Consider the following 72,089-nt stretch of genomic DNA (forward strand, 5'->3'; position numbering starts at 1 on the left):
TCAATGTCAATGTGTCCTTTTTCTATAATAAATTTTAATTTAAACATTTATCGCATATTTTATCACACTTTGTATAGCCAAATATGGGTCTTTTATTTACTTATCCAACCTGAGTTTATATCTGATAAGAAAGAAGAAAAACACGGTTAATAACCCTACAGCAAAAGGAAAGTATGTACTAGGATGGCAGCAATAACTCTGAATAGTGACCAACTTTATAAAAGTAAACCGCCTAAAAATAAATCATTGAAAATACAGAGACTTTCAGATTTGAAAACAAAAACAACTATTCAATGGTGTGTTGTCTACAAAAGACAAAAAACATAGTAATTTAATACAAAATAATAAAAAATAAATCAGGCAAATATGAATAAATAAAACTAAAGGAGACCTCTTAATATTTGAAAATATGTCTGAGACAATATTATATAGAATAAAATAGATACCATAAACATTATGTGTACCTAATGATTCAGGCTGAAATATGTCAGAAAACTAGGAGAACCACAAAGAGAAATAGATAGTAAATGTTTTAAATTTTTAATATGCCCTCTGAGAAATGACAGGCAAGCTAAAACTAAGCAGAGATATCAAATACCTATAAAGTAAAATATTAACCTCAAGCTATTATTCACCAAATTAAGAATATGCATCCTCTAGAGTACATTAGCAGTCAAAAAGAAACCATTCAGGGCACAAAAGAATAAATTCTGGAAGATTAGCGTAAGATACCCTATATAATCTCTGACAAGTGTGCTATAAATAATAAATTAATAGCTTTTAAAACTCATATTTTTAGAAACAATCTTTGGATTAAATATAAATAATGAAGAGTACTGAGAAATATGTAGAAGTACATTATGATGAAAATTTGGGGAACAGGAATCAAAGAGTTCTTAAAGAGAAAGTTATAGCATTAAATACCTAACAAGAAAGGAGACATGACCACTGAACACAAGTTAACACATTTGAAAACTTAAATTAATGGGGTATAGTCCTAGAAAAAAACTAAGTTGCCAAAACTGTTGGAAAAAAATGGATAAATTCAACAGGCCAGTAAGTATTAAAACTATAAATAATAATTGAAGATTCTACTTTCCTATCTTGAAAATAAAGTCACATCTAGATCACTAAGGATTTCTACCAGACTTTTCAGGAATAGTTCTTATTTTATTTAAATTCTCATAGAAAAGAGATAGAATGAACTACTCAGCTAATTTCATGAAGTAAGATAATCTTGATTCCAAAACTACATATGGGCAATACAATAAAATAAAATTATAATTCCATTTTATTAGTGTATATAAAATCATAAATTAATATTGACTATTAAACATAATATGACTATTTCCTAAAGTGTATTTAAAAATAATAATATATCATGATTAACACAGGTTAATACCAGGAATAGAAAAAGACTTTAAAATTGTTGTCACTTTGATATAGTAAGGGAGAAAAATTATTTATAGCTTAATCACTGACACAAATATATTTGCTAAATCTCAATGCATACCAAAGATAAAAAAATCAAACTAGAAATAGTAATTTTATTCACTTGATTGAATTATATATCAAATCATATAGTATACTTCAATTAAAACTTTAGAGGCACTCCCTTCAGAACTAAAATCAGAGATAATATCACTATTATTTTAATTTATTTTATTGGGGGGGGTACCAGGGATCAAACTCGGGACCTTGCACTTGCAAGGCAGGCAGTGAAACCACTGAGCTACATCCCCGGCCCCAATCACTATTATTTTTAAACTTAGTGTTAGGCAAGCTAAAACTAAGCAGAGATATCAAATACTATGAAGCTGCTCAATGCTATAAAGAATAAAAAGAAATAAATGTATTGATTGGGACAAAAAAAGGGAAACATCATTTTCAGGTGACATGTTCCTATAGCTAAAAAAATAACATGGGCCAGGGATTTAGCTCAGTGGTTCCGCCACCTGCCTCACAACCAGAAGGACCCGAGTTCAATCCCAGGTACCAAAAAAAATAAAATAAAATAAAAAATAAAAAAATAACAAAGCCAGGGATATAGCTCAGTGACACTGTGCCTGCCTGGCAAGCACAAGGTCCTGAGTTTGATCCCCTACTGGGGGGAAAAAAACAGAAATTATTACAACTAATAAGATAATCCAACCAGTTTATAATATGTAGTCAAATTACAACATTAAAAGCACTCACCAATAATAATCAATTGCAATGTATATAAAAAATATATCATTCAGAATACCAATAAAACTATGAAATAACTAAAAATTAGTGATTACAATATCTTTATGGAGAAAAATTTTAAATCTAATAAAGAATACAGAACTATCTCTTGGTTGGGATGACAATATTATAAATATTTCCATTCATATTAATCTACAAATTCAATAAATCACAAATATCTCAAAATATTTTGTTGAATATTTTACAAAGGTGATAACCTTATATCTATACTTTTTTATGAAGGAAAATGTTCCATGAGCAGCTAAGTTACCATTTCAAGAAAAGGACAGAAAGAAGGAACCTGCCCTACTTTATATGAAGAAATACTAAACAAACTAATGAAACAATGTGATGGTATTGCAATAACAAATAGATCAATGAAACATAATAGATCAATGAAACATAATAGATAGCTTTAAAATATAGTCTTGTCTTCTAGTCATCTTATAACTATATGAGAATTTAATACACACTACAATGGGTATCACATATCAGTGCAGAAGAACAGATGTTTAAAAAAATTGCAAACCTATCTCACACTTTAGAATAAAACAAAATTGAACCTAAAAGCACATGCAAAAGTAGACTCCAAATGGAATAAAGACCTAAATGTGAAACTTAAAACAACAAAATTAAAAGGGGAAAATATCTTAGTAAAGCTCAAACAGAGAATAATATTATTGACAGAGCTTCATGTCCACATAAAAAACCAAAAATAGTGATGATTTTTATTATATCATAAACATTTCTGTTCAATTGAAAGGCACAATGAACAAAGTTAACACACAGATTGTTAAAGTGTGTGACCATGGCTGTGCAAAGGACAAAAAAGATTAGCTGGAGATAAGACTTTAGTTCAGTCACCCTGAGGACCTGGAGAGGCTGCTACTTCAGCATAAGAGAGCTTCAGGGAAACAGCAGCCAGCTGAGACCTCTGCAGTTATTTATTTGTAACTCAAGGACATGAGAACAGAGATTTAGAAGAAAAACATTTGCAACATATTGCATAAAGTTTTGATCAGGGCCAGGGCTAGAATGGGATGGTTTGTTTCATGACACATATTGACCTAGTTTAAGGAATCTTAGCTGGGCAGAGGGGACACAATGGCCAAAGCAAACATCTCTGAGAACAAACTGCTTTTAATTCTGCTGATGGTTGTCTTGCAGATTCTGGTCTAAACTCTAACTATGCCTTCTAGGGGTCCTGAACTGTTGTCCACAAAGTCTCTTCCTTTTTCACATTCACTTCAAACACTCCTTTGGCCAGAGTCTCCCCACAGCAGATGACAGATTGGGAGAAAGTACTTGCAACCTCTAAAACATATAATTACAAATATCTAAAACTATCCAAAAATTGGCAAAGCATTTGAACAGGTACTTTATAGAATAAGTAATCAAAGTGGCTTAGAAATGTTCAAACTCATTAATAAGAAAAATATAAATTGAAATAGTGATACAGACAGAAAAAAAGTAAGAAATTATATAATTCTTATTGGCAGAGGTATGGGTTTGGGAAACCTCATGCATTCCTGGCAGGAAAGTAAATCCACTCTGGAGAGCAATCTTAGAGTGTTTAATTAAATCAAGTATCCCACTTAGCAATTTAACTTCTGTGTTTATGACTCCTAAAAAAACAACAGCACTCATAAATCCATAATGGAGAGAGAGAGAGAGAGAGAGAGAGAGAGAGAGAGAGAGAGAGATTCATCACAGCAATGTTTTTAGTGCTGAAGAATTAGAAGCAATCTGACTTCACCAGGAGAGTGCATAGGTACACGGAATACAGGCACAGTGAGGCACAATTAGAACAATGGACTAGATAGACACACAGTAACATGGAAACTAAGTGAATAAAAAGTTAGGAAGGAGAACGAGCTGTCCTCAAAACTGCAAGTACATAAAAGTAAAACTACACAAACATAAAAATACCTATGTATACTTTACAACCCACTAAAGAGGTACAAAATAAACTCATTAGACTAATTGGTGTGTGAGGAGCAGAAGAATGGAGAAAAATGAGAAGAAGTTCATCAATCAACCATTCTGAGGAAAAATATGCATAAACCAACAGTTGGAATGTGTCATAAAGTAAGAAGCATGAATAACTCAAATCTCTACATTTGGGATCTAAGAATAGACCTTGTTATACTGAGTTCTGATGGCCTCAAGAAAGCAAAAACTCTGGGGCCCTGGTCTACATATTGTTAATTTTGGAAGTTCTCAAACTGTAAAAAGGGGAAAACATCCCTGGTGAAGGCATAGGAGAGAATAAAAGAACAGAGACCTAAAAATAAATAGTTCTGGCTCTCTGGCTTCAGAAGAGAAGAGGAAAGACAAGAGAATATGAAATCATTTTGTAAAGGAGGAACAATCCTCAGATTGCTGATAGTGTGCAGTGTTGGCCACAAACTTCTCTTTCCATCAGAGTTTCAAGGAGCAGACCTCTAATGCCATCAGATAGGAAACGAATTCATCCTTTAAAGGGTGTTGTTATATCACTGATTTTGGTTGAGTTTTTGATTTGGAGGAGAAAAGGAGATATGAAATAACTAAGGGGAGGCTCCTCCCCTTTCTCTATTTCCACTTTTTCTTTAACATGTCCCTGGTTATCTTGCTATGTTTTCTATGTATATTATAGATGCCAAGCACAGGAAAAGTACATAGCAATTATGTCAGTTACTTCTTCCATGTGAAATGGTGAAAACTCAGACTTTATTAAACAAAAAGGAATATGTATTGGTACAGGAAATTGAAAAGCACCAGAGTGGATCTACCAGGCAGTACTCAATCTGAAGCTCAAAGGATATCATCAGAGTCGTGTGAGTCTCTCAGTCTCTATCTCTGCCTTTCTCTGTGTTGACACCATATTGATAGACTTCTGATACATAGTTGTGAGGTGGCTACAGCAGCTTTGTCTATACCCTTATGCAAATCTTAAGGAGGGGCCAGGAAAATGCTTTTTCTTTAATGGTGGTTCCCACAAGAGTCCTGAGATTCACTCTGCTTTAGATATCCTGGTCACACACACACACACCCCTCCCACTAACATCTAAGTCTTCAACTTCATAATCAGAGGTAGGCTCCCTTGTCCCATGCCAGCCACAGAGAGTAATGGCAATGGGTGGATTCTCAAATGAGAATTAGGGACTGTTGGAATGCAGAGGGGGGAAAGAAATCAGTATACCCAGAGTAATTATCAGAAATTTTTGCAGTATCTGTAGTTATCATTCACTATTCCCCTAAAGCTACCTTTTCCTAAAACAGATGAAAGCTTTCTCTCTGATCTTCTAGCACTAGCAATGGGATTCAGTAGATCACACTGCATCTTAAAGGACCTTCAAAAACTTCCATAACCTCAGGGAAAGGAAATAACTCTTGAAGAAAAAATCCTTGAAAAAGAAAAGGATGTGTACTTCTGGCTCTGCTGATGGAAATACACACACATGCAAAAATCAAACTACAGGTGTCTTGTGCTGAGTTTACCAATTCTGTAAGACTTCATAGTTACATAATACTAACAATTGCCATTTATTGAAAACCTGCTACAATGCCAGGCAAAATGCCAGAACACTGATATATAATTTATTTAATACCCTCAAGAACCATGCAAAGTAGGTATTATTATCCTCACTTCAGAGATGAGGAAACAGACAGAGAGAGGTTAAGAAATTCGCCCAAAGTCACAAAGCTGATAAGTGGAGGAGTCAGTAGTCAGAGGCACAACTGAGAGGTTTGTGAGCCTGGGCTGTCATAAATATAACATGGATTTTGTGCCCTTCACCCTAACTGGAAAACCAATGTTGCGAATGTAGAGCTAGCTGAATTCAACTACTTCATGTAACTATCTAAAATGTTCTTATAACTAGGAATTTCGTGAGAAAAATAAAATGATTACTTAAGGATCACTACATCCATACTGTAAAAAAAAAAAAGTACTTTGAAAGAGTAGTTGACTGATGGCCTGGTTAGAAAAATTAGAAATGAGGTAAAAAGGCAGGTGTGTAAATACCGAATAGTTTTTCTAGTGTGAGAAACTGAGAGTGTAAATAAGAATTAAAAGGATTAATAACTAATAACTGATATTTTGATATAGGAAAAGGTCCAAATGGGTAGGGTGGAGGGAGGAGATGGGGAAAGGAAAGAAGGAAAATTATGAGAAAAGAAAAAAAAATGGAAACGAAGTCTATGTAAATAGGAAAGGGCGCACAGGTAATAGGGAAAAAATTAGAACCAAGATACATCATGTACAGGTACAAGCACCCAATGATAAATGTAAATGTATTGTATACCTAAAATGTACCAATAAAAGAATTTAAACAAAAAAAGGTAGATTCAAAATTTGATAACAAAACACAAAATATAAAAAAACCTCTCAAGTAAAGCAGTGAAGTCACCCTGAAAAAAAATAGAAGCCAAAGAGAGAAGACCTGAACTCTAAGTAACACAGTAGTTTGATAATCCACACTGTGGGTATCACCAGAAGTTGTCTCATCCAGCCCTGGGGTGCTCTGTCCCAAGTTGTCTATATATCCTAAAATAATATAAAAATGAAAAAAATGCTCTAAGAAAAAGAAAAATCATAGTTTAGCAAATGCTGTTAAAATAAGTAGAAATGTTGGTAGAATGAATCTGCTATACCTCAACAAGATCACTATTGATGTTATATAAAGTTAACTAAAAGCATCGTTAGTCTCATAAAGTCATGCTTTAAGGACTTTAGAACTTTGGGCCTCAGTGATTCTTCTGGATGTACGGTACTTTAGGGTTATGAATAATTTCATTAACTTTTTCTATGAGCAGAAGTTGCAAATACACCAGTATAACTGCATAGTGTTTTGATGCACACCTTCTGAATTCATCCAGTTCCCAGGCTATTAGACTGCGCAACTCTCTGGCCTACAGCTGAGCCACATACACTATTCTGGGCCCTCCCTGACTACACCTGGGTGAGAGGGGTGTGGTGTAGTCAAAGTCTGGTGCTAAGCTACATCACTAATCATGAAGATTATCAATCAAACATCTGCCAGATCTACAAGGTGTAGGAGGGGAATTGTGACAGATGAGTAACCAAGAGACACACGGGGGAAACAAAGTTCAAGTTGACAGAAAGTAAGTGCTGAACAGATAGAAAGGACCTCAGGTATTAGAAGTTTTAATGAGGTTCCCCATCAACCAAGACAAATACTGACCTTCAGTACCGAACTCAGGAATAAACATCAGGTCACCTATGCCACTGATCTGGTTCTGAACCCTCTGAGTTCTATCAAGGTCTCTGTCTATCCTTATCTTTGAGTGACCCGTGATAGAAACTCTTCTTTGTTCTTCAGTCTTCCCTTTGCCCCAAATTACAATCCCGGTCTGAAAAATGAGCCTTAAAATCCTACTACCTATTGATGTGAAATTGTTGATACCTGCTCCCCTGTACCTGGCCATCTAAACCTCCTGTTTCCAGCTTCTCCGTCATTGAACTGGCTTTATTGAGTTGCTTTTCCCTAATCTGCTCCATACCAGATGCTCGACAGGACTCTAATCTTGCTCTTCATCCTCCTGCACCAGTCTGCCTCTGGAAATGTCTCTTCCCTTCAGTGCCACTTACCGATGCCTTAGTTTGAGACTTCATTACCTCTTCTTTTCTTAAATTATCTGCATCAACTCACTACACCTAGTAGTTATTCTTACTGACTAAAAACTTGATCCTGTAATTTGATCCTACTTTTAAAAACCTTCAATTATTACCCAATACAAATTAGATAATATCCACATAATATCTGCATCACTTGGCCTTTGAGGCCTTTTTATATGGACTCCCAGGTCCATTTCCCTTGTTCTTTCCCATGCAATCCAATGAATGCACTCTTTAAATATAAGTTCAAATATCACCTCCTCTTGACTGCTCTAAAAGAGAATGAATTACCTCATTGTTTGTCTTACATTAATTTGCAGATGCCTTTAATAATACATATCACACTGTTTACATGTCTACTTTCCTCATCAGATTATGAACCTTTGAGGACAAGGAGCATGCCTTCTTCGTTTATATGACAAACATGGTGATTGGAGAGTAGTCAGCTGGTAATAAACGTTTGTCAAATGAATGAAGGATCCCTAAATACTGTGACTTATTTCTTAATCTGAACTATCTTCAATCACCTGCAGAAATTTTCTCTCCAGAATACATTCTTGTATCTATTTATCTACCATCTATCTATAATATCCCTATACATAAAGGGAAAAGGTGAAAAGGGAGAGCAAAAACATTTTAAATTCGGGCTGGGGATTTAGCTCAGTGGTTTCGCTGCCTGCTGCGTAAGCTCAAGGACCCAAGTTCGATCCCTGGTACCAAAAAAAAAAAAAAATTTTAAATTCTAGCCTCTCTTGATCTCCCACATTCTCCTGTAATTACTGGCATATGTTAGACCCTATCTGAAAAGATAACGTTGGTAAAGACTTTGGTCATACACAGCTATAGTATCCCTGTCCTGGCTTCATCTTGGATTCTTTTTTCCAATTTTTTGATGCTGCATCACTCTGTCACCAATCTTCACCGTTTGTATGGGACATGGAAGGTCTGAATGGTTCATCTTTTACTGCTGATGCCAGTCATTGCTGATATAACCACCCTAAAGATCTCATAATGCCTTTGCTTCTAATCATCCAAGAGTTAAGTCATGAAGGTTTTTCCCATTAACTATGGGAGATGATCAATTGTTTTTCTTTTATTTTTTTCTGTTCTTACTTTTGTCCTTGTTGGAGAAAACTTTCATATAATATAGTTACTGCATAAATACACTTTCCTTCATACCACTAGTCATCTGCGTGGTTGGACTTCAGAGATTTAACAACCACCATGGCTTTCAGAAAATAACCACATCAATTTAAGTACTTCCTAGGGAATCACTCCACTATTCAAAAGACTCATCTCTAAACATGGTTTTCTCTAAGTCTGTCTCTCTCACACACATGCATTCTGTTTGTGTGTCCAGTGGCTTTTGCATCTGTAGTAGTTAGAATAATGTGTGACATACACATTCACACACAAACACACACACCACCTTCTCCACCACCACCACCACCACAACCTATCACAGGCTTCCTGTAATTGTATTCTCAGCTTCTAACCTGTTCACTATTCTGATTCTTCTGTTTTCCACACCTCAATAAAACTGTCCACAAGTGCCTCGGAGTGACTACAACTGTTTTGGGTATGTGCAAACACTGAGAGACAATAAGCACTGGCATAAAAGGGCTTCCCTAGAAAAGGTCTCTCTCTCTCTCTCTCTCTCTCTCTCTCTCTCTCATTCTCTTTCATTCCTCCTCATTATCAGTTTCTCTGTCTCTCATCAATTGTCTCACAGAGAGAGAAAGAATAAGAGAGGAGGCTAAAGAAATCAGAGTGTGAGGACACTGACAACAACTTGAAAATTTTGCTTTGGATCAACATTATTTTCCTCCACCACTGTCCTGGAAAATTCAGCAGCAAATGGAGTTGTTTTCATCAGGTACTGCTCCAGCTCTGTATGGTTAAGCAGGAATATCAGCTTCAACTATGCCAAGGAACCCCAGAGAACATCCAACCTGGAAAAATTCTAACCCCAAAAGAGCACCTCCCAGGAGATGACTACAGCTCCTGCAGGAAACCATTTAACCACAAATTCCAACTCCCCTTCACTCCTACAACTTCAGTCACACGTCCCAAAGGGCTGATCCCGAGTCATGACAACCTGACCCATATCAGCAGCCTAGAGGCCATATGGCAACATACCCTTTCCAGCCCACTGGGTAGGAGAAGGGAGGGACAAACAAATGAATGATTATAATTGAAATCCTATAATTTATGATTTGTCAATGATTCCAGCCTTTGGAGGAATTTTCTTCACCCCTTAACAAATCAGGAAGGTACAATATGTAACTACAGACACCTAAAACACCTCTGAAACCATTTCATTTTGTGGTAACAATAATATGAAGAATAAGGGCTCTCTGGGGACAGAGAAGTCCCATGCCATACAGTTCAGTGTTCTCAGTCAACAATTTTAAAGGCATAAGGAGAAAATCCTTTGGGATTCCAAGAGTAAGGAGCCAGTATATAAGTCGGATCAGCAGTGCTGGCAGAAAGTAGGGCATGGAGCCCTAAGTACTGTCCAGTTCACATCATAAAGTAGAATTAATAGGTCTACTATCCCTACTGTTATTGAACTACACCGATCAAAGAGCCATCTGACCTGAGATAAATCAAATCAGGCAAAGAATTTTTCTCTAAACACGGAATAATAGTTCTTAGATTGATCAGACACCCACCTATCTAATCTCCCCTCAAAAATATGTTTTTCTCTAGCTGGCCATGGTGGAGCACACCTGAAATCCCAATACTCTGGGAGACCAAGTAAGAAGGATCACAAGTTCAAGCCCAGCCTGGGCAACTTAGCAAGGCTCCATCTCAAAATATATTTATTGTTGTTGTTAAGGGCTAGGGATGTAAAGTGCAGAGTGCCTCAATTCAATCCCCAACACACAAAAGGAAGAGAGAGAAGGAGAGGAAAGGAAAGGAGAGGAGAGGAAAAATCCTTGTCTTGTGCTCATCTCCATGATACAACCTGGTACAAAATTAAGTAGATTTATAATGAAAAGTACTTAACTGAAGGCCTTGGCCTTACTTTTTTACCAGCCATGCAACACTGGACCTCCTGGTCTTCAACCACAATGTGAAGAGACTAGACTTCTTGATTCCCAACGTCCTATCCAGTTCAAAATTCTCTATGCAGTGGCAGAGAACTCACTATCTCCAGAGATAATTATTTTATGTTTGGACAATTCCAAGTATTACAAGAAGTCCTTCCCTATAAATCTGAAATATACATTCCTATGGTTTCACTGATTCATCTTGAGTTCTACCTGCCTTGCAATAATATAGGCTGAGTATAATACCTTTTCTATATAACAGCCACTCACTTAACTGAAGACAAATAAAGTATTGCATCATCCATCCATTTCTCATGCATATATCCATCTCACTTGGTTCTTCACCATGCATTCAGCCAATCATCTCATTCACTCTACTCAGAACACATACCAAGTTATCCATATTGTTATTGAAAAGTGATCATCAGAATGGAACAAAGAGCTACAGAAACAATTTAATCAATGCTGAGTGAAGAATCCTACCACTTTGTGCTAGCTTGTGTGCTGTTTTAATGTAGCCTACAACAGCATCATACTTTTGGCTGCAACATCACTGCCACTGCCACAATATTGCTTTTTTTCTCATGTCTTCTATCTTGTCCCTGTGAAGTTTAATTTAGAGCCAAAGTCAGAATTTTACTTTTACTTCAATAAGATTCATTTTATTAGATTTGAACTATTAGTGTGATATACTAAAATCTCCTTGAATGCCCAGTCATATTTGCCATCTGTCCACATTTTATTGAAGTTATTGATAAAATATGACTATAACATTGCCAAGAAAATAGTCCAAGAGCAGACCACTAGTGACTACCCTCCATATTGATATGAATCTGAAAGACTTAGGTCTTATAGTCATTAAAATATCAGTTTCCAGATTATCTATCCTTGCCACTCTCTGGACTCTATCTTCCTCAGCTCTCATACATGGTCTAGTCCTACTATTGTTCCTACAATGATTTACACAGTTAAGGTCACCCAGCACTTGGAGAATTTTTAGAGAAACTGCTGTTTATAACTTTAAAAATATAAATAAAGCTAACCCCCAAAAAAGGAAAAAGTTCATATCCAGAGCATCCTGCTATAGTAAAAATAATGTGAGATTGAATCCTAGGTGTTCACCTTAACACTATCAGTTTTCTCATCTCTACAACAGAAATAATAATGACCTTACAGGGTTGTTTTAGGGGAACTAATGCATGCAAAAAACACTGGCACATTCTTAGCTTATAATGAATGTGCAATATAGGATTACTATTGTTGTTGCTTTTGTTCTTATTGTTATTATTAATTACTGCATGGTAAAAGATAAAAACACAATAACTACTGGCACACAAAGACAAACCCAAGAAGAAAAGGTAAAATGAAGCCCTGGATTCTGTGTTAACTGATATTCAAAAAATGGAACTGATACATGAACATGAGATGTAAAGGAGACCAAAAAATGACTTTGCCTAGCTTAAGATGCTCAGTGGATGGGGATGTCAGTGGCCAGTGTTTGGGCTGATAGAGTGGACACCATTGAGTTCAGTTTTGAAAATGGATTGAGGTAACAAGAGGATATGCAAAAGGAGATACAGTCTACTCAACATACCAATATGAATATGAAGAGACAGAACAGTGATAGGAGTCACCTGTGTATTTTCAGGAATAATAGAAAACCTACAGTTTAAGAAGGAAGACAATATAGAACATGTTTCTGGTGGCCCAATGTAATAATCTTGAAAACAAGGTAAAATTAGACTAACGATTCTTACCTAATAAGGTCATGCACTAGTGGTCACTACTTCTAATAGAATGTTACTGTCTTTTGAAAAATAAAAATTAAGTGTGCCTACCTTCTCTTCACTCATTATAATTTCTAGAAGATCAACATTGATCTGATGGCAAGTTCTCTCATCAAGCAGAGATGGAATTCACAGATAAATAGGAACATGAAGCTAGGAGCTTGTGATGTTTTCCTACCATAAATTGAATTTGTTTCCTATAAATATATATCCTACCATTTTGGGTATAAAGATCATCAACAGATATTTATCAAATATCCATCAGGTCAAGGCAGGGGTTACCAAAAAAGTAGTTGCAGACCCTACACACAAAGAACCTGCAATAGTCACATAGTCCCCTCCATAAAATCTCCAATAACTCCAATTAATCTAAATCCAAATTTGCAACTTGCTAAAACAAGTATAGATGAGTACGTGAGGAAGTTGGGAAGTAAATAGATGTCACTGGAGAAATAAAGGTGGAGGTATGGGTGGATCTGGGTTTGGTTAGGAATGAATCAGACCATCCCACAGAAGAAGGCTGCTCCCTAGATGCAGTTGCTATAAAAAGGCCCTTAGCCCAGAGTTCAGTACCCAGCAAGCTCCTTCAGCTGCATTCTATTCACTCTTCTTGTGAACAAGGTAAGAGGGAGTACATTTAAATTTGCCTACTTGGTGTTAAGCAAAATGAAAATATGGAAGAATGTGTATTCTAAGGCAAAAAAAAAACCTTCATGTTTAAGAGTTTTCTCCTTTATTTTTAGTGTCACTATCACAAAAAGTTTACTTCTATATAGACAGTCAATGAGGGCACAAATTTGCTTTCCATGAGGATACTCAATACTCTGTACAGTTAGATTCTCCGTTCATTCATTCAATAAATATATATTAGCTATCTTCTATTTGCCAAGCTCTGTTTTTTGGTACTGCTTTAGCAGCAGTGAACTATATAAACTCATTACTCTTAGGAACTGGCATTTAGTAGGGAGAGGCAGTCAGTAAACAAACAGCAAATAAAAGCATTTCAAATAATAACAAGAATAATGAAGAAAGGCAAATTGATGTAGCAGAGCGGTGGGAGGAGGAACGTATTTTAGATCAAATGGCCAGGTGAAACTTCTTTGAGGAATTATCCTTTTCTTTTTTTTTTTTTTTTTTTTTGCTTATTGAATAAAGGTTTTAATTGACACATAATTGTGTATATTTATGGAGTACAGTATATTTTATTGCATGTATACAATTTGTAATGATTAAATCAGGGAAACCGGCATATTACCTAAAATATCATTTCTTTGGCTGGGAATATTCAAAATTCATTTTTAAATTTTTATTAGTACATGTTTACATTACATGCTTATACTTGTTGTATGAATTTGATACATGTACACAACACATCTTAATTCTTTTTGAAAAATTAAGAATCCATTTTTCTAGCTATTTTGAAACATAAAAAATTATTGTCACCCTAGTATACTAGAATTTATTCCTCCTATCTCTGTTTTTAGCTTCCACATATGAGTAAGAATATGTGGTACTTGTCTTTCTGTGCCTGGCTTATTTCACTTAACATAATGTCCTTAAGGCTCATCCATATTGCTGCCAGTGATAGGATTTCATTATTTTTTATGGCTGAATAAAACTCCATTGGGTATATACTCCTTTTCTTCATCCATTCACCTATAAGTGGACACTCATATCTTGGCTATTGTGAATAAACATGGGATATATATCTAGTAGTATCTTTGGGTATATATCTAGTAGTAGGGCTGCTAGATCATATTATAGTTCTATTTTTACTTTTTAAAGAATGTTCACACGGTTTTTCCGTAAGAGTGGAACCAATTTACAATCCTACTAACAGGATGTAAGAGCTCCCCTTTCTCGGCATCACTGCCAGCATATATTTTTGTTTTGTTTTGGTTTGGTTTGGTTTGATTTGGTTTTTGGCTTTGGGTCTTAGTGATAGTTTTCTAACTAAAGTAGGATGGTATTGCAGTAAGCTGAGATCTTAAAGATAAAAGAAATTAGCCAAGGTAAAAGGCAGGATTCTAAAGTAGGAATTAACTTATTCCAAAGGTTAAAAAGAAGCTAGTGTCCTTATAGCAAATTTTAAAAGAGGAATATGGTGATTTCAGAGAGCTACCCAGGATTGGGCCATGTAAAAAGGAGCATAGTAGACTTTGTACATTAAGAACATGAGGAAGGATGTAAGAGAATTCAGGTATCTTATGTACATGTACCAACTCCCTGTGATGAAGGTAATCATTATGTACTGCAAACATATATTATTAAAAATAAAAATAAAATGAGTACATGAGAAGTCACTGTAGAGTAGTAAAATAATCTAGTATATGTATTAAACAGTCACTCTGGGCTGCTAAGTGAAAAACAGGACTACAGGAAGTGGAAAAAAGTAGAAAGAACCTCCAAAGCACAAGGACCCGAGTTCAATCCCTGGTACCAAAAAAAAAAAAAAAAGTAGAAAGACCATAGTAGTTTAAATGAAAGAAAATGGAAATCATAATAAAAATCATGAGAAATACCCAAAACTATAAATTAGCCATAGTCCCTGTCTTTTTCCGACATTGATTCATCAGTATGTCTGGTTCTAGTCAACTCTGCCTGCACAACATGCCACACCCACTCCCACTGGCTCCTTCTCTACACCTGTCATCCTAGTCCAAGCTACCCTCCATCCCATCTCTGTTATATGAAAATACCACAGCCTATTTATCCATTTTTCTCCTGATAAATATTTGAGTTGTTTCTATTTGAAGAGGCATTATAAATAAGAGACTATGAACATTGTGATGTAGGATTTTGTTGCATATAGGTACGTATCTCTGTTATGCCTAGTCTGAAAGTAAACTGCTGGGTCTTAGATACTACCCAGCAATTTTCCAAAGTGTTTCTGAGAGTTCATGCTCCCTCCAGCATATGAAAGACTTTTATTCTCCACATCCTCACAGATACTTCATGTTGTCAAGTTTCTTTCCCTGTTTATCTTTTTAGTTATTTTGGGAGTGTGCTACAGTCTCACACTGTAATTTCAATTTGCATTTCTCTAGTGATTAACAAGGTTGAAAACTTGATATATTTATTTAAAACTTTATATATTTATATTATTTATTCATTTAGCTACGCTCTGTAAAATTCCTGAGGGACTCATTTTCCCAATGAGATATTTGTATGTTTGTATTAATTTATAGGAATTATTGTTATATTCATTTAAATTTTTTTGAGACAGAGTCTCAGTATGTAATCCAGCCTGACCTTGAACTCACTACGTAGCCCAGGCTGGCCTAAAACTCATGGCAATCCTCCTGCCTCAGCCTTGCAAGTGCTGGGATTACAGGTATACGCCACCATGCCTGGCTATTGGTTAAATTTACTGCAAATATCCTCCAACACATACACACACACTCCAGCTTTCTAGTTGATCTCAAAGAAGGGTTAATCTGAAACAACCTAATAGTGTATTGCACAAAGTAATATTTTTTAACTGTATCATATCATTCTCTACAAAAACTTATCCAGTGACATCCCATTGTCCTCTGAATAAAATAAACCAATGTTATACTCAGACACTTAGAACCTCATAATCTGAACCATGTCTATATCCCTGACTTTAACTAGTATTACTCCTGGGATTTCTTATTTTCTCCTTTCATTTCAAATGTCTTAGAAATTTTAAATTCTCTTTCAGGGGATACCCATAAATTCATCAAAATATATATGTTCTTATGTGATTTAACCACAGCAAAAATTAATTGACACCTGTTTCCTCTTACCAATCTAAGGTCCAAAAATGCTTTACTCCTGACTATTACAGTAATATATTTTATATTATTGTTTCCTTTGGTATTTTAGTTTCACCTGATTTTACAAGTTCTGAAGAAGTCATTATGACTCTTTTGTACAATGAGTGCTTGTTTAGATTTACTGACACACTACTTTCTTTCATTATCAATGAGATAACTGAACATTACTTAACTAGCATTCCTCAAGTGACAAAATGAAAACCAGTCAAAAATAAACTTGTTTGTATTATATTGAAAATCTATTAAAGCCATCCTATCCAATTAAAAATACTACAAACTTAATGACATGCTTTTAAAAAAAAAAGGCAATGAATATTTCATGTCTTACCACTGGAGAAATTGGCTTTCACAAAAGTCTCTGCAATTTAACCATTCATAAAATCAGCATTGGAGAATTGGTTTTCAACAAATTACTATGACTAAATTTTCCTGTTTCGGACTAGTGACACATTCTAAAATTCTGCTATAACCAACAGCCAGATCAACAAGAAAGATGACCTTAACTACAGCACACAGGTCTCTGACAACTACTGTTATGACTGGGCTTAGGCCCAGAAATGAGCAATGCCAGTAAATTGGCCTAGTCTTTGTTGATTTTCACTGTGTCTATTGTAGACAGTTTTTCATGGGCAGTTTTTATTTTTAAAGACAGATTACTTAGGGGAGAATATAGGATTAAATGTGGAAAATCATTTAATAATACAATCTCAAAATAAAAAAGTAGTATAAGACAAAGTTTTACCTCCTCTTTCTAGGTTCACATAAACCACCCCCAAAAAATGTCCACTCTCCTGGAAAACATAATTGCCATCATTGACCTTTTCCACCAATATTCAAAAGAAGATAAAGAGACTGACACATTGAGCAAAAGAGAGCTGAAGGAACTGCTGGAAAAGGAGTTTCGGCCAATCCTGAAGGTAGGCACTATTTGAGAGGACCAAAGAATAAAGTAATTCTGTTCTTCACCAATAACCTAACAAGATTATTCTGAATGCTCTTTAACCATTTCATTTGAAACACAGTCATATTTCAGAATTTGCTTTTATCTCTATAACTATACATATACATATACAGACACCCTATGTGAAAGAAAAATGATATAGATATTTCATTATAAACACAAGATGAACAATTATTTAGCTATCTATAATATTATTACCCATATCAAGAATATTATCAAGGTATATTTAAAAGACAAGTAAGTCTTGGATTATACAAAATAATGACTCTTGAAAGAAGGTAACAAGGCAATTATTTCATGAAATCTTTTCATCATTCTCTACTAGTCTATAAAGCTTATTTTTCCAGAGTTTCCAGAGTTATCAGCTGAATCAAAAAAGCTAAAAAGAAAAAGCTAAAGGGAAAAAAATATAAGAGATTTGTTCCATTATGGTACCAAGAGTTCTTGAAACCTGAATGAACTCAAGGTTAGTTAGCTGACATTCTGAGTCAGATGTGGTTTACCACTGTGAATTTCTTTTTACAGAATCCAGATGACCCAGACACTGCTGAAGTCTTCATGCACATACTGGACGTAGACCACAATGATAAAATAGACTTCACAGAGTATTTGCTGATGGTACTCAAGCTGGCTCAAGCATATTACCAGTCTATTGGAAGTAAGACTTCACATACATCAAGGCAAAAACACAAAAGGAATAGTCATGGTTATGAAGATGAAGATGATGAGGTAGATGAAGGAATAGAAGACCAAAGGAAAAGAACTCACAGTGACTCAAGGAAAAGTGGAAGAAAACACAATAAAGAAAGATCCAAGAGTCCAAAACGGAACAGAAAAATTAGGCATAGGTCTACCTCTGGAGAAGGAGGACGAAAAGGTAAATCAACCACTCCAACAGAAAGCAAACAACATGGAAAAAAACATCAGAACTCACAAGGAAAACACAAAAGGTCTAATTCTACAGAAAAAGGAGAAAGAAGGCAAAAAGAAAGAACTGGTCATTTAGAAAGAAAGGGAAAGAAGGGAACTGGACTGGGTTGTGACACAAAGGAAATATTTGCAAAACAGGAAATGTCAAACAATGAAGACTCATATTGCAGATCAGAAGGAGAAGAGTTTACAGCACTAAATACTCAATTATGGGAAAATCAATCATTTGACAGGCAGCCAGCATATGGACAGAGGAGGGGACAAGAATCCCACCACGAGCACTCAGGAGACAGCCCTAGAAGTTCCAGAACTGGACCTGGACACTCCAGGTCGAGGACAGACAGATACCAAGAGGCCAGCCACAGTCAGGAAAGTGATAGTGACGGGCATTCAGAAGACTCAGCCACAAGATCTCCTTCAACCCACACAGGGGCTGTCTCCCAGCATGGCTCTACCGAAAGCAGGGAAAGAAAAACCAGTAGGCACTCAGTGTCCCATCAAGGACACTCAGCCCAAGAAAGGCAGGCTGACAATGCTGGTGAACACTATGGCTCCACTACACAAGGATCAAGAGGAGCACATCAAGGGCAATCAGTAGACAGCTCGCAGCAACAAGGCTCCAAGCATAGTCAACCTTCCTCTGCTTCTAGGGACATCAGACATAGGGTTGCCAATGAGAGTAGAGTCAATGACAATGAGCAAAACTCTGAATCCTCAGAAAGACGGGCCAGGTTCTACCAGGTATACAATGAGGATGAGTCTGACTCTGCCACTGGACAACACCAGACCAGCAGTAGAGCCACCAGGGGATCCCGCCAAGAGCAGGAACGGGACAGTGCTAGGCATGGGGCCTCTGAGGGCCGTCAGACTTCCACTGGCCGACAGACCCAGTCCTCCCGGGGAAGGTCTGCATCTGGACACACAGGAAGACAAGAACCCCACCACGAGCAGGCTCGAGACAGCTCCAGACACTCTGGGTCCCATCAAGCTGGTACAGTCAGACACCGTCGCCCACAATCCGGCACAAGGGGACAGCAAGAACCCCGCCACGGGGAGGCTGGAGACAGCTCACAACACGTTTCATCCGATGAGGGTAAGACTGGCCAGCATGGGAATCCACGATCCAGCAGTGGAGTAATACACGGATCCAGGCATGAGCAGGCAAGAGACAGCTCCAGACACTCGGGGTCCCGGCATGCTGAAACACCCTGGCATGGGCGTCCACAATCCGGCACCAGGGGACAACAGGAACCCCACCCTGAGCAGGCAAGAGACAGCTCCAGACACTCGGGGTCCCGGCATGCTGAGACACCCAGGCATGGGCGTCCACAATCCGGCACCAGGGGACAACAGGAACCCCACCCCGAGCAGGCAAGAGACAGCTCCAGACACTCTGGGTCCCATCAAGCTGGTACAGTCAGACACCATCGCCCACAATCCGGCACAAGGGGACAGCAAGAACCCCGCCACGAGGAGGCTGGAGACAGCTCACAACACGTTTCATCCGATGAGGGTGAGACTGGCCAGCATAGGGATCCACGATCCAGCAGCGGAGTAAGACAGGGATCCAGGCATGAGCAGGCAAGAGACAGCTCCAGACACTCAGCGTCCGGGCAAGGTGAGTCAGCCAGGCATGCACACCCCAAAGCGGGCTTGAGGCAGGCCAGTGAGAGCGAGGGACAGTCTGAAGGCTCAGAAAGTCAGTCTTGGTTGTACCAGGAATACACTGAGGATGAGTCTGATTCTGCCACTGGACAACATCAGACCAGCACTAGAGCCACCAGGGGATCCCGCCAAGAGCAGGCACGGGACAGTGCTAGGCATGGGGGCTCTGAGGGCCGTCAGACTTCCACTGGCCGACAGACCCAGTCCTCCCGGGGAAGGTCTGCATCTGGACACACAGGAAGACAAGAACCCCACCACGAGCAGGCTCGAGACAGCTCCAGACACTCTGGGTCCCATCAAGCTGGTACAGTCAGACACCATCGCCCACAATCCGGCACAAGGGGACAGCAAGAACCCCGCCACGAGGAGGCTGGAGACAGCTCACAACACGTTTCATCCGATGAGGGTGAGACTGGCCAGCATGGGAATCCGCGATCCAGTGGCGGAGTAACACACGGATCCAGGCATGAGCAGGCAAGAGACAGCTCCAGACACTCGGGGTCCCGGCAGGCTGAGACACCCAGGCATGGGCGTCCACAATCCGGCACCAGGGGACAACAGGAACCCCACCCCGAGCAGGCAAGAGACAGCTCCAGACACTCTGGGTCCCATCAAGCTGGTACAGTCAGACACCGTCGCCCACAATCCGGCACAAGGGGACAGCAAGAACCCCGCCACGAGGAGGCTGGAGACAGCTCACAACACGTTTCATCCGATGAGGGTGAGACTGCCCAGCATGGGAATCCACGATCCAGCGGCGGAGTAACACACGGATCCAGGCATGAGCAGGCAAGAGACAGCTCCAGACACTCGGGGTCCCGGCATGCTGAGACACCCAGGCATGGGCATCCACAATCCGGCACCAGGGGACAACAGGAACCCCACCCCGAGCAGGCAAGAGACAGCTCCAGACACTCTGGGTCCCATCAAGCTGATACAGCCAGACACGGTCGTCCACAATCTGACACCAGGGGACGGCAGGAACCCCACCACAGGCAGGGTAGAGACAGCTCGGGACACGTTTCATCCGATGAGGGTGAGACTGGCCAGCATAGGGATCCACGATCCAGCAGCGGAGTAAGACGGGGATCCAGGCACGAGCAGGCAAGAGACAGCTCCAGACACTCGGGGTCCAGGCAAGGTGAGTCAGCCAGGCATGCACACCCCAAAGCGGGCTTGAGGCAGGCCAGTGAGAGCGAGGGACAGTCTGAAGGCTCAGAAAGTCAGTCTTGGTTGTACCAGGAATACACTGAGGATGAGTCTGATTCTGCCACTGGACAACATCAGACCAGCAGTAGAGCCACCAGGGGATCCCACCAAGAGCAGGCACGGGACAGCGCTAGGCATGGGGGCTCTGAGGGCCGTCAGACTTCCACTGGCCGACAGACCCAGTCCTCCCGGGGAAGGTCTGCATCTGGACACACAGGAAGACAAGAACCCCACCACGAGCAGGCTCGAGACAGCTCCAGACACTCTGGGTCCCATCAAGCTGGTACAGTCAGACACCGTCACCCACAATCCGGCACAAGGGGACAGCAAGAACCCCGCCACGAGGAGGCTGGAGACAGCTCACAACACGTTTCATCCGATGAGGGTGAGACTGCCCAGCATGGGAATCCACGATCCAGCGGCAGAGTAACACACGGATCCAGGCATGAGCAGGCAAGAGACAGCTCCAGACACTCGGGGTCCCGGCATGCTGAGACACCCAGGCATGGGCATCCACAATCCGGCACCAGGGGACAACAGGAACCCCACCCCGAGCAGGCAAGAGACAGCTCCAGACACTCTGGGTCCCATCAAGCTGGTACAGTCAGACACGGTCGTCCACAATCTGACACCAGGGGACGGCAGGAACCCCACCACAGGCAGGGTAGAGACAGCTCGGGACACGTTTCATCCGATGAGGGTGAGACTGGCCAGCATAGGGATCCACGATCCAGCAGCGGAGTAAGACAGGGATCCAGGCATGAGCAGGCAAGAGACAGCTCCAGACACTCTGGGTCCCATCAAGCTGGTACAGTCAGACACCATCACCCACAATCCGGCACAAGGGGACAGCAAGAACCCCGCCACGAGGAGGCTGGAGACAGCTCACAACACGTTTCATCCGATGAGGGTGAGACTGGCCAGCATAGGGATCCACGATCCAGCAGCGGAGTAAGACAGGGATCCAGGCATGAGCAGGCAAGAGACAGCCCCAGACACTCCGGGTCCCGACGAGGTGAGTCAGCCAGGCATGCACACCCCAAAGCGGGCTTGAGGCAGGCCAGTGAGAGCGAGGGACAGTCTGAAGGCTCAGAAAGTCAGTCTTGGTTGTACCAGGAATACACTGAGGATGAGTCTGATTCTGCCACTGGACAACATCAGACCAGCAGTAGAGCCACCAGGGGATCCCACCAAGAGCAGGCACGGGACAGCGCTAGGCATGGGGGCTCTGAGGGCCGTCAGACTTCCACTGGCCGACAGACCCAGTCCTCCCGGGGAAGGTCTGCATCTGGACACACAGGAAGACAAGAACCCCACCACGAGCAGGCTCGAGACAGCTCCAGACACTCTGGGTCCCATCAAGCTGGTACAGTCAGACACCGTCGCCCACAATCCGGCACAAGGGGACAGCAAGAACCCCGCCACGAGGAGGCTGGAGACAGCTCACAACACGTTTCATCCGATGAGGGTGAGACTGGCCAGCATGGGAATCCACGATCCAGCGGCGGAGTAATACACGGATCCAGGCATGAGCAGGCAAGAGACAGCTCCAGACACTCGGGGTCCCGGCAGGCTGAGACACCCAGGCATGGGCATCCACAATCCGGCATCAGGGGACAACAGGAACCCCTCTCAGAGCAGGCAAGAGACAGCTCCAGACACTCTGGGTCCCATCAAGCTGGTACAGTCAGACACCGTCGCCCACAATCTGGCACAAGGGGACAGCAAGAACCCCGCCACGAGGAGGCTGGAGACAGCTCACAACACGTTTCATCCGATGAGGGTGAGACTGCCCAGCATGGGAATCCACGATCCAGCGGCGGAGTAACACACGGATCCAGGCATGAGCAGGCAAGAGACAGCTCCAGACACTCGGGGTCCCGGCATGCTGAGACACCCAGGCATGGGCATCCACAATCCGGCACCAGGGGACAACAGGAACCCCACCCCGAGCAGGCAAGAGACAGCTCCAGACACTCTGGGTCCCATCAAGCTGATACAGCCAGACACGGTCGTCCACAATCTGACACCAGGGGACGGCAGGAACCCCACCACAGGCAGGGTAGAGACAGCTCGGGACACGTTTCATCCGATGAGGGTGAGACTGGCCAGCATAGGGATCCACGATCCAGCAGCGGAGTAAGACGGGGATCCAGGCACGAGCAGGCAAGAGACAGCTCCAGACACTCGGGGTCCCGGCAAGGTGAGTCAGCCAGGCACGCACACCCCAAAGCGGGCTTGAGGCAGGCCAGTGAGAGCGAGGGACAGTCTGAAGGCTCAGAAAGTCAGTCTTGGTTGTACCAGGAATACACTGAGGATGAGTCTGATTCTGCCACTGGACAACATCAGACCAGCAGTAGAGCCACCAGGGGATCCCGCCAAGAGCAGGCACGGGACAGTGCTAGGCATGGGGGCTCTGAGGGCCGTCAGACTTCCACTGGCCGACAGACCCAGTCCTCCCGGGGAAGGTCTGCATCTGGACACACAGGAAGACAAGAACCCCACCACGAGCAGGCTCGAGACAGCTCCAGACACTCTGGGTCCCATCAAGCTGGTACAGTCAGACACCGTCGCCCACAATCCGGCACAAGGGGACAGCAAGAACCCCGCCACGAGGAGGCTGGAGACAGCTCACAACACGTTTCATCCGATGAGGGTGAGACTGGCCAGCATGGGAATCCGCGATCCAGTGGCGGAGTAACACACGGATCCAGGCATGAGCAGGCAAGAGACAGCTCCAGACACTCGGGGTCCCGGCAGGCTGAGACACCCAGGCATGGGCGTCCACAATCCGGCACCAGGGGACAACAGGAACCCCACCCCGAGCAGGCAAGAGACAGCTCCAGACACTCTGGGTCCCATCAAGCTGGTACAGTCAGACACCATCGCCCACAATCTGGCACAAGGGGACAGCAAGAACCCCGCCACGAGGAGGCTGGAGACAGCTCACAACACGTTTCATCCGATGAGGGTGAGACTGGCCAGCATAGGGATCCACGATCCAGCAGCGGAGTAAGACAGGGATCCAGGCATGAGCAGGCAAGAGACAGCCCCAGACACTCCGGGTCCCGACGAGGTGAGTCAGCCAGGCATGCACACCCCAAAGCGGGCTTGAGGCAGGCCAGTGAGAGCGAGGGCCAGTCTGAAGGCTCAGAAAGTCAGTCTTGGTTGTACCAGGAATACACTGAGGATGAGTCTGATTCTGCCACTGGACAACATCAGACCAGCAGTAGAGCCACCAGGGGATCCCACCAAGAGCAGGCACGGGACAGCGCTAGGCATGGGGGCTCTGAGGGCCGTCAGACTTCCACTGGCCGACAGACCCAGTCCTCCCGGGGAAGGTCTGCATCTGGACACACAGGAAGACAAGAACCCCACCACGAGCAGGCTCGAGACAGCTCCAGACACTCTGGGTCCCATCAAGCTGGTACAGTCAGACACCGTCGCCCACAATCCGGCACAAGGGGACAGCAAGAACCCCGCCACGAGGAGGCTGGAGACAGCTCACAACACGTTTCATCCGATGAGGGTGAGACTGGCCAGCATGGGAATCCACGATCCAGCGGCGGAGTAATACACGGATCCAGGCATGAGCAGGCAAGAGACAGCTCCAGACACTCGGGGTCCCGGCAGGCTGAGACACCCAGGCATGGGCATCCACAATCCGGCATCAGGGGACAACAGGAACCCCTCTCAGAGCAGGCAAGAGACAGCTCCAGACACTCTGGGTCCCATCAAGCTGGTACAGTCAGACACCGTCGCCCACAATCCGGCACAAGGGGACAGCAAGAACCCCGCCACGAGGAGGCTGGAGACAGCTCACAACACGTTTCATCCGATGAGGGTGAGACTGCCCAGCATGGGAATCCACGATCCAGCGGCGGAGTAACACACGGATCCAGGCATGAGCAGGCAAGAGACAGCTCCAGACACTCGGGGTCCCGGCATGCTGAGACACCCAGGCATGGGCATCCACAATCCGGCACCAGGGGACAACAGGAACCCCACCCCGAGCAGGCAAGAGACAGCTCCAGACACTCTGGGTCCCATCAAGCTGGTACAGTCAGACACGGTCGTCCACAATCTGACACCAGGGGACGGCAGGAACCCCACCACAGGCAGGGTAGAGACAGCTCGGGACACGTTTCATCTGATGAGGGTGAGACTGGCCAGCATAGGGATCCACGATCCAGCAGCGGAGTAAGACAGGGATCCAGGCATGAGCAGGCAAGAGACAGCTCCAGACACTCTGGGTCCCATCAAGCTGGTACAGTCAGACACCGTCGCCCACAATCCGGCACAAGGGGACAGCAAGAACCCCACCACGAGGAGGCTGGAGACAGCTCACAACACGTTTCATCCGATGAGGGTGAGACTGGCCAGCATAGGGATCCACGATCCAGCAGCGGAGTAAGACAGGGATCCAGGCACGAGCAGGCAAGAGACAGCTCCAGACACTCGGGGTCCCGGCAGGCTGAGACACCCAGGCATGGGCGTCCACATTCCGGCACCAGGGGACAACAGGAACCCCACCCCGAGCAGGCAAGAGACAGCTCCAGACACTCTGGGTCTCATCAAGCTGATACAGCCAGACACGGTCGTCCACAATCTGACACCAGGGGACGGCAGGAACCCCACCACAGGCAGGGTAGAGACAGCTCGGGACATGTTTCATCCGATGAGGGTGAGACTGGCCAGCATAGGGATCCACGATCCAGCAGCGGAGTAAGACAGGGATCCAGGCACGAGCAGGCAAGAGACAGCTCCAGACACTCGGGGTCCCGGCAAGGTGAGTCAGCCAGGCATGCACACCCCAAAGCGGGCTTGAGGCAGGCCAGTGAGAGCGAGGGACAGTCTGAAGGCTCAGAAAGTCAGTCTTGGTTGTACCAGGAATACACTGAGGATGAGTCTGATTCTGCCACTGGACAACATCAGACCAGCAGTAGAGCCACCAGGGGATCCCACCAAGAGCAGGCACGGGACAGCGCTAGGCATGGGGGCTCTGAGGGCCGTCAGACTTCCACTGGCCGACAGACCCAGTCCTCCCGGGGAAGGTCTGCATCTGGACACACAGGAAGACAAGAACCCCACCACGAGCAGGCTCGAGACAGCTCCAGACACTCTGGGTCCCATCAAGCTGGTACAGTCAGACACCGTCGCCCACAATCCGGCACAAGGGGACAGCAAGAACCCCGCCACGAGGAGGCTGGAGACAGCTCACAACACGTTTCATCCGATGAGGGTGAGACTGCCCAGCATGGGAATCCACGATCCAGCGGCGGAGTAACACACGGATCCAGGCATGAGCAGGCAAGAGACAGCTCCAGACACTCGGGGTCCCGGCAGGCTGAGACACCCAGGCATGGGCGTCCACAATCCGGCACCAGGGGACAACAGGAACCCCACCCCGAGCAGGCAAGAGACAGCTCCAGACACTCTGGGTCCCATCAAGCTGATACAGCCAGACACGGTCGTCCACAATCTGACACCAGGGGACGGCAGGAACCCCACCACAGGCAGGGTAGAGACAGCTCGGGACATGTTTCATCCGATGAGGGTGAGACTGGCCAGCATAGGGATCCACGATCCAGCGGCGGAGTAAGACAGGGATCCAGGCATGAGCGGGCAAGAGACAGCTCCAGACACTCGGGGCCCCAGCAGGCTGAGACACCCAGGCATGGGCATCCACAGTCTGTCACCAGGGGACGACAGGAGTATATTAGTTACAGTATAAGGAGCAGTGATATACAACCAGGTTTTTATGGCTCTTCAAATGATACATCAAAGCAGTTGGAATTTAGTCGGTCACACAGATGTTATTACTATGAGTGAGAAATTAGTGGAAATAGAATTAAGCCAAACAGTAGGAAAAATTACATATAATTCAACTTTCAATCTAGAAACTTTACATAGTAGTTTCGGTTAATAATTTTTTCCTACCATTTTCTTTGGAATATTCTATACTACTTCATGGCCCTTTGTTTTTCTTATGGCCCTTTCTTTTTCTTCTCTGGGATCTTTTAACTTTATAGTCAGATAATGTTAAGTCAAAGAAATTAATGTGACTGAGGACTAAATTTGGAAAACTATGATTGTTTGGATATTGTATTGTACTGTATTGGATATTGGATACTGTATTGCATTTTAGAAATTAAATTTGGATCCACTTCTGTTTGATACTTGAATCTTCGAATAATGTTTCAAAGGAGCCAAACTACAAAAGCAGTCTTATAGACTCCCTGAATCCTGTATTACTCTCAAAACTCAGTAAATCTCCCTGTATTCTCCTTCTTTTGCAACTGTTTCCTTTAGCATTTAATAAAACCATATTTGGCCTATAGAATTTTAGAAAGTAAACTATATAAAAATTGAGAATAAACAATTGATCATATATAACACATTTTGTCTCTTTTGTGCTTTTTTCTCATAAAATCTAAAAATTTAATTTTTCATGTATAGAACTAAATCTCTTTACTCTATCATGGAAAAGTAGAATGACCATATAGTAGTATACACCATGCCAAAAATAAGTAATGAATAGTAAGAGAAGGAATTTATTCAAATCTTGTAGTTTTGTCCAGCACAAACACTGTCCCACAGTACCACTTTTCAGAAATAAAAAGGTTTTTGTTCTATTGTAAATATCACAACCATCAGTACAAAAGCATTAACCCAATGGCTATTAGTCATCAAACCAACATCAGAAAACAGAAATAACTGACCATAGGTCCTCCGCCAAAGACACTGACAGATGGAGCCTAAGGTAGCTTCATATGATTTAGGCAAGTGGATAAGGAGAGGGGTAAAAAGGACAGTACAAATGTCACATGGGTCCACCATCAGAAGGAATATCATCCTATGGGAATCATCCCAATTTTCCTTCCTATAATATTTGACCAAAAAAGCCATGTTCTCATTGTGCAGATGAGTCTATCACACAAATAACTGATACCAAAACAGCAATGGGATTTCAAGTCTCCAAACCCTGAGTTTCTTGAATTCTTTCTTGAATTTTTTACTTGAACAAATCAAGCTAAAGTGAAACTGATTGCCAATGTGTGAATAACCCCCACTGGAGACATGGACTGAACGAAAAGAAATAAGCTCATTTTTCTAATTGGCTTTATAAGTATGATGGCTGTGTTTGCTCTCCACATGCCACTTACAGGTGGCACTTCCATCCTACCAGTGGCCTGCTTCTCTGGCAGAAGTGCTATCCCAAGATATCTCTACAAAGATGCATATTTCAAGGGCCAGGGATTTGGCTCAGTGGTGCCACTGCCTGCCTCACAAGCACAAGGTCCTGAGTTCGATCCTTGGTACTGCAAAAAAAAAAAAAATGCACAATTCATAAGGTTTCAAATTTACAGACTCCTCAGAGCTGCTACAGATACAGCCATGGGGTCCCTAGTTTCACAGCCAGATTTTTCTTCTTCCTGTACTCCCTCTCTAAAGAAGTCAGCCCTACTTTACAGGCTAAGGAATAAAAAAATAACAAAGAGAAAATAATCCAGAACTAGTGTAATTAATGTGCAGATACTGAGGGACACTGACTGACATTACGACAGAGATAAACATGTGTACTTGGCAATAACTAAGCTCCCCACATTTTCTGAAGAACCCATAAACAACTGAAATTGTTTTCTTTCACATCCCTGCTGACTGAAGAAAGGACGACCGGATAATTCTTTTTATTAGCTGCCAAAAATCAGTTTACCCAAAAAAGGTGAAACAAGATTCACTGGAGACATCAACTTTTCTTTGTGTTCTTCCCTTCTTTTATAAAATTTTTGTCCTTGTTCTAAATTCAGTTGACCAACTCTCTCACACATAAATTAATAATTTTCATTCAAAATAACATTTCTAAGGTTTTCTTCATTGAGACAATCATAAGGGACAAATTGTATCTACCCATCTCTTTCACAAAAACTTTCTCAACACATATCAACCCACAGCAACCTTATCCAGTGGGGAAAGCAATACACAACAGTGGAGTGGGAAGAGAGACAAGCACAAGCTTAACTATTCACAATCAGCCTTCAACTATTCATCTGCAGTGTCATGTGACAGAGTTTCTTCAAGAGTGGGCCACAGAAAATTGCACTGCTGGTATGCACACCTTACTACTGGACTTAACAAAATAAGGACAAAAACTGAGCAGAAGGATTTAGAAATGTTTACAATTTGGCACTGACACAAATTACAACTATTTAATTATTTTTGAAAATTTTATGAAAGTATCAGTTCCTGATAGATTAGATATATAAACCCTGATCTTTCAACACAGATAGTATAAGAAACACTGTTCTATAGTTCTCACTACAAATGATTGAATTTGAATTTTATCTAGTGGACAAGCTTATAGACAAGGATTCTCTGTTAATCAAATGTCTAGATTAAACAGTATGGGATGGTATGGAGAAGATAAAAGACACAGAACCCTGCCGATAAGTAAGAATGGTTCAAGGAAAAGATAAAACCAGAATCCAAATCAAGTCAGTAGCAGTGGAATATTTAAACAATAAGGCCAACTAAATTTGATCAGTGACTGAATCTGATAGCTGAAATAAAAGAAAGGGGATAAAAGATAGGGAAAATGGATGAAGTGTGAAACCATTCAATGAGGGAAGGAATAAGATTGGAAAAAAATGGGTAATCAATTTTCAACCTAAAAGACTCAAGTGAAGCAGTCCTACAAGCAAGCAGATAAACATGTCTATATTTCAAACCAATTAGGTCTTGAATCACCAGTATATACGTAGTTTACTGAACCGGTTAAAGTACATAGTCATAGTCAAACAGGAAAGAGCTCAGAACACTCGTGGTCTTCTCAGACACTCATTATCCCCTGTGCAGGCTAGATCCACTATAACAGACAACAGAAATCTAATTTTATTCAGTTCATTAATAAGGGGCCATCAGGAGACTAGAATAGGTAATCATCTTCTCCCATGGTTATGCCATGTATGAACATGGGCAGTCTGGATTCAGCACAATTTTAAAAAAACAAAGATTACATAGCCATGGACAGTCAAAAGTTAGGTGAGGAGCTCATCAAGTATAAAGCCAGATAGAGGGACATAAAAAACCCAGGGCAAAATGGGGACGGCTAACATTGCAAAATTATCACATGCTTATCTGTGGATGACGATTATAATGGTTATGTGTGGCTGATAATTGTAACATTATCACATGTTTATCACGTTACTCTACTCAAATTTATGTTGACCTTGTCCCCTTGCCAGAAACAAAGGCTAAGACTTTGATTGGCCTGGCCCACACCAATCAACAAAACAGTTTGCCTCTACAAGAATGAAGTACACCTCAAATTCACAGGCCATTCTGAGTAGGATGCCCCCTGTCTTGAAGCACCACTCTGCTGCTAAGAGAGCTCTCCTTCTGCTTTCTCTTCATTTGCCACACTTTAGATAAACTTTCGCATCACAGTATACTAGTCTTGACTCTCCCATTTTCTGCTAAGAGCCCCACTTCTCCATTCTTCACTAGAGTTAGGGCAACAACCCAAAGAGAGATAGAGCGTCATTATAGGGGACCCCCAGTCCTCCCTTCTCAGAGACCCCCACCCAGACACAACACAAAGATTGGCATATACTCAAAGGCAATCCAGACATTCTAATGAAGAATCAGCATCTAACACAGGGGAAAGAAATGGATCCGATTATGGACAATCAAAAGGAAGCATTGGATTTTCAGGGTAGACTTACAAACAAATATTATAAATACATTCCAGATTTACTATAAACAAATGTCAAGGATGCAAGTATAATTAGTACAGTGATGATGAAATACAGTATAAAAACACAGACAGAGAGTCAGAATCAACCTACCAGCCGTCTGAGTGTGGACAAAGCAGTTGGACTCTAGCATAAGAGAAAAATAAAGATCCAATTATAGAAACTTAAAGAGATAGCTCTATAAATTCTGATACTAGGTCTTTTCAGAGCCAGATACTCCACTAATAGGCAATCTAAATCCATACAAAGATGATTATACTCAACACTAAAAACAAATAGCCAGCCATAAATAGACAGAAGACAGCTCTGGACAATGAGTGTCTTAATAATGGCAAGATACAAACTCATGGACAGTTTGGATCTAGTCATGGAGAGGTTGAGTCAAAGAAAACAGAAACACGTGTATCCACCCAGGAACACTTAAAAGATAACTACAGATGCTTGGAGTATTCTAGGACAGTCATCACCAATAGTTGGAACCAGTACAGTACAAATAAAAATCCAGTTAATAGGCTGGGGAAGGACAATCAGGAGACTCATATGGAGAATGAGCATTAATCTATGAAAAATCTATACCTAGAAGGACAAGCCATAGTCAAAAGACAGTAGTGGATACTCATAGTCTATATCCACATAGTCTATTACCAGTATAAGCAGAAAACAGGCAACCATGTTATACTTAATACAGTAACAGTGAAGGACAATCAGTGGGCCGAGATAGACTATCAGCATTCACCCATGGTCAATCAGAATACAATCAAAAGCAATCATGATTCACCACAAGAGGAAGACAGGACACTAGCCATGGAGAGTTAGAAGACATTTCTAGACATTCAGCATGTCAACATGGCCAAATAACAAATAATTCATGGAAATTCTGGAACCACCCAAGGAGAATCTGGGCTCAGTATAACAGGAAGATATGCATTTCACTACGAACAACAAGGTGATACTTTTAGATAGCCCATATCTACTTTCAGACAATCTGCATTTACAAAGTCTGGATCAAGCACACATAGACACTGAGGATCCAATTATACTAGTGATAGTGACACACAGACATGAGATGAACATAGAAAGTCAGCATCATTTTACGTTCAATCTGGGTATAGATACTTGAGACACAGTCAGAAGACAAGGCAAGACATTCAGAGTCTTACCACAGACACACATTGGAAGGCAATCTTGGCCTCCCCTTGGATAGCTGAGCTATAGCACCAAAGCACACAATTTAGCCATAGACAAATAAGGAATGGGTATGGATATTCAGAATATATTCACACATAATCATTTACACGTTCTGAGTCTAGTATGAGTAGGCAAGGAGGATCCAGTCACAGTCAGTCCGGTGATAGTGAAGGATAATCAGAAGACAGAAAAACAGTCTTTTCTTCCCATGATGAGTCTGAATATAGTCATAGGAAATCTGGTCTAGTATAATAGGAAGGGATGAGTCCAGCCATGGGAAATTCAGAAGACAGTTCAGGATTCTATCAAAGGTGGACACCTACTTATAGGCAAACTGTTTCTACCATAGAGAACTTGGGTCTAACGTAAGAGAAAGACATGAGTTTATTTGTGGACAATCTGGGTAATCTCATAGGCAATCATCTATATAGACTGAATTCATAAACAACAAAACATCAGGGACCCATTACTGATCAAGTCAGTGATAGTGAAGTACAATCAGAGCATCAGAAGAGAAGTCAGAAGCAACCCATGGATGAATGAGGCCAGTTCAAGAAAACAATATAAATTTACCTATTGCTCGTGAATAAGCAGGCCCAGACATATAAGATTTCATATTGGCCAGAAAGCTACTAACAATCTAAGTCTACCCATGCACACTTAGGATGCAGAACAGGACAAAAGCAAGGATCCTCCCAGAAAGATTTCTATCTCTGACTCCCCTATCTTTCATTTACCTTTAATGCTTTATAATATTATTTTCATACTCTCATTCAGGCTTTCTTTGAGGGAACCTCTTGCATTGTCTGAACTTAAATGATTTGTTCTCCAAAGCTCCATTCTCAGTTCTTTGCCATTCTAATCAGTTTCTATCATTTATAACATAGTTTATCTGAATAGAAAAGAGGTAAAATGGATTTTTCATTCATAGGTTTTTGTTAGCAATTTTTACATAAATGGTTACCTGAAACTAGAGCTTCAGACACTCTGTCCATGCAATGACAGGAATAAGTCAACACCTTCCAGTAATAACTTTCAGTATGAATGGTCTCAACTCCCCAGTCAAAACACAGATTGGCAGACTGGATCAAAAACAAAACCCAACAGTATGCTGTATACAAGAAACACATTTTATTCAGAAACAAATTCATAGGCTAAAAATCAAAGGATGCAAAACAATATTCCACACAATGAAAGCCTGAAGACAAACAGAAGTAGCTATCTTATTTTCAGACAAAGTGGACTTAAAAGCCACTCTGATCAGAAGAGTCAGAGAAGGTCACTACACATTCATTAAGGGAACGATTCAACAGAATGTAATAACAATTGTAAATATATATGCACCAAACATTAGTGCTGCACCCACCTTCCTTAAAAACAATAATAATTGACATAAACAATCAGATAAACATCACAATTGGGGAATCTTAACACTCCACTGTCACAAATAACTAGACAAAAAAGTCAACAAAGAAATATCAAAGTTGAATCACACTTTCAAACAAATGGACTCAACAGACATCATCAGTATTCCACCCAGCAACAACAGAATACACATTCTTCAAAGCAGGACACAGAACATTCTCCAAAATAGATTATATATGAGCAAATAAAGCATGCTTAAGTAAATAGGAAAAAATAAAAAGTATCCCATGCATATTAACAGATAATCTTGCAATGAAGCTAGGATTCACTGATAAAAGAAACCACAGAAATTACATCACCACATAGAAATGACACAATACACTCTTGAATAACCAATAGGTTACAGAAGAAATCAAGGAGAAACCAAGGAGACAATAATGTCAATAGAAAATACAAGAACAAATGGGATAGAATGAAAGCAGTCCTAAGAGGGAAGCTTAGAGCTGTGAATGCCCACATGAGAAAAACAGAGCAAGACATACAGATAAGTGAGGCATATAGGACTCCAACTAGGCTTGATCAAAAAAAATCTACACATAGGCATATAATTGTTAAGATTCCAGAAACCCAACAGAAGAACAAAATTCTACAAGCAGTGAGAGAAAAGAAACAAATCACATACAAAGGAAAGCCCATCAGAATCATGGCAGACTTCTCAACACAAACCCACAAGGCAAGAAGAGCTTGGAGTGATGTATTTCAAGCCTGAAAGGAAAACAGCCTCCAACCCACACTGATGTACCCTGCAGAACTATCTTGCAAAATTGATGGAGAAATAAGATACTTTCATGACAAAGAGCACCTTAGGAACTTCATGAATACCAAACCAACACTCCAAAAAATTTTGGACAATATCCTAGGAAAAGACAACGAGGATCACAACTTCAGGAAACCCAGCAGAATGAATCTGTTGGTCACGATAAGAAGTTAAATGCAAAGAGGAAGAATCCAACAAAAAGAAAAAGTTGTGACAATGAGAAGTCAATACGTATCAGTTATAACCATCAATGTTAATGGTCTCAATTCACCAGTTAAAAGAAATAGACTGGCAGAATGGGTCAAGAAGCAAGATCCAACAATATACTGCATACAAAAAACACACTTAATACAAAAAGAAACTCATAGACTGAAAGTTAAAGAGTGGAAAATAATACTCCATGTGACAGGAACTCAAAAGAAAGCAGGAGTAGCTATCCACTTTGCAGATCAAGTGCATTTCAAACCAAAATCTGAAACACGTCTGGTCCCAAGAATTTCAGATAAGGGATAGTCAACTTGCATGTACAAGTCTATTGTGAACATGTGTTTTCATTCCTCTTGAGTAAAAACTTAAGAACAGAACTGTTGGTTCTTAAAGGTAATACAAGAAATTTCTATATTGTTTTCCAAAATGGTTTTATAATTCTACATTCACATTAGCAGTATTAGAAAGTTCTAACTGGTTCACACCTAAGCTGATATTTGTTCTTTTGAAGAAGATAATTGAGAACTTTAAAAAGAGATTACGAGTCGACACCTGCCTCACAAGCACAAGGTCCTGAGTTCGATCCCTGGTACCCCCCCCCAAAGAAAAGGAAATTATGAAAACAAGCTTCCCAGCAAGCATTTACTTCAGACCGAGATACATGAATACAGTGTATGGAAGAGATTTAAGTTTTTGTGGCCCAAATTTGTTAAATAAAGTGCACAATACTCAAAAAAAAAGAAGTACAAATGGCCAATAAATACATGAAAAATGTTCAACGTATCTGGTCATTAGAGAAATGCAAATTTAGAATCACTATCATGAAGAAACAAATGCTAGTGAGGCTGCAGGGAAAAGTGAACCCTTCCACATTGTTGATGGGAATGTAAAATAGTATAACCACTGTGGAAATCACTGTGGAGATTCCTCAAAAAACTAAAAATAGACATTCCGTTTGACCCAACTATTCCCCTTTTAGACATCTTCCCCAAAGAGTTAAAGTCATCATATTACAGTTATGTATGAATACCTGTATTTATAGCAGCAGAACTCATAATAGCTAAATCTGGAAGCGACCTTACATCCATCAACAGATGAATGGATAAGGACAACATGGTATTTATACACAACGGAGAGCTACTCTGTTATAAAGAAGGATACGTTTGAGTCATTTTGGGGAAAATTTATCCACCTTGAGACCATAATGCTAAATGAAATAAATCAGACACACAAACTTAAATATTGCATGGTTTCTCTTATTTGACAAGCCCAAAGTATAAATAAATTAAATGAAAAAAGATAAATAATAGGAAATAAAGAGATAGATCTTTTTCAAATGGGAAGAGAATCAAGAGATAGGGGACTGGAAAGGGTGGAGAGGGAAAGGGGACATAAAAATAATTAAGATGTGTTATGTACATTTACTCCCCCTGATGAATGTAATCATTATGAACTGCAAACATGTACAAATACAAAATAAAAATTGAAAAAGAAGCTCCATTCAAAATTCAGGCTCCTGCAACAGTAACTGTGATCTGATGATACTATAAAATCTAATACACTTCCATAATAGTCATGTGTAATACAAAATTTGGCAGAAACTTCAAAACTTGAGCTTTCATATTTAACATTCTCATTGATCCCCAAATGACATGATTTTCATATATTCCTATTAAAATTTAAACTTATACCATATACCTAGCCTCACTGAGGATATGAAGTGTACACTACACTTTAATCATGACCATCAATATTCTCTGCATATGTGTTTATATGTGTGTGTACACATGTATGCATATCTCCCTGGGGGTTTTTTACATAGTTTTTTCATTAATAGAGCCTAAGCTACAAAGCACTATGACAAATACCATAGGAGATGAGGGGAAATGAAGAGCAAGGAAGGCACTTTCTGTAGTATTTCCCTAGACCCAGCAGATGGTGCTATAGGAACATCATTGCCATCCAGACAGGCAGGACAGTTGTACAAGGGTGGCATGAACATTTTAATTCATCCTTGCTAGTTTCTTTTTTTGGGTGGGATGATTTTCTTAGGTGAGACATTCCATTGCTCAAGAAATAGCTCCACAGCCTGCCTTTTTCAAGACATGAGTAGTTTCCTACTCCTTAGCTATTCCTAGAAAGAAGTAGTTTTGAGTTTGAATCTTGTCTTCTCCACTTAATAGCTAAATGACTTGAAATAAGTTAGACATATTCCCTGAACCTCAATTTTCTCATCTGCAAAATGGTGGCAACAATACCTGCATCATGGAGTTGTGATCAGGATTAGTGATATGATGTGCATCAGCACACAGAGCACTACACTTGGCATTAAGGAGAACACAATGTTTTTTCTTCTAGCAACAAACACACTGAGAGAGACACTCAAAAATCCAGATCATGGTGCATGCTGTAAGAAATTTCGAATCCTAAAATCTATTAGCTCCAAAGGGAAACATCACTAACCAAACTTATAATAAGGGAATCTTCATGCTCAGTCCACACACCAGTAAAATCATGAACCTCAGTTTTAGAAAGAACTTTTGTGATAATCTAGTCCAACTGTTAAATTAGTAATACTCAGTAGGGAGAGAAGAAGCTAAAACTCACATTCAACATACCTCTTGTTTTCATGACACCAACCTGGTAGGTGAGGATATTCAAAGAATAAGGCACTGGAAGGATTAAGTGTTTCCAAAAATTGTAAAATACTATTTACATGACACATGAAAGTCCCCATAATATCCTTGACAATAAATCAGATTATTATAGAGTTCTCTGGACTTGTAGTCGATGTAGAAACTGAAATTTTCTTCCCTACATCAAACCAAAATTTACCACCCTTTGATGAGCCTAAGGTCCCCTACTCTGACTTCCCCTCCACCCCACACACAATGAAGTTCACAGACACGTGCACTCTTCCCCTTCACAAGACTTAGTGCCTCTGATGTCTCATACACACTTCCCAGCCCTGCTCTTACATGTAAGATTTTCCTCTGCCAAAGAATTTTCCCTGCCAAGCAAAGGAAGGAGCCAGAAGTAGCAAACTATGAATCACAGGCCATATGGAGCACATCATCAATTTTTGTACAGCCCAGAAGTCAAGAATATTTTCTATATGTGTAACTGGTTGAAAAAAAAAAGTGACATGAAATTCAGAGTTCAGTGTTCATAAGTTTTATTGAAAACAGCCATGGTCAGTTGTCCACTTATCATTTATGATTATTTTCAGGCTAAAGTAGCAGAGATGAGTGGCTGCAACAAAGACCAGCTGGACCACAAATCTTGTCATATTTATTATCTAGGCTTTCACAGAAAAAGTTTGCCGAAAAAGTTTGCCGAAAATGTTTAGGAGAACCCTTGTCTCAAGGACATGTTCACCTGGGATAGTCTACAAACAGTCCTTTCCTCCCTCTGAGACAAGTGGCTCCCACAGGAAATTAGTCTTCTCTCAGCAAATTCCACCTCCCCTTCACTCCCACAGTCTCAGTCACACCTTTAAAAAGGTTATCACTCTGACAAGCACGGCAACCTGGCCCAAATCCAGGGCCCAAAGGGAGCACAACTACAGACTGGATATTGATTCCATAGCCTTCTGGGTAGTTTGTAGAAGAAAACACACAGGATAATGATGGCTGAATTTGGAATCATGTAATTATCATTTGCCAATAGTTGCTACTGCTCCTTCTCAAATCCCAATTACGATATTGCTCATGTTGTAAGTCTATGTAACTTCAGTTTCAGTAAAATTTGTGGCATATTTTCACAATGGAGAGAACGTGAGCAATGTCCTTAGGGGTAAGCAGAGAGCCACTCATTGAATCCCAATGCTAAGATTCAGATTATATTGGGGTGAAATCATGCCTTGTGAGGGGAAGATGGCACAAGAGCAGGCAGACCCTAATCCTACTGTGAGAAAGTTGGTCAATGTAAAAAGATTTGTAGTTAGGACCCCTTTTCCACTTTGAATTCAACTCAAAATGACAGACATTTATTGGAGACCTTGCTGTGTCAGTAATATATTGGGTCTCTAAGTGACATGAGAATAAATGATGCCCATTCCCTGTCTCAATGACCTTATAGACTAGAAATTATACAAGCATATAGACAAATGTGTATAAGAATAATTAACCAAATGATTAATATTGAATCAAATAATTAATAGTAGTTATTTATGGCTAGTGGGTTTACAGGAGTTTTCATTTTCTTTTCACTTCAGTATTTTCTAATTTTTATACTAAACATTATTGCATAGTAAGACAATTACGAAAAATAAAATATTCTGAGTTATATAACTATAAAATTATGAGTTAAGTAATCAATTATAACTCTTTCTTGAGTAATTCAAGAAAGATTTCGCACAGGAAGGCTAACGGGGATTCTGAACAATTAACAGGAGTCACCAGGCAGATAATGAAGAAAGATATACCAAGAAAAAGAAACTTGAAATAGCACTGTGAATTCAGGAAGGTTGAAATAGGTAATTATAAGTGGAACATAAAAGGAAATATAGAAAGAAAAATGGAACTGGAGAACACCCACATCCCAGATCTTGAGGAACAAGAGATACCATGTTATAAAACATACTTTTCTTCCTCAGGTTATATGGTGGTTGAAATGAAAGCTACTAAATTGAATTAGTTAAACAGATTCAAAAGACAGCCTCTGCAGCCATTAATCATTCCAAGAGGTAATAATAAAATCACAGATGACATCTTGGACAGAATCTTATATAGATGATCTTTAAGGTTACTTTTGAACATTAAATTCTATGATTCTTTGACATTAAGGCCCTGATGTCCCTGCACATACTCTATTCAACCTCTATCGAAGTACACACAGTCTGTTGTCGATGCATTGTGCCATTTAGTTGGGTGAATACATGAAGAGGCCTTCTTTCAGTGTCCTGCGACTGGCGGGTGGGGCTGATACTAGCCCAGATCCGAGAACTACTTTTGCAGTCTCAGGTGAGCATGTAAGGAAGAAGGTAAACACCAAGAAGGTGGAGATGGAGAAGGAGCTGGACTTGTTTAGGAGTGTATTAGGACATCTCACAGAGTGCAGCTCCTCCCTCATATGGACCATTATCCCTTGTATAAAAAGGCCATTATCCCCAATAGCAGCACCCTGCAAGCTGCTCCAGTCTCCATCCTACTGTTCCTCTGGTGAACTAGGTAAGTAAGCGGGGTTCAGTACTGCTCATGGATTCTTCAGGGTATAAAATTATGAATGTCTAGGATGTGCTCTAAATCACTGGAATGAGTGTGTGTGTGTGTGTGTGTGTGTGTGTGTGTATGCTTTAGATAACTTTGGTATATGTTTTAACTATTGAAAAAGAAAATGAAGCAATGACCAATTATATGTAGGATATCCTTTCTTTTGGGTCTTTGCTATCCACTAGACAAGGTCCCTGTTTTACTGCTGAGCCTTTTCTTCATGCTGTATGACCAGTAAAGCCTGAGGGTCGATCCCTGTGCGGAGAAGCAAAATCTGATAGCAGCTTCCCCCTGGTTTCATGTCTCCTAAGCCTGTGGCTGGTTTTGCCCACTTTGTCTACCTTCGCTATTCAACAAGTCTTGAAAATCCAATTTAGCCACTGGTGCTCTTTAGCTGGAATCTGGGATGTTATGTAGATCAGAAACCTCTCCCCTGGAGTGTGATGGTTGGAACCTAGAAAGAAACAGGAAGTGAATCAACTGGCAGACTCAGGATTTCTATAGTTCCTGAACAAAGTTCATGCCTGTGGTAGAGGTAGGGAGCCCAAAACAGAAAACTGTCACTCCTACATTCATTTAGTAATGGAAATACAAAATATAGATCCTGTTCCTAATTTCATCATTCTCTTGCTAAATGGCTTCAACAAGTCATTCAATACTGGAGTACTTAATTAAAACAGAATAAAATTATTCCTGGTTGAAAATTCTTACAAATGATTAGATCTATTTATGTGTTAAAGCAAGAAAAAAGGAATAATCACACATGGTAGCTTATGGCTGTAATCCTAGCACTCAGAAGGTTGAGGCAGGAGGATCACCCTGAGTTTGAGACCAGATTGGGCTACACAGTGAGTTCAAGGCCGGCCTGAACTACATAGCAAGACTCTGTCTACAAAAAAAAAGAAAGAAAGAAAGAAAAAGAAAAAGGAATAATAAGAAATAAGAGGTATATCTCTCCCCACACCCTTTTTAGGTTAACTTAAATTTGCAAAAAGATGCCTAAACTCCTACAAGGCATTGTCACTGTCGTCGATGTTTTCTACCAATATGCTACCCAGCATGGGGAGTGTGACATGTTGAACAAGGAAGAGCTGAAAGAACTTTTGGAAAATGAGTTTCGCCAAATTCTAAAGGTAATAACTCCACGTTAGGACTGAAATTTGTAATTCTCTCCTTTGCTCTTTCCTAACCTTTTATCATATATGCCAGTCATCTCAGAGGACTCTCCCTACTTGGCAATACAGAATTGGAATTTGGTCAGCTTGAGATACCATCAAAAGTTAATCCACAATGGTGTATATAATATGACCAAGTAAATGATCCTACCAAACATCAGACAAAATCTATAGGTTTTTAAAATGTCATATCTATGGGAGCAATTGTGACCATCCTCAAAAAAAGTTACAAAGTATGTGAAATGCATCTTCGTCCTCATCTTCCTCTTTCTTCATTCCAGAATGTCCAGACACTGCCCATTTCTGAGATTCTGGTACTAGAAGGCATCTGAGTTTTAGAAATTGCCATTTACACTTGAATCACAAGAGCAACCACTACTCTAAAATTGTCAGCTCTAAAAATAGGTATTTGAGTGCTTAAATCTAGCTCTCCTGCTTCAATTCCTTAAATTCAACTGCCTACTGAATATTACTTAGATTCCTATGGATGTCTTAAATTAAGTTGGTCAGATATGAATCTCATTATCTTCTCCTCTAAACTTTCCTTCCCCTTTCTGCTCAAGGTAGAAATCTGGTGCCATTCTTGACGTCCTCGCTCTCAGCTGGCACCACCACTTTCCTACCTCCATCTAGTTCATCAACAACCCCCGTCTCTGTACCACTATTGTTCATCCACCTCGTACTTCCAATCTCACCATTAGATGCTCAAAACCCTTCAACAACTTGTATCTGCTCTTAATACAAAATCCAAAGTTCCTTAACATGACTTAGAAATTTCTACCTAATCCCTACTTATCTCTCCATTCACTTTTTTTTGTATCTTCAGACCCTAAACCCAGCAATTCTTTCAGTTGAATGAGCCATGCCTTCTCTGACCTCTAGCCCTATGTTCATATCACCTCTTCTGCCTGGGACAGTCTTTTGCCCCCTCTCCTTTCCTTTCTGCCTCTTCATTTGGCTAAGTCTAACCCATCATTCAAAAGGCATTACATCCTCTCATTAACCTTTCTTAGACCTTGAATAGTTCCCTTCCAATGCCCTCAGAGAAACCTTACCACAATAAATTGTAATTGTAAGTTTGTGTATCTGCTGCATTAAACTTCAAGCTGCATTTTGTCAGAACCAGTCATGTTTACTGGTTTATTCCCTCATATAACACAATGCCAGGCAGATAACAGGTAATAATAAGTGTTGAAAGAGTTAAATAATTAATTTAATTGGACAAATAAAGATGTATATAATTAATTCAGTTATCTAAAAATTATTATTATTCATAAATTAACTAATTATTTCTATTTGACCATTCTTTACCAAAAAAATTGGTCCTCTGCTCCCTTCCACCTTCTAGTTGTATGCTCTTCTAGCTATTTTGCACTGCATTATTCATTGCATACTCCTTTCTCTCTTTCTGCTGAAAATAGGGCAATCCAGGCCAAAGTACTATGTGATTTAGCTCCACCTAAATATGCCAAGCATCACATTTGTACAGCCTTCCTCCAGCTGGTTAGTTGGGTGTATAATCCATACTGACAGAGCTTCCTTTGTATCTTATTCCTACACAGAATCCAGATGATCCAGATACTGTAGATATCATCATGCAAAATCTGGATCGAGACCATAATAAACAAGTGGATTTTATTGAGTATCTTCTGATGATCTTCAAGCTATTTCAGGCTTGTAATAAAATCATTGGCAAAGACTACTGCCAAGCTTCAGGGTCAAAGCAGAAAGATCACAGTCACCAGCACCAAGAGGAACAGAGTGAAACAGAAGAAGAGGAAGGAAAAGGGCAAAAATCCTCTTCCACTTATTCAAGTTCAAGTGCAGGAGAGAATGGTTCCTATTCCAGGGGCTCCAGAGGAAGCACTGAGCATAAGCCTAGGTCAACCTCCAGAAAACTGAGGCATCAAGGAGACTTGTCTAGTTCTGAGCACAGGGAAAGCTCTGAGGAAAGGACAGAGTCAAGTTCAAGCCACTTCAAGAATAGTGAAAAAAACAAGCATGGCTCTCATCAACAATATAAGAAAAAAGGAGGCCAGTCCCCTAACCAACAGCATCATGGATTCAGCTCAGGGAGCTGCGAAAAACAAGACTACCAGTCAAGTTCAAGTGACCTTACTAGTCAACAACAAAAATATGGTTCTGAACCAAGACAGTCCTCAAGTTATGAAAAGTATAGGTCTGAATCAGGCAAGTTCACAAGTAATGACAAAAATCAATCAAGCTCCTATCAGTCCTCTACTCAGAGAAAACTTAGCAGCAGCTCTAGTCACCAGCTAGGAAACTATGGAAGACAAAATCATGGATCTGGAGCAGGTCAGTCCTCTGCCTTTGGTCACCATGGGTCTGGCTCAGGACAAGCTTCCAGCCAGGGTCACCAAGAGACTAGATCTGGAGAGTCTTCTGGCTATGGGCAATATGGTTCTGGGTCCAATCATTCTTCTAGGCAAAAATACCATGAATCCAACTCAGGTGGTCATTCAGGGAGTTGTGAAAATCAAACACATAGCTCTGGATCAGGTCAATCCTCTAATTATGGAAAATATGGATCTGGCTGTAGCCAACCTCCTAGTCAGAAATACCATGAGTCCACCTCAGGGAGTTATGAACAATATGGGTCAGGGTCAGGTCAGTCATCAAATTATGGACAGCACAGCTCTTCAACTGGTCAATCCTCAAGCTTAGGTCAACATGGATCGAGATCAGGTCAATCTTCTAGCCATAGTCAACACAGTTCTGGTTTAGATCAGTCATCTAGCTATGGCCAACAGAGTTCAGGCTCAGAGCAGTCTTCAAGATATGGTCAATATGGATCTGGATCAGGCCAATATTCTAGCCACAGGCAACATCAATCAGGTTCAAGAGAGTCATCTGGTTTTGGTCAACAAGAGTCTGGCTCAGGAGGATCTTCTGGTTTTGGTCAACATGGGTCTGGATCAGGTCAGTCTTCTGGCTTTAGTCAGCATGGATCTGGTTTAGGTCAGTCCTCTAGTTATGGATATCATTGTTCTTCATCAGGACAGTCATCAAGCTGTGGCCAACATGGATCCAACTCAAGTCAGTCTTCCAGCGGTGGACAGAATGTGTCTGGATCAAGTCAGTCTTCTAGCCACAGGCAATATAGGTCTGGTTCAAGTTCATCTCCTAGCAGTGGTGAATATGGCCAACACAGATCCAGATCAAGCCAATCTTCTAGGCACAGGAAATATAGGTCTAGTTCACAGCAATCTTCCAGCAGTGGTAGATACAGGTCTGGCTCAGGTCAGTCTTCTAGCCACAGTCAGCATGGATTTGGATCCAGTCAGTCCTCAAGGTACAGCCAACATGGGTCTAGGTCAAGTCAGTCTTCTGGTTTGGGTCAATATGGATCTGGTTCAGGAAAGTCATCTAGGTTTGGGCAACATGGCTACAGCTCAGGACAGTCCTCTGGCTTTAGTCAGCATGGATCTGGCCTAGGTCAATCCTGTAGCAACAGGCAACACATTTCATCATCAGGAGAGTCATCAAGCTGTAGCCAACAGAGGTTCACCTCAGGTCAGTCTTCCAGCTATGGTCAGCATGGATCTGGTTCAAATCAGTCTTCTAACTACAACCAATATGGGTCTTCTTCAGGACAGTCCTCTGGCTTTGGTCAGCATGGATCTGGCTTAGGTCAATCCTCTAGTTATGGACAACATGGTTCCTCATCAGGACAGTCATCAAGCTGTGGTCAACATGGATCCAGCTCAGGTCAGTCTTCTAGCTACAGTGGATACAGGTCTGGCTCAGGTCAGTCTTCTAGCTGTAGCCAACATGGGTCTGGATCCAGTCAGTCTTCAAGGTATAGCCAACAGGGGTCTGGATCAAATCAGTCTTCCACCTTTGAGCAACATGAATCTGGCTCAGGTCAGTCTTCCAGCTTTGGCCACCATGGGTCTGGCTCGGGACAGTCTTCTCACTTTGGTCAGCATGGATCAGGTTCAGGTCAGTCTTCCAGCTATGGTCACCATGGGTCTGGTTCAGGTCAGTCTTCTAGCTATGGTGGATATAGGTCTGGCTCAGGTAAGTCTTTTAGCCATAGCCGACGTGGATCTACATCCAGTCAATCTTCAAGGTTCAGCCAACAGGGGTCTGGACCAAATCAATCTTCTGCCTTTGGGCAACATGAGTCTGCCTCAGGTCAGTCTTCTGGCTTTGGTCAACATGGGTCTGGCTCAGGAGAGTCTTCTGGCTTTAGTCAACATGGGTCTTGTTCAGGTCAGTCTTCTAGCTATGGTGGACATAGGTCTGGCTCAGGTCAATCTCCTAGCCATAGCCGACATGGGTCTACATCCAGTCAGTCTTCAAGGTGCAGCCAACAGGGGTCTGGATCAAACCAGTCTTCTGCCTTTGGGCAACATGAGTCTGGCTCAGGTCAGTCTTCTGGCTTTAGTCAGCATGGATCTGGCTTAGGTCAATCCTCTAGTTATGGACAACATGGTTCTTCATCAGGACAATCATCATGGTGTGGTCAGCATGGATCCAGCACAGGTCAGTCTTCCAGCTATGGTCAGCATGGGTCTGAATCAAATCAGTCTTCTAGCTATAGCCAACATAGGTCTAGATCATCTTCCAGGCACAGGAGATATGGGTCTGGTCAAAGGCAGTATTCTGGTTTTGGTCAACATAGGTCTAGCTCAGGTCAGTCTTCTAGCTTTGGTCAACATGGATCTGGCTCAGGTCAGTCTTCCGGCTTTGGCCAACATGCATCTGGCTCAGGAGAGTCTCCTGGATTTGGTCAGCATGGATCAGGTTCAGGTCAGTCTTCCAGCTATGGTCACCATAGGTCTGGCTCAGGGCAGTCTTCTAGCTATGGTCAACATGGGTCTAGCTCAGGTCAGTCTTCCGGCTTTGGCCAGCATGCATCTGGCTCAGGACAGTCTTCTGGCTTTGGTCAGCATGGATCAGGATCAGGTCAGTCTTCCAGCTATGGTCACCATAGGTCTGGCTCAGGGCAGTCTTCTAGCTATGGTCAACATGGGTCTAGCTCAGGTCAGTCTTCCGGCTTTGGCCAACACACATCTGGCTCAGGAGAGTCTTCTGGCTTTGGTCAGCATGGATCAGGATCAGGTCAGTCTTCCAGCTATGGTCACCATGGGTCTGGTTCAGGGCAGTCTTCTAGCTATGGTCAACATGGGTCTGGCTCAGGTCAGTCTTCCAGCTTTGGCCAACATGCATCTGGCTCAGGAGAGTCTTCTGGCTTTGGTCAACATGGTTCAGGATCAGGTCAGTCTTCCAGCTGTGGTCACCATGGGTCTGGTTCAGGTCAATCTTCTAGCTACAGTAGATATAAGTCTGGCTCGGGTCAGTCTCCTAGCCATAGCAGACATGGGTCTACATCCAGTCAGTCTTCAAGATGCAGCCGACATGGGTCTGGATCAAATCAGTCTTCTGCCTTTGGGCAACAAGAGTCTGGCTCAGGTCAGTCTTCCAGCTTTAGCCAACATGCATCTGGCTCAGGAGAGTCTTCTGGCTTTGGTCAACATGGTTCAGGATCAGGTCAGTCTTCCAGCTGTGGTCACCATGGGTCTGGTTCAGGTCAATCTTCTAGCTATAGTGGATATAAGTCTGGCTCAGGTCAGTCTCCTAGCCATAGCAGACATGGGTCTACATCCAGTCAGTCTTCAAGATGCAGCCAACAGAGGTCTGGATCAAATCAGTCTTCTGCCTTTGGGCAACATGAGTTTGGCTCAGGTCAGTCTTCTGGCTTTGGTCAACATGGGTCTGGCTTAGGTCAGTCCTCTAGTTATGGACAACATAGTTCTTCATCAAGACAGTCATGCTGGGGTCAGCATGGATCCAGCTCGGGCCAGTCTTCCAGCAATGGTCAGCATGGATCTGAATTGAATCAGTCTTCTAGCCAAAGTCAACATGGGTCTTGTTCAAGAGAAACTTCTGGGTTTAGTCAACATGAGTCTGTTCCAGGAAGGTCATCTGGCTATAGTCAGTGTGGTTCTGGCTTAGGTCAATATTCTGGCTATGGACAACATAGCTCAACATCAGGACAGTCATCATGTTCTGGTCAACATGGATCCAGCTCAGGCCAGTCTTCCAGCTATGGTCAACATGGATGTGGTACAAGTCAGTCTTCTAATGATGGCCAGTATGGATCTGCTTCAAGTCATTGTTCTAGCCATAGCCAACACGAGTATCCCTCAGGTATGCCTGAACACTCTGAGTCTTGTTCATGTCCTTCATCTACCTCTGGACAATATTGTTCTGGGTCTGGTTATTGTTCTAACTCTCAACAATATGGGTCTGGCTCATGTTACCCATCTAGTTCTGGATCATGTGGCTCTGGACCTAGTCAGTGTTCTAGTTTTGAGCAAGGGAGATGTGGAAACCAGTGGGAATCTAGCTATAGCCATTCAAATTGTAATGAAGGGCAATGGAGAAGTGGTTATAGACAAGTAGAAAGCTCCTCAGGCTGTGCCTCTGAACAATTTACACCCTCTTGTGGACAGTCTAGATCCAATACTATCAATAAATTGTCATTTTGTAATGAAGATCACAGACAAAGTGGCTATTCTGACCAGAAAGGAAGAGGTGGAAGTATAGGCTCCAGATCCTATAGTTTCAATAGTAGCACTCCACTCTATCAATATGTTCAACAGCAGAGGTGCTAAATCTAGGGCTGAATAGTAAATACAAGTGAAATTAACTCAAATAGCAATTTTTAAAATTAGAAACTCTTACAGAGAAGCAAGTTGTCATAAAAACTTTCTTAAAGTGAATATATCTGTTTCTATCCTTTTCTTTTAAACCTGTAACTGTATTCTACTATTTATTACTGGGTCCCTTCCCAAAAATGTAGGGTGTTTGGGCTACTTTCTTAGGAAATACTGAGTTAAATAAATGACTAGTATGGGGTTAGATTTGGAAAAATAATTCAAAGAGCTTGGATTTTAGCTAAGGTATCTTTTTGACAGCTCATCATTTAATCAGAGATAATGTCAAAGCTGTGTGTGGTTTTAAAAAATAATAAATCAAGGGGCCGGGGATTTAGCTCAGTGGTTCTGCCACCTGCCTTGCAAGCGGAAGGATCCGAGTTCGATCCCTGGTACCAATAAATAAATAAATAAATAAATAAATAAATAAATAAATAAATAAAATAAATCATTCTAAATGTATTACCAGTACTAAAGCTAAAGCTTTCTCTAACACCTACATGTACTCAAATTTTTGGTGTATCCTATATAGAATAGTAGCAAAAAGGAAAAGCCCTAAAAGAAAAGATGCAGCACAGGTTGCTTATAAAATCCACTAAGCCCCGATTCTTGACCACATCATCCGTTAGGTAGCTAACTTATGAAGAGTTGCTTCATATGCTTCTCCTTGACCAAGAAAGAGCATAAATTTCTTAAAGAGTGGGGTTGGATCAGTTCAGGATCAAAGGATCCAAATGTGGGCTTTAACCTGATTCAACAAGAAAAAGCTCCTATTTCTAAGAAGCTGGCTCCAGATTAGAAAACTTCAAGGTGCTTAGCATAGAAATGCAATAACTCCTGTGGTTTACTGGTCTTTCCACATAGGGGAATATCCATACCCAGATGGAAAGAAAGACTATAGTTCCTTGATTTGACTGTAATGAATTTGTTTCAAGTGTTTGGATTCAAATAATTGCATTGCACTAAAATTGGCAATAAGTAAATGGTGATCAAACATACTGTGTTTTGTCTCCTTTCTGCTTCATTTCATTTCTCTTACACAGGTGGTCAAACTAGAATTCAATACAAATAGCTATTTCCCAAGGTCCTATTCTTCACAAACAACCCAGATTGTACAGAGTTTTTAAACTTTATTTAATAAGACAATTTAATTTGAAAATGGGCAAAATTTAATGACATTGCTCTTGCCCATGATCTTTTAGATCTGACACAGGCACCAAAAACCAAAAAACAAATAGGTGAGACTACATAAACTAAATGAATAAATGAGATTACATCAAACTGAAATAAATAAATAAATAAATAAATAGATCTAAACTGAGTGAAATAAACCAGTCACAGAAAGACATTTACTACATGATCTCACTTATAAGCATAATCTTAGACGGTCAAACTCACAGAAACAAGAGTGAAAAGGGGGTTGCCATGCATCAGGGGAGTAGGGGAAATGGAGATGTTGCTCTCAGTTACAAGATAAATAAGTTCTGGAGAACTTACAGCATCATGATGGTAGTGAACAATAAATGTATTTTATCTAGAAATCAGCTAAAGAAAAGATTTTTTCCTCGCTTTATTTTTTTATTTTATGAAAAAATAAAACAAAATTTCATAACAAAATAATAAAATAACAACAGTTAATATATCATTATCTTCAAAGTAGTTACTCAGAGTACAAGGCATAAGCCAAAAAGATTCTTACAAAAAAATAAACAAACAGATAATTACACAAAACTTTCTTTTGAATGATGTAAGATAAATGAGTAGTATAAATGAAACAAATTAGCATATATATTAAAATATTTTTGAAATAACAAAATATGTAATTTGGGGAACTATTTGAACTTCTCCTTCCTTTCTACTTATCTCTCTTCTATTTTGCTCTTTATTTTTATAGTTATATATATTTTGTGTTTCTCATTTAAGAGAAACCATGCAATATTTGAGCTTTTGAGTCTGATTTATTTCACTTAACATTTTATTCTCAAGTTGCATCCATTTACCTATGGATGCCTCAAGTTTATCTTTCTTTAGAGCAGCACAGTTTTCCACTGTGTATAAATAATACCATTGTAAACTAGTACAACCACTGTGGAAATCAACATGGAGATCCCTCAAAAAAAACTAAAAGGAGAAATTCCATTTGATCCAGCTATCCACTTTCTAAGTATTTTCCCAAAAGAGTTAACAATCATCATATTACAGGGATACAAGCATGCTCATGTTTATAGTAGTACAATTTATAATAGTGAGATCTTGAAAACAGCATATATGTCCAACAACAGATGAATGTACAAGAATAAATCTTAAATGTTCTGACTATATCAAAAAATGGCAACTATGAGGGGACAGACATGCTAAATTAGCTTACCTGTGGTAATCATTTCAAAATGTATACATATAAAAACATTACATTGTTCATCTTAAACAGGTACAACATAACTTAAATGGTGTCCAGACAATTTATACCTCAATAAAACTGAAAAATTTTTAAATAGGCACGAGTTGAGTATTTGCAAAAGTAGATGTACAAATGGCCATTAAGCACATGAATAAACATGCAACACCATTATTCATCAGAGAAAATAAAGAGATATTATTACACACCCATTAGAATGACTAAATTAAAAACACTGACAATACCAAGTGCTGGTACTGCTGGGGGAAAATAAAATGATACAGCTACTCTGGAAAACAGTGTGGCAAGTTAAATAATTTTTTTGAAAATTACAAGAATTGAAATGATATTGCTTCTATTAATTTTAACAAAAAATAAAATTCAAAAGCTAGGAGTTCTTGAAGGAAGAATTTTCATACATGATTGCTTAATAGTAACTACCAGAAAACACTTTGACAGAACCACAACCTTACACAAAAAATATTTCTACAAAGACATCTGTCCAGCAACTGTCTGTTCAATCTCATACTAGTGCCACCCATGTTACTAATCCTTTAAAATTTTCCCCTTGCCATAACTTCACTGAAGATGCCCATAGTTTGCTATGTATTCCTTTTACAACGCTCTGTTATCCCCCAAATAAACATTATTATTTTTAAAAAATCTCTCTCTCTCTGACTGGTATTTAGGATGACACTTTACTATATAACCAGAAGTTCTACTTCTAGATGAAATGAAAATACATGTCCAAATGAAGATTATTATATGAATAGTCATAGCAACTCTAATAACAATAGCTCTAAACTTGAAACAATTCAAATGTCTAAAAACTGGTGAATGAATAAACCAACTGTGATATAAGCTATTCAACAGAATACTATTAGGCAAGGAAAAAAGAATGAACTACTGATATATATGACATGGATGAATCTCAAATTATTATGCTGCATCAAAAGAAACTGGATATAACAAAATATTTGTATGAAATTTACTAAAGAGAAATCTAATCTATAAAAACAGCAAATTGATAAATAGTTGACTAGAGCTAAGTAAGCTTGTGAATTGGCTCTGAGGAGTCACACAGGATCAGTCTAGGGTAATGGAATTATTCTACATCTTGATTGTGACAGTGGTTACATGGATAAATATTTTTGTCAGAACTCAGCATTGATTGCTTAAAATAATTGCATTATATTATGTGTAAATTAAACCTCAATAAAGAAATTGCTTAAAGGCTTTTTGTAAAACTGGATATACTTGATAACTCTAAAATTTACATTGAAGAGCAGAATCAAAAATGGCCAGAATGACTTTTAGGATAAATAAAGGAGACAGTGGCATCCCATCAGATATCAAAATATGTTACAAAGTTACATTATTTAAGACAGTACGGAGTTCTTGTAGGAACACTGATATAGAATACTGGATTTCCTAGAAATAGACTCATGCATACTTCATACGTAACAGCAGTAGCTCTGCACATCAGTGGGGAAAGGTATAACTTTCAATAAATGGTATCAAGATAAACTTTTTCACATGAAAAAACAATTATATCTCTATTTTATGCTACATACAAAAAGTAATGTCAAGTAAATTAAAGACCTGTAGTAAGACAATTTTTAATTTTTTAAAAAAATATGGAGTATATTTACGACTTCAATTCAAAGTAAGAATGGATCTCTTAATCAAAAAATACACAAACCACAAAAGAAAGATTCATTACTCTTACTTCAATTAAATTCCAAATGTCTACAAAATAAAAGATGCTCTCAAACAGTAGACAAGCTACAGACTAGGATAAAATGTTTGGAAAATCTCAAACAACAAATAATAGCAAGATTTTACAAAGAACTTATAAAATCACATTTGAAAAAATACAAAATTATAAAAAGAAAGTTTACCATAGTAAAAATGTGGATTTTAAAACAATGTTCAGGGAAACAGATACTTAAAACATACTTAAATCCATTCTGTACCTACAAGATTAGAAAAAAACTAAAAATCTGAAATATCCAGCATAAAAAAGCTAAAGAGCAACAAAATTCTAAACTGGTAACCACTTTGGAAGCAACCTGGCAACCACACAAGGGTCTATAACAGCAAAACACATCAAACAACTTGAAAATACAACAGAGGAATGAATAAACTGCAACAAATACACTAAAATGCTACAGCACTTAAAATTAATGACCTACAGGTATAGATAGATAGATATAGATATAGTAAATGTTGCAAAAGTATAATATTGAGAAAACATGTAAAACATATATATACAGTGTGGTACCATTTATATAGTCTTAAATATATATTTAACATCTATTTGATAAATATAAAAATCTTTTTAAAAAATGAACACTCGCTACTGGATGCCTCTGGAGGGAGTAGAGAACATGGAACTGAAAGACCAAATGCTATCAAGGACTGCTCAAGGGAGGAAGTCCTATGACAGGCTAGTCCCCTGGCATATCTGGTCCAGCATACCCCAGTTTGTTAAACAAGTGTATGAGCATATCAGTGCCTGATGATATTCAACAATGAGTCACACAACTAGCAATCTGACTCAGTCTTGAAATTCACCGTGGAGCCTTATAAAAAAGTGGGCTTCCCATACTGTTCCCAAAAGGAGAAAGCATTCACTAGTCAGTTTAATACAGACATCTAGTGTTTCTACAATTTAGTTACAATAAAACAGATTTCCTAAATCTGGTCAACTCCAGAGCACTGACATGAGAATCCTTCTGGGCCTACAGGATGAGCTCCAAACCCTGATCCTTTTTCAAGGCAATACCCTACCCTTATTCTTTACTTTCTAAATTTCAAGAGATAAGGAATGAGAAAATAAATTCTAACATACATCCAAGAAATTTCAAGTACATGCCTAGTTGTATAGCTAGCTAAGTCGGGTTTTTATGGTGTTTCTCTCGTATGATCCATAATGTTCCAGCTACAAGAAGAGAAAGAGGTAAGCTAAATGTTCTAGGCAGACTCTCAATATCTCATCCAGAGTCAGGAACTCACCTTTGAAAATCGAGAAAGTCAACATTTTTCTGTACACTCAGATGTTATCAAGCTCTGGAAGACAAACTCATACTAAGCAAAGTCTTACTGGTTCAATTTATTAACTATAAGACATATTTGTATTGAGAATAGAAACCAATTATTTACCATGAGGTAGTCTCTCTCACTGAATAAAATCATTTTTAAAATATCTGAGGTTATTAGATACGCTTTACTGCAAAAGAATTTTATTCCCCAAAGGTTCTCTATCTTGCTGTGGTAATGTGATGACTTTAATAATTTTTTCCAAAAAGGAAAGAAGAGTTCAAAACTATTATTTTTATTGATTACCTTATGAACTGGAAACAATATATGCTATATGGTTGGCATAAATTATTTAATATATTATTTAATTTTATTCTCATAACAACTCCATGATTATGGGTGTTACACTCATTTTATTGAAGAAATTGAGACTCTAAACGGTTAAGTGATTTGCTGATGTTAATCACATCTGTGCAGGGCCACAGGTCCATAACTACTCAAAAGCTACTCAAGAACTAAGTCAGGAGGATTGCAAGTTCGAGGCCAGCCTGAGCAATTTAGCAAGATCCTGTCTCGAAATAAAAATTAAAAGGACTGGAGATATAGCTCAGTGGCAGAGCACTCCTGGGTTCAGTCCTCACTACCACCACACACATACACACACACACACACACACACACACACACACACAAATCTATCCATCCAAATCTGTTTAACTCCAAAACACATGTGTCTGCTACCATATCACTGCTTTGCGTTCCAGTATAATTTCTTACTAGAAAACTACAAACATATAGGACCAGAGTCACCTCCTATTCTGGACACTACTGGATATATTCCAACTAATACTTATCCTCTTACTCCTTTTCCTACCCACAATGCAGATACTTAATGTCCTTAAGGGAGACTTAAGAAATACCTTCATTCACTGGCAGTACACCTAAGAACAATTCTCAAGGGTGGATCACTGACAGAGATTACTCATCTCACATCTTATTTCTCTCATTATATTTAATGATTCTCATTACCTTTAATTCCAGAGGGTGGCACTTTCTGACCTAGTCCTTTCAAGCAAAGCCTTACTTGAAGTTCACTGTGGATAAATAATAAACACAACACAGTCCTGTACTCTTTTTCTTTTTTAAAGATCCCAATCCAGGGCCCTGCCCAACACCTCAGTGAAGGAGACCTACTGTTTGTTTTGGTTCCATATTTGGGGGTGGGGCAAAAAATATTGGCTTGTCTGGTTTGAGAGGAGACCTGCGACCACCTACTGCTGCTGCGCCCTAGGAATAGGAGAGAGCCGTGGACATGGACATGGTGTTCCATAACCAGATGATAAACACAGAGCTGGCTAAACATTTTTTATAGCTGATGAGGCAAGGGGAAGGGAAATGTCCACCCATGGTGTTACTTTTGGGGAAGGAGGGCTGTGCCTAGGCCATATTCTCTAGAATCTATTTTACTAACTAACCTTTTCTGGGACATGTTACCCAAATAAAAGATGTTTCTAAATAAATATCCCAATCTAACTCCCATAGCAGCCAAAATTTCCTATTTCAGTCTTCCATCCCTACCCATTTCTAGGTCTCAGACTGCCCCATTCTGAGGGCTCAAACTCATATTTGAAGGATCCCTGAGCAGCAGCCCCCACCTAGCCTCATACTTATCTACAAATTCTAGTCAGAACATTCCAAATGTTGAAAATCTTCAATCATCAAGTACTCTGAGTCATGACAAATCATCCATGCAATATTCTTAGCCTTCATGGGCAGGGAAGAAAATTCCATATGCAAAGATATTGAGGAAATAGTGTGTTCAGGGATCAAAACATAGATGTCTTTGGCTAAAGCATGTAGGAAGAGGAGTATCAGAAACCTTTCGACTGAAAAATCAAGTTGGAGGCAGGCTGTGAAGGACTCTAAACAGAATTATGTCAGCTAGCCAGAGAAGAAAAGTCAATGAGAGATACAGATAAAGATGAATCAAAGTAGAAGGAGAAACAGGAAAAGTGGTGTTCCAGAATCAAAAAGAGAGAATTCCAATAAGGAATGGGCAAGATAATAAAATGCATTTTATAGTTATAATAAAATCAAGGTGTATTGGAAAAGAATAGATAATGCAGATCAATATGAATGAATAAGAAGCCCAGAATCAGATCCTCAGTATTTTAACTGATATGTGCACTATCTAGTACACAGGTAATATATGAAGCACTTATTATCCCTACTAGTTACACGTTACAACAAACGTTAGTGACTACCTTTATTGCTACCTCTTGCAGTGTTTTATTTGTTATTAGTACAGGGTTCCAGTACATTTATGGTTACACAGTAATGATCACATTGATTGTGGGGAGTAGGCACACGTACATCTTAAGTTTTTGGTTCCCTGCCCCTCTCCTCCCTCCTTGGTCCTTTCAACTCTTGGTCCTTGTTGTGGCTTTTATTACAAATCAATAAGGAAAAGAAAAAGTCTTTAAGAAGTTTAGTGGTAAAAAAGAAGTACCAGGATAGGCAAAGAAGAAAGAAAACGACTTACAAAGATTCCATCATACCCCAGAAAGAAGGGCCACGATCAAGAAATCCAATAATGGGGGGCCGGGGATTTAGCACAGTGGTTCTGGTGCCTGCCTCGCAAGCGCAAGGTCTTGAGTTCAATCCCCAATACCATAAAAAAAAAAAAAGAAAGAAATCCAATAATAACAAATGCTGGACAGGCTGCAAGGAGAAAAAGGAATTCTTATACGTTGTTGATCGGAATGTGAACTAGTACAACCACTATGGAAATCAGTATAGAGATTCCTCAAAATACTAAAACTAGAAATTCCATTTGACCCAGCTATTCCCCTTCTAAGTATCTTCCTGAAAGAGTTAAAGACATCATAGTACAGTGATACATGCATACCCACGTTTTTAGCAGCACAATTCATCATAGCTAAATTTTCAGAGTAGCCTATATATCCATCAAAAAAAATGAATGGATCATGAAAATGTGATATTTACAGAGTGGAGCACCACTCTGTCATAAAGATAACCTTGAGTCATTTGTAAGAAAATGGATGCACCTAGAGATCATGTCAGGTGAAATCAATCATATACAAACTTAAATATCACATGGTTTCTCTTATATGAGAAACCCAAATTATAAATAAAGAGCAAAATAAAAAACAAATAACAGAAAGTAAGGGGATAGAACTTTCTCAAGTGGGAAGGGATCAAGAGATAGAGAAGATGAAGGGAGAGGAGGGAAAGCGAAATGGGAAAGGGATTCAGATGTGTTATACATTTTACCAAGTCCACACAAGGGATGTAAACATTACATACTGAAAACATGGACTGAAAATTTTACTGTTAAAAAAGAAAGATGAAGTTTTACCAAAAAGGAAATTAAATCACATGCTGGAAACATAGGAAGCAATCAATAAAAATTCAGTCGATGAGTGAATAATACTTATAAGCCAAGAAGAACACTGCAGCAGACTGCCAATACCAGAGCAGGGAACTGTTGGCAGCTCAAAGACCGAGAAGAAATTAAAACAAATGGAATCAAGACACATAAAGAAACCAACCTTAAAAAGGCATAAGATACATACTTCGTACTCTTGAGGCAAAAAGGAGATTAAAAATAAGTGAAGATATAACTACTGCTATGGCTTCATAGCAACTGCTTCTCAGTGATGTTCATCCCTATCCCTATAATGAGTTGCATCAGACTCATCAAAATAATTACTTAAGCAAATTCTTAGATGCCATCCCACCCCACAAAATCACAATATGTATCCAGTAAGTGGAGGGTAGGATCCTGATTTTTTGTGGTTTGTGACCCAATGGATTCCTTTAAGAATGGAAGTTGGGAGAATTCAAATGTCAGCCCCTGTGGAGAAAGTAAAATTGACTCCCACCCAACTACCATTATGACTAAGCAAGCACACCCAGTCCCACCATTTTAGAGGGAAAAAAACAGCTTCACACTCTTGAGATAAAAGAAGATTCTACCTAGATTTTAGTCTTCTAAAATCCACAAAACCCGAGCCCTTTCCTATAAACTGATAACAACCTAAGGTAAACAGCTTTATAGCTGACTTGGCCATACTGACACCCACAAGTAAAATAATTATCTGAGGAAGTTGTTGTTCTAGCCACAAAAGGACAGATTGTCACCTTGATAACCTATGTAGTAGGGCTTTTCCCCCCTGCCATACATTCTTCCCAAGATTGGACTTCTAATGCTTTAACACTCACTCTATCTTTACAAAGGAGATAAAGAGATCCACTAAAAAAATGGGGAAGGAATGAGGTCAGAGGCTTGTGAAATTTTTGGAGAACCCTGCTGAGGGTGTCTTAGGAAAGAATGAGAAAAGAGATTTTCCAGGCAGTATTCAGAGGTTTGGTAAGGGTGAATCTCATAAATCCAACTGGCCAGAACCCCATAGGCTAGAAAAAGCAGCAAAAAAATGGAATTAGGTTAATCATAGGTTTGGGATGGCAGGACAGATGCAAGGATAAAAGGATCTAGGGACACTCAACAGTTCCTACAGTGCAGTAGTGGGAACCTATGGCACGTGTGGCATAGAAGGTATTTGTTATCACCGAACGCTCTAAAAGATTCGCCATCATTGCTACAGAGAAACATGTACAGGAGGAACACAGAAAAACTCTTACAAAAACTCTCCTATCCCAAACTATATGTCTGTGGAAAGGATAATTTTAAAATCAAATTTCTGTTAGGCAAAACTTTACAGTCCAACACATGTGTAAATACCGAATAGTTTCTCTGGTGTGAGAAACTGAAAGTGTAAATAAGGACTAAAGGTATAATAGGTAATGTGAAATAGGAAGAAAAGGGGCAAAGGGGAAGGAAGTGGGAGGGCTAAGGGAAAGGATAGAAGGGAATGGGATTAATATGAGAAAATGGAAAAATAGGAACAAAATCTTTGTAAATAGGGAGGACTGAAGGGGTTGAAGGGAGGGCTGGGCAAGGGTGAAAAATAAGAACCAAGAGAGACTATGTAAAGGTGCAAATTTCCAATGATGAATGTCATTATATTGTATACCTAAAATGTACCAATTATTAGAATGAATAATCGATAATGTAAAATAGGAAGAAAAGGTCCAAAGGGGTAGGGGTAGTGGGAGGGGCAGGGGAAAGGAAAGAAGAGAAAGGAAAAATGATGAGAAATGGAAAAAATGGAAATAAAGTCTTTGTAAATAGGGAAGGGTGGGGGGCGTGAAGGGAGGGCTAGGAATGGGGAAAAAATAAGAACCAAGATGCATTATATAAAGGTACAATTCCCAGTGAGAAATGTAATTGTGTTGTATACCTACAATGTACCAATAAAAGAATTTAATACAAAAAAAAAAAACTTTACAGTCCACTACATTATTGTAGAAAAGAGGAAAAAGTAGCTGCAACTTTTCAGGTAAAAGAAAATAATATGAAATATACTAGTAGCTATATATCAACATCTAGTTACTTAGTCCTTTCTTCCTTTCACAATAAATCTGTGAGACAGTGATCCTCAAACTTCTCAGAGCACAAACTGAAGTTTTTGAAAGTTATCATAGCTCACTTATGATGCAGTTCAGATTTGAACTCAAATGTAATGGACTACAAAATTCATTCTCCGTCAGATTCACCAGCCCACACTTACTTCACCAGTAACAACTAGGCTCCCCCAGGAACAGCTGGGCTCATCAAGGGAAAGATAGATTTCTGGGAAAACAGAGAGAGAGACAGACAGAGTTTGCGGGTGTGCATGGGGGTGGTGGGGAGGAAGGATGTGCTGGGTGGAGAGGAAGTGAGGGAAACATTATCCATGACATTATCAAAGGAGGTAGAGTGGGAAGCAAAAGGAGATTAAAGCTGGCCTGTCTCAACAGTCATCATGCCTGGCAGGAGGCCATTCTCATTGCATTCTTACTCTAATTATTTTCTTCTGCCCACTTTGGGGAATGATCTGGGTGACTTGGTTTGCTTTCCCTTGTCATGCTTAATCCACTGCTGATAACAATCACTACATGACTGAAGCCCAGTTTCCAGTGTGTTGATGAAATCCTGCGCAGACATGAGGTTGGGGGGGTTGGGCTGACAGACTGAAACAAACAGAGAAAAGGTCATGAGTCTATTTAAAAAGTGCATATCCTACCTACCAGCAGTTCTCGAATTTGTACATGATAATATTTATGGTAACACCCAATATTTATATAGAATTTACTATATGTACTACAACAGTATATATAAAATCTCTTTCATTTAACCTAGGAGATAGATCATTCCATATCCCCATTTTACTGATGAGGAGAATGAGACACAGAGGCTAAGTAATTTGCTTAGTTATACAGCTAGAATTTGAAACCAAGCAGTGTGACTCCAGAGTATCACACAAAGCTATGCAATGTTTCCATTGTCCAGAGGTGCTCAAAAGGAGCCAGCTGGCACATGAACTCAACCAACTTGACAATCCTAGTTCAACATCCCTAGTTGAAATCTAAAACCACCTGAATACACTCACACCCTCAGTATCCTTGGAGGGATTGGTTCCAGGACTCTCCATGGGTTATCAAAATCTGCAGATCCTCCAGTCTTTTATGTAAAATGGTGTAGACATTGTATATAATCTGTGCATATCCTCCTATATACCTTAAGTCATCTCTAGATTACTTATAATACCTAATACAATGTAGATGCTACATAAATCATTGTTATACAATATTAGAGAACAACAAAAAATCTGTGTATGTTCAGTACAGACACATATTTTCCCAATTATTTTTGATCTGAGGTTGGATAAATCGGCAGTTGGTTGAATCCATAGGTGTGGAAACCACAGATACACAGGCCATCTGTGCTTTTATCTTTGCCCCAAGCAGCTTCCACTTGTCAGCCTGTGTACTCAGAGGACAAGCTCCATGCAATAAGGAGGTCTTTTTAATTCACAAAAAGATGATATAGCCTAGCTATGCTCCTACTTTAGCCATGGAACTACACTGACCTATTCTGTGTGGGAAGACATTTACAACGATGTTTAATATACCATTCTTTATAATAATGAATATCAAAAATTAATAGAATATATTATATTCATGTTAGACTGCTATGAAGCACTCTGAAAGAATTAACTATTACGTATACATAAATTTTCAAAATATAATAGAGTGAAAAGTCAAGTTACAAATTATATATAGTACATGTTGTAAATTTTAAAATAAAAAATACGCATTTTAGATATATATATGTGTATGTATATGCTGTTTTCTCAAAAACAAGACCTAACCAGAAAATAATCAGCCTTGAAAACTAGAGATCAAAAATACCAGACCCTATCAGCCTCTCCTTGCTCTACCTGCCTCGCAGAAGAGCCACTGAGCAAGAGAACAGTGATGGCAGGTAAGCCAAGATCAGCCGACTGGGGCTGGCTTTCGAGTCCCAGCTTTCAAGGCTGATTATGTTCTAGGTAAGTCTTATTTTCAGGGAAACACGGGTACATATCATATACATATTCAAAATTCATGGTGGGTACTTGCTTCTCAGAAGAAAAGATGACCATTTAGGGCTAAGAACACAGAGGTCTTAAATGTACCTATAATGTTTTATTCATTATTATTTTAATAAAACAAAGCAAATATAGGTAAAAATGTTTACCTCCATCAATTCTAGATAGTATTTATGGAATTATTTGACATGAAAATAGAGATGATTTCTTAAGAAAGACTTAGAGGGAACTTAAGAGTAGGACAGTAACAAGACTATGCTGTGTGATTAATGTGTGAAATTTCAGGGTTCACAGTGTCAGAGGTGGAGAAGTCATGGACGATGCCAAGGTATAGGGTGTGGCCATTTGAATGGGCTGCTCCGGAGGTGGAAGTGGAAATCCACAGTGTGTAAGAAGTAAAGGATGCAGATGTGTCACTAACATGGAGGTGGAGCCTCTCCAGAATGATGACAAGAGCCAGGGTGGAAAGAGATAGTTGCCAAAATCCTCACTGAATATGATTGCAGGGTAAAGAGATCAGGGGAGGAAAAAATGAGGATGGGAAGAGGGTGGAGTATATGTGTGTCAGTGGAGGACTGGTTGCTGAAAGAAGCCACAGTGATGAGTAGAAGGCATGCCCTGCCCATCTCCATGCTCCAACACGGTGCAGGGAGAAAGAGTGCCCTGCGCTTGGCACTGCAGAAAAGTAACATGATTCTGGGAAAGTCTGGTTTCAGTTAAGGTGAGGAATTAGTTACATTAAAAATCCTATAGAAGGGCCAGGGATTTAGCTCGGAGGTTTCACCGCCTGCTGCGCAAGCACAAGGACCCAAGTTCGATCCTCGGTACCAAAAAAACAAAACAAAACAAAAATCCTATAGAAACTCTTAACTTTGTCATTCACTGACCTAAAATTATGTGTGCAATCAGAAGGGAACAGAAGATTTTTACCAATATGTGCACACACACGCGCACACACACAGGAGGAAGAAGGAGAAGGAGTAGAGGATGGAAGGAGGAGGAAGTGGCAGGGGGGGAGAAGGAGGAGGGAAGAGGAGGGAAAAGAATAAGCAAGGCCCTCTTATACTGGAAATAAAACTTCCAACTGCACCAAAGAGGAGAGAATGCTGAAGGAGATTAGCACAAAACCAAAGGCCAAACAATCCATAAAATATTCAATCTTGAGCCAGGCATCGTGACTCAAAAACTTGGGAGGCAGAGGCAGAAGGATCACTGTGAGTTCAAGGCCAGCCTGGGCTACATATTGAGATGCTGTCTCAAAACGAACAAAAAGTTTACTCTTGGGAAATCACATTGGCATAGGGTGAAATAACCTAAGGAAGAAGATAAAGGAATTTCAGAGTAATTTGAAGAGGTTATTCTGGTTCAGGGAATGGTTTGGTTTCTGGAAACAGCTCTGGGAATCAAGAAATAAACAAAGAGAGTAACCCACATAACAAGAAAGATGAGGTTTAGAGTCCAAAATGGGCCCATATTCGGGGGGGGGGGAGAAGGGGGCAACATACTGAAACTTAAATCTTCTTAAAAATAAAACTAGAAAAGTATCTAGATAAGAATGTGAAGAGGAAGACAGGCAAGAAGCAAAGACAGAAACAAAAATAGTACTTTAAGAGGTCCTCTCATCCCACTTTTGGGCTGAGAGAAACTCCAAGGGCTGAGTTTGCCCAGCACTCATGCCAAGACATGGAAAAACATACCTTCCCCTCCAGAGCACTGAAAGGCCCTTCACAAGCCTTGCAGCCATCTTGGTGACACTAGGAAAAGGAAGCACACGTCCTCTTATCTCTGAGCTCCCCATGCTTAAAGAGGGTTCAGCATATACCCACCTGCCATTCTCCAACTCAGTTTGGCCAAGGGAAGAACATAAACCCAGAGCCAACTACATCCTATACTTTACTTTTTCTCCCAAATCCACTCATTCTACTTTTGCTTTCAAGTGGTCTTTTTCCTACTCTGGACAGGTGGAGTAGAAAAAGTAAAGCTCTGTCCAATAGCATCTTCTCTCAAATTGTAATGCCTCACACCTGTGCCTTGCCTTTTGAATTTCCAAGAGAAGAATGTTGATGTTTTTGCCCTCAGGTCCCCCACTTTAGACCCCCTGAGTACACCGACATGAAGCCCAGCCCAACGGAGGCCTTAGAAAGAATGCATTAATAGCACACACACCTAGCCACAATTATTTTCGTGGCTCTAAAATATTTGACTCCCAAGTGTCTCAAAATTCAGCAAAATAAAATCATTCTAAAATATGAAATAAGTGATGTCAAATTCATCTTGGCTTTCTTGGCAGTAGTGAGGGAGCAACAATACTAATGACTGAAATGGTGGAACACAAGGGCACTGGAACACAGAGGTGAAAAGCAACTTTTTACAGTTGTGTAGTTTGATAAAATTACCAAACACCCTTATCCCATCTCAACAACATCCAACTCTTACAATGAAATATCCCATTGTGTTCACAGAGGGTAAGAGAAAAACAGGTAGTTGGGAGAAGATGGGAAGGTAGGAGAAGAGGGCTTTTTAAGATGCTACTACCAATCATAATTTTCCCTGGCTTCAGGCTTGGTTGTGTTACATGCCTATGAAACAAAACTAAGGTCAGAGCAGGATTCTTTTAGTTTTCTGTACAGTCCTGCATATAGTAAAACTTCCTTAGTCGTCTCAGGGAATTTGAGTACAGAGTCCACCAAAAATAATCCCATTTGGACCTGTTACTTCCCTCTGTGGCAAGTGCCATCTCCTGCAGGAACACAGTTCTCACTCAACAATTTCCAACTTCCCTTCGAACCCACAACCTCAGTCACATCTGACAAAGATCCTTCCCCCAATGAAGTGTGGCTGCCTATCTGATTAGCAGCCGAAAGTGACAAAAGAACATATTAATACTTAATGACCTATAAAAACAATAGTAGCTAGAGAAGCTCAGCCAGTCCCAGCACCCAGAAGGAAGCTCCCCCGCTGCCATCCCAGGCTCCTAGGGCAGAGAAGGTGAGCCAGTCCCAGCACCTGGAAGGAAGCTCCCCACCTCCATCCCAGGCTCCTAGGGCAGAGAGGCTCAGCCGGTCCCAGCACCCAGAAGGAAGCTCCCCCACCACCATCGCAAGCTTCTAGGGCAGAGAAGTTGAACCAGTCCCAGAACCGGGAAGGAAGCTCCCCTGCTGCCATCCCAAGCTCCTAGAGCAGAGAAGGTGAGCTGTGTGGGCACCAGAAGCAAACCCTCCCCGCCGTGGAAATGAGAAAACACATAAACAAGCCTCAAAAACAGACTTCCAGACCACCTACAGCAACCCCAAAGGGAAACGAGATGGAACAATCTGATACTCAACCACCTGGACTCTCTGAACTGGCAACAAAAGAGGATCTGGGAAAAATGAAATCAGAAATAATTACTCAGATAACAGCAAAGATTTTGCTCATGGTGCAAGACATGATTAATAAATCTAGAGAGGGCACAGATAAAAAAAAAAATAGAGGATCTGAGAAACATGATGGATTCCCAACATAGGAAACAAATGGAATCCATAAAACAGATACAAACAGATTTCCAAGAGATTAAAACTCCATCAAAAGTCTGCACAGCAGAATGAACCAATGTGAGGATAGAATTTCACATACAGAAGATAAGATTGCAATTAGTGGGAATGAAAAGAAAAATTGCTTTAAAATTGTAAGGGAACATGAGAAATCAATCCAGCAGCTGCTAGACGATGCAAAGAAGAATAACATAAGATTGACTGGAGTCAATGAAGAGGAGAGAGTGCAGATGACATAAAAAAAACTGTTCACGGAAGTGATGGCAGAAAACTTCCCAAGGAGGGGAAAACAACTTGACATACAGATAAGTGAGGCATATAGGACTCCAGCTAGCCTTGATCAAAAAAAATCTACACATAGGCATATGATACTTAGGATTCCAGAAATCCAACAGAAGAACAAAATTCTACAAGCAGTGAGAGAAAAGAAACAAATCACATACAAAGGAAGCCCATCAGAATCACAGCAGACTTCTCAATGCAAACCCTCAAGGCAAGAAGAGCTTGGAGTGATGTATTTCAAGCCCAAAAGGAAAACAGCCTCCAACCCAGATTGATGTGCCCTGCAAAACTATCTTTCAAAATTGATGGAGAAATAAGATACTTTCATGATAAAGAGCACCTCAGGAACTTCATGAATACCACACTGGCACTCCAAAAAAATTTTAGACAATACCCTAGGAAAAGACAATGAGGCTCACAACCCCAGGAAACCCAGCAGAATGAATCCATTGGGCATGACAAATTAAACACAAAGGGGGAGAATCCAACAAAAAGAAAAAGTCATGACAAGGCTTAAAACTTTTGACGTCATCTCCCTAATGAGTGTATAATTCAATCTTATTATTGTGCTGATTAGTATTTTTCTGATTCTAGAATTGCACACCATTCCTTGTGCTATACTGGCTATTTATCATCTTCTTAAGTCTACATTTTAATTGGGTTGTCTATTAATGAGCTCTAAGAATTCTTTATATATTCTGGTCATAGGGTATATGCATTGTAAATACGGTCTGTTTAAGGACTACTTTTCATTTTAATGATGTCATTTAAAGTTCTAAATTTTGATGGAATCTCATTTATCAATTTTTTTTCTTTTATATATCATGTTTTTTGTATCCTAGGTAGTTCTTGCCTACCCTGAATTCATACATATTTTCCCTTATAATGTCTTCTTAAAGTTTTATACTTTTAGGCTTTCTTATTTAGGTTCATAGATCCCTTCAAGTTATTTTCATGTATGGAAAAAAAAGGGTTGAGATTAATTTTTTATATACGGATACCAGGTGTTCTAGTGCTGTTTGCTGAAGACACTATCTCTTTCTCAGCTCTTGAATCGAGTTTATATTCTATAAAATGCTAATGTTAAACAATCTTTCAAAACTCAGTGGACCATATATGTGTGGTTCTATTTCTAGATTCTCTGTTTTATTCAAATGATCTATATGTCTTTCCTTACACCAACACTGCCTTGATTACTGTAGCTTTAGAAGAAGTCTTAAAATTGGGTGCTAAACGTCTTCCAACACTGTTTTTGTTTTTGTTTTTGGCTTTTCTGGGTCCTTTGTACTCCTACATGACTTTTAAATTTCAATATCCAATTCTTCATTTATAGCAAGTATACACAGACCTGAATTTTTATATATACCTTGTGTTTTCTAATCCTGCTAAATTCAAGTACAAGTTCTAGGGGCTCCTAGAGATTTCTTAGTATTTTCTCTGTAGATGATCATTTCATCTACTTATAAAGATTTTGCTTCTGCCATGCCAATCCTATCCTAGTTGTGTCGTTTTATTGCCAGACTATTTTGGTGGGGACTAGGTTTCAAAGTTTAATGGACAGATAAAGAGTAAGCATATCTGCCCTTGTTCCCCACCTTAAGGAGAAAGCATTGTATCTTCTCCATTCATATAAGGCGTTCTCGCTGGAAGTATGGAGTACATGTCTTTAATCTGTTGAGAAGTTTCTGTTCTACCTCTAGTCTCCTGATAGCTTTTACCATGAACAGCTGTAGAATTTAGTCCAATATTTTTCTCCAAATAGTGACAGGATCATACGGCTTTTTCCTTTCCTCTGTTACAATGATGACTTTTGGGGGTGGATCTTCCAATGCTGAACCAACACTGCCATCCCTATAACAACCACTTTCTACATACTGCCAGGTCTGACTTCTAATAGTTTGTTTTGTTAAACAAATTTTTATCTATGTTCATACTTTTTTCTTCTATTATCTTTATCCAGTTTTAGGATTAGCATAATGGTGAGTTCCTAAAATGAGGGGAGAAATGTTCCTTCTTTTTTTTGCTTTGTTTGGTATAATTTACGAGTTAAAATGTTTATGAGCCTGCTGTTGTCATATAGGTAGGTTTTCAAGCTAGGAATATACTTTCTTTAATAGATGCTATTCAAATTTTATATTTCCTCCAGAGTTAGTTTCATTAATTTGTCTTCCAAGATACTTCTTAGAAGTTGTCCAATTTATTTCAAAAAAGATTTTTGTAATATGCTTTCTATATCCTTTTAAATTCTGTAAAATCTGTGGTAATGTCTCCTAGATCTTGATATTGTAATTTAAAAAATGTATAACTGATATTGTGTAACAGGAAGAAAAGGTCTAAAAGAGCAGGGGAATTGGGAGGGGTAGGGGAAGGGAAAAAAGGGAAAAGAAAAAATATGAGAAGAGGAAAAAAATGGAAACAAGGTCTTTGCAAATAGGGAAGGGTGGAGGGATGAAGGGAGGGCAAGGGAAGGGGAAAAAAAATAAGAACCAAGAGACTCATGTGATGGTACAAGATCCCAATGATGAATGTAACTGTATTTTATACCGAAAATGTACCAATAAAGTTAATGGGAAAAAACCAGAATAATAGCTAATAATACTTGTTAAGCATTCACTATGTGCAACACTGCTCTAAGAACTTCCTGTGGACTAATCCCCACAAAAACTCTGTGAATTATTATTCTAACCCATAAATTACAGATGGAAAGACTGAGGAACAGAGAGCTTAAACAGTTCTCCTAGGCACACACAGCAGTCAGTAAGTGGCAGAGTCAGGATTTCAACCCTAATTCCAGGGCCCATTCTTTTAACTATGATGTGATTCTCTCCCTTAGAAGAGGACAAGACGGGTAATATGATGATTTCACTTAGAAGTACGTAATTTACAATTTGCCACTGCCCCTGCTTCTCAATGACTTCCTATTTGCTTAGCCTCACTGTTCATGTTTGATGCTTTCAGTCAGCCATCACATCTCAACACAACAGTGTACACTGTGATGTCATGGCTTAATAGAGCAGGAAGCAAGGTTTCAGGAAGAATACAATGCTCATGTGAAGTCACAGACAACCAGGCCCTTTGCTCACATCAGCTAGGTTGACTCCAAGTTTCTGACTTAATGGAGCAGAGAGACAGTGTCCTCCCTAACAGAATTCAAGGACTTGGAAGGTGGGAGAGAGTAAGTTTAGACAAATACACTTAGTTTAGGGCATTCATTCACTCAATGAATATTTTTAGAGCACTAAATATGCTTATGACACAGTGCTGGATTCTGGGCACTCGACAGGGAACCAGACCAAGTTCTTGCCCCCATCAGCATTCATTCTAGGCTATACTACAGGGCACTGAGAATAAGCAAATAAGCAACAAATAAGACACAGAATGCTGTGACAAATAACCAAGGGAATCTCTTTTCAAGGGACATCTGGGGACAAAGTAAATTTGAGATGCTCAGAGATGGGTGAGTATTATAGGTCCTAATGACACCCTGTCTTTATGCCTTCATGACAGATCACCAGGAACTTCCAGATTTAAGAACAAAATCACGATGCTACAATGCAAAACTTCTCAAACTGCTGCTCCAGGCCCCACTCCAGTCTTCCCACAACCACTCCCAAACACACCCTCTCTGTTCCATTTAGCCTAATTTTCTCACTGGCCCACGACACATCAAGTCCATCCACACCCTGTTCCCTGTCCTACATCTATTAATTCTACCTACCCTTCCAGACCAGGCAGTTTTACCTTCCTCATTCTTATCCACTGAGGATTACCAAGCTCTCCTCTTTAAATTACTAGTTCTCAGGTAATTAATGACCTAAAACTAGTCATGTGCCCTTCACTGCTCATTTACTGTGTCCTTACCTGAGCCACGACCTAGTACTGTGATTGTAACACAAGTCACCACAATCTCCTCCTAGCAAGTGTGGGCAGCAAGAGAAAGAGATCTGGCTGGTGTCCAGTGTTATCAAGGCCAGAGGCAGAGAGAAGTGATTCAGGCTCAGAGAAGTAGCTCAAGGGGATCAAGCATAGTGTCTGAGACACATTTCCAAAACAGGGGGGCACAAGGTTTCCAATCAAAGGAAAAGATCCCAAAACTGAAAGTACAAATAAGAAGGCAGTACCAGTGAGGAACTAAGAATCCAGGTAAGATAGCTAACTGAGCAGCAGAGAGCACACATAAGCTTGTCTCATACACTGCAATACAGAGTAGAGAGAGTAGAGACTTGTGACTTGGGGTTATAACTAGGGGGCCAGACATTGACTGGCAGCAAAAGAGATCTTGAGAAAAACCCAAGAACCTAGCTCCAAAGAATTAAAAACCCAATTCAAGTATATGACTTAATTCCAAGCTGTAGATAGAGATTATTAGTGCAATTCTTTTGGCAGAAAGTGGATAAAGTAGATGAAAGAGAGGTGATGAAGGCCAAAAATGTTTACATATAAATTATTAGTCCTTTAAGAGAAGGACTAATTCTACCCTCATTTCTACCCTCCACAGCTCTTAGCAAAATAAATATTTATTGATTACATTAAAAACAATCGCAGTTTGGTTAGTACCCAATAGGGGAAGTATGCCAAGATAACATGAGTCATACTTAGACTATGTATTATGCAGGTTAACAAGAAGGCTCTGTCACCTTGGCAAACAGTGGTAATGTGATCTGGTAAGGACTAGAAATGAACAGGGGAAACTAGATGGGTTTTGCCAACAACCTCTTTCAAGGCCTTAACAAGTCACTTCAGTTCCTAGAGCCTTAATTACTATAAAGGAATAAATGTAACTGTTGTAAATGTAACTATTATAAATGTATAAAGGAGTAAATGTAACTCTATAGAGGAGTAAATGTAACTATTCCAATTTTTTCATAATTTCTGGAACACTCTTTCCCCAGATCTTTTCCCCAGATCTGTAACTTAACACTGTAACCTGTCCATCCCACCAATGCCATCTCCACACACACTGGTCTACACTTTTTCTTTTTTTAAAACACTTGTAAAACACTATATAATTTATGTAGTATCTTTATCGTTGCCTGCTAGAATTCAACTTCCATAAAGGCAAAGATCTTTGTTCTATTTGCTGATGTATTTCAAGCCTCTGAATGGTGTCTGAAACAGAATGCCCAATAAATTTTGGTTGAATGAATATATTAAAGGACAAAATCTTGTGAAAGAAAAAACTAGAATAATAAACCACTTAAATTCTCCTCGAGGCCAGGAGAATTTGTTCTTGTGTGTGCCTTCAAGCATTCCTATATATCCTGGTACCCTGTATCACAGTGTGGCGTGGGTGCTCCCTAAATTCTTACAAATTACTAATTAAATTACGGATCCAAAAGGGCACACAAATCCACCGTGTTCTGGGGCCACCTGGCGGCAACTCTATTTAGAAGCTAAGGTTTAGAAACCTTTAAACTGACCGGAATTAACAGTGGTGAGTGGAGCTGCAGGAAACACTACCTTCACTTAGTGAAGACAAACCAGTCTCCAGCTAAAAAGTCTAAAGGAGGCAGGCTGGAAATCAGACATTCGCACAGGCTCTTGGAAGAGACCTCTTCTGAAGGACCATGCCCTCTGGGTTTCCCACAACTTCTTTGCGCTTACAGTGACAACATTAAACAGGAGGTACTTGAAAGAGTCGCCGAAGAAGTGGGGCACACACGGACGTTCAAGCAAGCTTTATTGGGGCGGCAGTTTGCAGCCTGCCGGGCTGACTCACAGAATGGAGACCAGCAACTGCATGGGCTGAACTGGAAGCTTATATAGGGATCTTGCAGGTGGGAGAGCACTAGTCCATTGTGGGGGTGGGTAATTGGGACTGGGATATGTAGCAACAGGTTTCGGTCAAGGGGGATGGAGTCACCGCTTTCGGGAAGCCCCTATCTTACTGGAACATCCCACCACGAAACCCGTGGGGCAGAAAGACCTTAACCAGGCAGAGAGTCACTAACAAAGGGAGGTCGTGCCTTAGTTATGCGGAAGTTCCCTGTTCCCTGTGGCCGGAGTGGAGCAGGGGGAAAGGAGAGGAGGGGGCGTGCTCTGTGGGGGCTCTGAAATACCTAACAGTACTGAGCGCTCGCGTGCCTGATACCGTTTTAAATTACATTCATGTATTATTTCATGTAACCTTCACATCCAATCTGTTGATGTAAGTACCACTGTGGCCACCAGTTAATGGATGAACCTTTCCTTTTGGAGGGTTTTCATTTAAATAAAACAGTGAAACAATTTAAACGAAAACATCAGTAAAAAGCAATCGAGGCATGGCATGCACACAGCGTCTGGGGAGTAGGGTACCAAGGCATAAGGGCTGGTCTCGAGAGTCAACTGAGAAGGACCAAGCTCCACGCTGCTGACCTACCGGCCGTCCTCCTCCAGCCAGGTGCAGCCTCGGGCCTGGGCTCTGGATCCCAAAGTCGGCAGCGTTTCGTTCGGGCCACCCCAGAATAAGGAGGCACAGCTCCGCCCGGCCTTCTCCCCGCCTCCCGCCACCCCGCTCCGACGGCGGGAACGCTCCGGTCTGACTGGAGCGCGGCCGGAAGTGCAGCCCCTCTCCCCGGAAGTCGCTGTCGCTACTCCCACAGCCGCCGCGGCGGCGCCGCTGACCTGCGCTCGGGCGACACCCGATGCCTCAGCGGTGCGCCTCGCCTCGCGTGCGGTCTCCCGAAAGCGCTGCCCCGCGTGCCCCCCCGGCGTTGCGAGAGACAGGCAGACGCACCGCCCACCACGGCCCCCTCCGCCCCCGCCGCAGGAGGCCTCCCCGCCCAGCCCGCGCGTCGGGGAAGGCTGTCCGCGCGGTCCCTCCCGTCGGCGCCCCGCGGCCCTCACGTCCCCAGCCTCGTGCCCCTCTCGGGACAGCCTCGGCCCGCCTCCCGTGTGACGCCTGGCGGGGTAACACTCAGGGCTTCCCTCTCCCTGTGCCAGAGTTAGGTCAAGAAAAAGCCTGCCCTCACCCTACACCCCTGCTCCCCACAAGTCGGCTCTCCGGGCGACGGACAACGGCGCCCCCTGGTGACCGGGGGAACCCCGGGCCACTCCACCCTCGGACTGCCTTGATTGCGGTGTTTCTCAAACGGGGTACCGAGATGGATTTAGGTGCCAGATGCACTTTTTTTGTTGTTGTTACCGGGGATTGAACTCGGATCCTGGAGCTTGCAAGGCAGGCGGTGGAACCACTGAGCTAAATCCCCAGCCCTGCACTTTTTTTTTTTTTTTTTTTTTTTTTTTTTTTTTTTTTACTGTTTAAGAGTTATTTATTATTAGGTCTGTTTTTAAAATTACAACCAACACAATAAACTCTAATCTCTAATACTAGAATACAAGTCTGTTTTTGAGTACCTAATAGTGGTTTAAAATGGGGTATACTCAGCCATAAAGAACGAGAAACTAGAGACATTTATAGCTAAATGGATGCATATTGAGGCCATACTCTTAAGTGAAATACATAGGACACACATGTGTAAATACCGAACAGTTTAGTGTGAGAAACTGAAAGTGTAAATAAGTATTAAAATGAGTAATTGATAATTTGAAATAGGAAGAAAAGGTCCAAAGGGGTAGGGGAAGTGGAAGGGGAAGGGGAGAGGAAAGAAAGGAAAGGAAAAATTATGAGAAAAGGAAAAAATGGAAACAAAGTCTTTGTAAATAGGGAAGGGTGGAGGGGATGAAGGGAGCACAGG

The 72,089-nt window shown here is 40.5% G+C and overlaps 2 protein-coding genes across 2 annotated transcripts; both read left to right on the forward strand.

Annotated features, from left to right (window-relative positions):
* The first annotated feature begins 13,231 nt into the window (after window positions 1-13,231).
* On the forward strand, window positions 13,232-27,672 carry Flg (filaggrin). The gene is made up of 3 exons (XM_021265986.2): window positions 13,232-13,313; window positions 17,248-17,409; window positions 17,979-27,672. The coding sequence occupies exons 2-3, from the start codon at window positions 17,272-17,274 to the stop codon at window positions 27,087-27,089; spliced, it is 9,249 nt and encodes a 3,082-aa protein (XP_021121645.2). The 5' UTR covers window positions 13,232-13,313; window positions 17,248-17,271; the 3' UTR covers window positions 27,090-27,672.
* Window positions 27,673-39,715: 12,043 nt separating this feature from the next.
* LOC101699480 (uncharacterized) lies at window positions 39,716-48,661 on the forward strand. The gene is made up of 3 exons (XM_021265985.2): window positions 39,716-39,760; window positions 40,776-40,935; window positions 42,540-48,661. Exon 3 carries the CDS (start codon window positions 45,424-45,426, stop codon window positions 46,726-46,728), a length of 1,305 nt encoding a protein of 434 aa, XP_021121644.2. The 5' UTR covers window positions 39,716-39,760; window positions 40,776-40,935; window positions 42,540-45,423; the 3' UTR covers window positions 46,729-48,661.
* The last annotated feature ends 23,428 nt before the right edge of the window (window positions 48,662-72,089 follow it).

This window comes from Heterocephalus glaber, unplaced genomic scaffold (genome assembly GCF_053883595.1).
Source record: "Heterocephalus glaber isolate CG9 unplaced genomic scaffold, H.glaber_assembly_v1.0 deba00001795, whole genome shotgun sequence".
Taxonomy (NCBI): Eukaryota; Metazoa; Chordata; class Mammalia; order Rodentia; family Bathyergidae; genus Heterocephalus; species Heterocephalus glaber.

Coding starts and splice junctions, on each gene's coding strand:
- LOC101699480 (XM_021265985.2), top strand. CDS start 45,424: ATGGACAACATGGTTCTTCATCAGGACAATCATCATGGTGTGGTCAGC.
- Flg (XM_021265986.2), top strand. CDS start 17,272: ATGTCCACTCTCCTGGAAAACATAATTGCCATCATTGACCTTTTCCAC. Junction 17,410..17,978: donor AGTTTCGGCCAATCCTGAAG/GTAGGCACTATT, acceptor TTCTTTTTACAG/AATCCAGATGACCCAGACAC.